Genomic DNA, 65913 nt, shown 5'->3' on the forward strand with positions numbered 1-65913 from the left:
ATTGCTCCAAGATATTTAGCAACTTGCTCTTCAGTAACATACTCATCCTCTTCAGAGGAAGAATACTCATCAGAGCTCATGAATGGCAGAAGTAAGTCCAATGGAATCTCTATGGTCTCATTTTGAGCCTCAGATTCCCAAGGTTCCTCATTGAGGAACTCAGAGGAGAGTGGTGCACGCCCACTGGGGTCTTTCTCAGTGGCGTCTTCTTCCTCTCTTTCCTCTCCATATTCGGCCATGTTGATGGCCTTGCACTCTCCTTTTGGATTTTCTTCTGTATTACTTGGGAGAGTACTAAGAGGGAGTTCAGTAACTTTCTTGCTCAGCTGACCCACTTGTCCTTCCAAATTTCTGATGGAGGACCTTGTTTCATTCATGAAACTTTGAGTGGTCTTTATTAGATCAGAGACCATTGTTGCTAAGTCAGAAGTATTCTGCTTAGAACTCTCTGTCTGTTGCTGAGAAGATGATGGAAAAGGCTTGCCATTGCTAAACCTGTTTCTTCCACCATTATTGTTATTGAAACCTTGTTGAGGTCTCTCTTGATTCTTCCATGAGAGATTTGGGTGATTTCTCCATGAAGAATTGTAGGTATTTCCATAGGGTTCTCCTAGGTAATTCACTTCTTCCATTGAAGGGTTCTCAGGATCATAAGCTTCTTCCTCAGATGAAGCTTCCTTAGTACTGTTTGGTGCATTTTGCATTCCAGACAGACTTTGAGAGATCAAATTGACTTGTTGAGTCAATATCTTGTTCTGAGCCAATATGGCATTCAGAGTGTCAATCTCAAGAACTCCTTTCTTCTGACTAGTCCCATTGTTCACAGGATTCCTTTCAGAAGTGTACATGAATTGGTTATTTGCAACCATTTCAATCAGTTCTTGAGCCTCTGTAGGCGTCTTCTTCAGATGAAGAGATCCTCCAGCAGAGCTATCCAAAGACATCTTGGATAGTTCAGAGAGACCATCATAGAAGATTCCTATGGTGCTCCATTCAGAAAGCATGTCAGAAGGACATTTTCTGATTAATTGTTTGTATCTTTCCCAAGCTTCATAGAGGGATTCTCCATCCTTCTGTCTGAAGGTTTGGACTTCCACTCTAAGCTTACTCCATCTTTTTGGTGGAAAGAACTTTGCCAAGAAGGCATTGACTAGCTTTTCCCAAGAGTCCAGGCTTTCTTTAGGTTGAGAATCCAACCATATCCTAGCTCTGTCTCTTACAGCAAAAGGGAATAGCATCAGTCTATAGACCTCAGGGTTTACCCCATTAGTCTTGACTGTGTCACAGATTTGCAAGAATTCAGCTAAGAACTGATGAGGATCTTCCATTGGAAGTCCATGGAACTTGCAATTCTGTTGCATTAGAGAAACTAATTGAGGCTTAAGCTCAAAGTTGTTTGCTCCAATGGCAGGGATAGAGATGCTTCTCCCATAGAAGTCGGGAGTAGGTGCAGTGAAGTCACCCAGCACCTTCCTTGCATTGTTGGCATTGTTGTTGTTTTCGACTGCCATGTGCTCTTCTTCTTTGAAGAATTCGGTCAGGTCCTCTAAAGAGAGTTGTGCTTTGGCTTCTCTTAGCTTTCTCTTCAAGGTCCTTTTAGGTTCAGGATCAGCTTCAACAAGAATGCCTTTGTCTCTGCTCCTGCTCATATGAAAGAGAAGAGAACAAGAAGATGTGGAATCCTCTATGTCACAGTATAGAGATTACTTTAGGTGTCAGAGGGAAAGAGAAATAGAAAGAAGAAAGAGAAGGAGAATTCGAACTTTTAATAGATAAGGTTCGAATTTGTGCATTGAGAAGGAGTGGTACTCCATAAATAGAAGGATGTGAGAAGGAGGGAAGTAATTTTTCGAAAATTAATTAAAATATTTTGAAAACATTTTTGAAAGACATTAATTGATTTTCGAAAAAAAAAGTGAAAAAGAAATCAAGTGATTTTTGAAAAGGAATTTGAAATTAGAGGTTAAAAAGATTTGATTGAAAACTATTTTGAAAAAGATGTGGTTAAGAAGATATGATTGGTTTTAAAAACATTTGATTGAAAAGATATGATTTGAAAACAATTTTAAAAGCTATGACTTGAAAACAATTTGAAAAGATTTGATTTTAAAAATTAATGACTTGCCTAACAAGAAAAGATATGATTCAAACATAAAAACCTTTCTCAACAGAAAAGGCAACAAATTTGAGATGTTCAATCAAATCATTAATTGTTAGTAAGTATCTTTGAAAAAGGAAAGAAATTGATTTTGAAAACATTTGATTGAAAAGATATGATTTGAAAAAGATTTGATTTTGAAAAACTTGAAAAAAATTGATTTGAAAACAAAATCTTCCTCCTAGCACCATCCTGGCATTAAACGCCCAGAATGGTATACATTCTGGCGTTTAACGCCCAAAATGCTACCTTTTTGGGCGTTAAACGCCCAACCAGGTACCCTGGCTGGCGTTTAAACGCCAGTCTGCCTTCTTCACTGGGCATTTTTGAATGCTCAGCTTTTTCTGTATAATTCCTCTGCAACATGTTCTGAATCTTCAATTCTTTGCATCATTGACTTGAAAAGACACAAATTAAAAATATTTTTTGGATTTTTAATAATCAAAATGCAACAAGAATCAAATAACAATGCATGCTAGACACCAAACTTAGCAGTTTGTATACTACTGACACTAATAATATGAGAATGCATATGAGACACACAAAATACTTCAAGTCAATAGAGTTCAAAGATTAGAACATAAAAATCATCAAGAAGTACTTGAAGATCCTTAAGACACATGAATGAATGCATGCAATTGACACCAAACTTAAGATGAGACACTAGACTTAAGCAAGAAGCATCAAATATTTTTTGGTTTTTATGATTTTGTAAATTTTTTTGTTTTTTTTCGAAAATTAAGTGAAAACATCAAAATTCTTAATGAGAATTCCAGGAATCAGTGCAATGCTAGTCTAAGACTCCGGTCCAGGAATTAGACATGGCTTCAAAGCCAGCCAAACTTTCAAAGAAAGCTTCGGTCCAAAACACTAGACATGGCCAGAGGCCAGCCAAGCCTTAGCAAATCACTGCTCCAAGAGCAAGATTGGTAAGAAATCAACAAGCTCTTGTGGTGATAAGTTGAAACCTCGGTCCAATGAGATTAGACATGGCTTCTCAGCCAGCCAGATTTCAACAAATCATCATGAAACTCTAGAATTCATCTTCAAGAATTTCGAAAAAAATAAATACCTAATCTAAGCAACAAGATGAACCGTCAGTTGTCCAGCCTAAACAATCCCGGGCAATAACACCAACAACTTGATGTTGTTGCCGGATCTTGGCACTGATGTTACCAAAAGCTTGCTCAAAACTTGAACAATCCCCAGCAACGGCGCCAAAAACTTAGTGCGCGAAATTGTGAACTATACTTTTTCACAACTCTCATAATCCCCGGTAATGGCTCCAAGAACTTGGTGGCTCAATACCATGGCATTACACAACTTCGCACAACTAACCAGCAAGTGCACTGGGTCGTCCAAGTAATAAACCTTACGTGAGTAAGGGTCGATCCCACGGAGATTGTTAGTATTGAAGCAAGCTATGGTCATCTTGTAAATCTTAGTCAGGAAAACTCAGATGTATATGGTGATGAACGAAAATAATATAAAAGATAAAGATAGTGATACTTATGTATATCATTGGTGTAAGAGCTTCAGACAAGCGTATGAAGATGTCTTCCCTTCCGTCTCTCTGCTTTCCTACTGCCTTCATCCAACCCTTCTTACTCCTTTCCATGGCAAGCTCGTGTAGGGTCTCACTGTTGTCAGCAGCTACCTCCCATCCGCGCAGTGAAAGCTAATGCACGCACTCTGTCACAGTACTGCCAATCACCGGTTTGGTTCCCTCCCCTACCGGAATAGAATAACTCTTTTGCGTCTGTCACTAACGCCCAGTAGGTTACAGGTTTGAAGCACGTCACAGTCATTCAATCATTGAATCCTACTCAGAATACCACAGACAAGGTTAGACCTTCCGGATTCTCTTGAATGCTGCCATCAGTTCTTGCCTATACCACGAAGACTCTGATCTCACGGAATGGCTGGCTCGTTTGTCAGGCGAGCACTCGGTTGTCAGGCGATCAACCATGCATCGTGCAATCAGAAATCCAAGAGATATTCACTAAGCCTCAAATGCGTGTAGAACAAGAATGGTTGTCAGTCACCTTGTTCATGAGTGAGAATGGTGATGGGCGTCAATCATCACCTTCATCATGTTGAAGAACAAGTGATATCTTGGTAAAAGAACAAGTGGAATTGAATGGAAGAACAATAGTAATTGCATTAATACTCGAGGTACAGCAGAGCTCCACACCTTAATCTATGGTGTGTAGAAACTCCACCGTTGAAAATACATAAGAACAAGGTCTAGGCATGGCCGAATGGCCAGCCTCCCAATGATCTAAGAACTAAAATGTCCAAAGATGATCTAGAGATCTAAAAGTGATCAAAAGATTTCTATACAATAGTAAAAGGTCCTACTTATAAGAAACTAGTAGCCTAGGGTGTACAGAAATGAGTAAATGACATAGAAATCCTCTTCCGGGCCCACTTGGTGTGTGCTTGGGCTGAGCAATGAAGCAAATTTCGTGCAGAGACTCCTCTTGGAGTTAAACGCCAGCTTTGGTGCCAGTTTGGGCGTTTAACTCCCAATTAGGTGCCAGTTCCAGCGTTTAACACTGGGATTTCTTGAGGTGACTTTGAACGCCGGTTTGGGCCATCAAATCTTGGGCAAAGTATGGACTATTATATATTGCTGGAAAGCCCAGGATGTCTACTTTCCAACGCCGTTGAGAGCGCGCCAATTGGGCTTCTGTAGCTCCAGAAAATCCACTCCGAGTGCAGGGAGGTCAGAATCCAACAGCATCTGCAGTCCTTTTTGGTCTCTGAATCAGATTTTTGCTCAGGTCCCTCAATTTCAGCCAGAAAATACCTGAAATCACAGAAAAACACACAAACTCATAGTAAAGTCCAGAAAAGTGAATTTTAACTAAAAACTAATAAAAATATACTAAAAACTAACTAGATCATATCAAAAACATACTAAAAACAATGCCAAAAAGTATACAAATTATCCGCTCATCAGCCACGAAAAGGTTAACTAAGTTAACTGAGTGCCATGCTTTTGCCTTGTGAATTTTGGTTCCCTTGGGCGCTCAGTTACAAAAATCAACGCAACGCCCTTGCCTTTTGCTTTTGGTGCTGGGTGCTTGGTCTCTAGCGCTCACTTTTTTAGCGCTACGCTCATTCTTCAAGCGCTATGCTTGCTTCCTTGAGTGAGTGCCACGCTTGTATGTCTTAGGCCACACTTTGATAGGCACGCTTTCCTTGTTTCTTTCTTTTCTTCTCCTACAAGTAATCAAAACAACCAATCAAAGCATCACTAAATTCACAAGGTTTATAAATCCTTCAAAAACCAACTAATTCTAGCTTAAACCTTATGATTTTGTGTCAAATAAAGGATGGTTGATTGATTTAACATAACCATGCAAATCCACTCCAAATCACTTACTTATAATGTAAGAAAGTGCATAAAACCTAATGAAACAAGTGAAAAATGCTTGAAAATCTAGCATAAGATGACTTGTCATCACAACACCAAACTTAAACCTTGCTTGTCCCCAAGCAAGCACTAAACATAAGAAGAAATGAGATGAAACAGAGAAGCATACATGTCCTTATTTAGCAGATAATTGAACTTAATTCATGGGGTTTTATGCAGACAAATGTAGCTCACTTATTCTTTGCTGATAGATAAGAAATGTTTCCTTAAAGGTTCACTAGAGTTGATGCTATAATGCCTTACTTTTGATTGTTCCCTTGCTAGCTTTTTCTTTCTTTCTTTTGCTTAGAAAGCTTTTTTATTAATGAGAGCTTGGTGGCAAGTGTTGCAGAAGCCTTTTGGGTCAATTTTTCTCAACACTTCACCACAGACACATGGCTTACAATTTCTTCCTAGGAACATTGATGCGCAGCATCTCTTTAGATTACTAAATGCTTTATAACTAGGTTGCTCTTGATAGTGGACTTTCGGTTGGCAATCCCAAATTAGTTAATCCAAGTGGCCAAGTTTTAAAATACTCCTCAGAACCTAATTTTCCAAGCATATCCTAGTACAAAAGCACCACAGGCATATGTCCTAGGGTCCAAGCTATTGGTGTCTAGCCTTATTGTTTGTTTCTTTGCCCATTCTTGGCTTTTCTCATTCTTTTTTCTTTTTATTTTGCTTCATTCTCAAGGGATATTCATTAATAACAGACTTTATAGCAGCAAACTAATTCACACTACAAAGAGCATCCATCATGCAGCTTTTATTATTGAGCTAATCATTAAATCAAACAAGTACCACCACTGAATTTCATTCTAATTCCTACAACATTGGACAATCACTTTCTTCTTTCAAACATTTTTCTTTTATTTATGCAGAAAGGAACAAAACAAAATTCAAGCTAATATGTTATGACAAGCACAATGCAGGCTAGCATTTTTGGCAAACATCTCCACTCACACTTAATTTGAACACTTCAGCAAGTCATAAAGGAATCCCCAAGTAAAAATACTTCATAGCAACAAGGATTAAGTGTCAATACAACCTGTTGGGAATGTCTCTCAGCTTGTCCTTCTGTCATCATTATTTCTCTCTGTTGTTCCTCCTTTGGATGATGATGCAGATCCTTTTCACAGATTGAATTTTTTCCCACATAATCCTTAGAAGTTGCTTGTTTTTCAAGCCCTTAGACAACTGGTTAGTATGCAAGATTTGCTTGTAGGCTTTTGAACTTATTTTTGGTGTGTGAACACCAAACTTAGTTCCTTGCCACTATTTCTTATACAACCAGTCAACCACAGACACACACACACATACACACACACACACACACACACACACACACACACACACACACACACACACACATATATATATATATATGAAACCTTTTGCCTTTGTTGGAGGTCATAAAGCTAAAAACTAGAAAATAGACCATGGTTAAGTAGTTTTCTCTGACTGTTTGGAGCTAATAACCATTTGTGCAGAGGGTGAAAATGTGTTCTTCAATAATACTCTTGGTGGAATACCAAACTTAGCATTCTTCATTCTCCCCTAATTTGTTTTAGTGTGCAACACCAAACTTAGCTCCTTGCAGTACAGATAAAGCTACTCAACCTTTTTATTGAAATAGTTGGGAAAAGAAAACTACCTCTAGTTGGGTTGCCTCCCAACAAACGCTCTTTTATTGTCACTAGCTTGACATCTTGTTCTTTGATCATAGAGGCTAAAAGTCATAGTGCCTTAGCTTTTCTCCTCTTACTGTGAACTTCCTTCCGGTCTCCTCTTTGATGATCTCTAGGTGTTCGAGTGAAAGGATCCGGTTCACAGTATAGTACTCAGATAATTATGGAGACACCTTCATTGGTTGGGTGTTTAACATCACTTTATCCCCTGGTGAGAAGCCTTCAGTGGGGATTTTCTTGTTTCTCCACCCTTTTGGCCTCTTCTTTTTTTCTTTCTCAGAAGATAGTTCATGCCTTGGTGGTTCTTTATCTGGGGGTTTTGGATCTAGTTCCTCCCTGACTTCCTTGGTTTGTTGCACCATCTATACTTTTTTCAAGCATGTGTTTATAAGTCGTGGAGTTAACTCATTGAATGCCTCCTTCAAGCTCTGATCTCTGGCCTTATCCTTCATAGAGTCTTCTTCTTGAGTGGGCTCATGCAGGGTTTTAAAAATATGGAATGCTAGGTGCTCATCATGCACTCTCAACAATAATTCCCCTTTTTTAACATCTATCAATGCTCTGCCTGTAGCCAAGAAAGGCCTTCCCAGGATGATGGGAGTGTTAGGGTCCTCCTCCATATCCAGGATGACAAAATCAGCAGGGAGAAGGAATTTCTCCACTTTTACCAGCACATTCTCTACAACTCCAAGTGCTTGCTGAATGGACTTGTCAGCCATTTGAAGAAGTATTCGTGTGGATTTCAGCTCAAAAATTTGGAGTTTCCTCATTAGAGACAAAGGCATCAAGTTTATGCTTGCACCAAGGTCACAGAATGACTTCTCAATTGTTACATTTCCTATGGTGCAAGGTATATAAAAACTCCCAGGATCATCTTTCTTCTCTGTCAACTCTCTTTGGAGAATAGCACTACATTCCATTGTCATCTCAACAATTTGTCCTTCTTTTAGGGACTTTTTCTTTGTCAACACTTCCTTCATAAATTTAGCATACAATGACATCTGTTCAAGTGCTTCTAAGAAAGGAATATTGATGCTGAATGTCTTGAATATGTCCAAGAATTTTGAGTATTGCTTATCCTTATTTTCTTTTTTGAACCTCTGAGGGTATGGAAGTTCGGGGACATATGGCTTCACCCCTTCCTTCTTCTCTTGTGGCTGTGGCTCAAGGATGTTCTTGTCTCTCTTTAAGATTTGTGCCTTCTTGGTTTTCTGATCCTCTTCACTTCTCCCCTCTATCTCTTCTTGTGGAACTTCTCTGTTGTGTTTTTCCTGATTGATGGCTTCCTTCTTCATAGTCTTCTCACTTCCCACTGTGATTGCCTTGCACTCCTCCCACCTTGTAGCTTTTCCTTTGTCCCTTTCAGTGACATTGGGAAAGGTATTTGCTCTCTTCTCACCCATTTCTAAAATTTGCTTAGCCATTTTCTCCATATGCCTCTCAAGATTTTTGATTGATGCTTCTTGGTTTTTACTTGCTGTGGCTTGATCTTTTCTTGCTGCTTCTTAATCTTGTCTGGCCATCTCTTGAGTTTTGATGAGTTTCTCCATCAACATTTCTAAGTAATGCACGAAAACTTGTCTCTCAACAAATTTCCCTTCGGCAAGTATACCGAATTGTCGTCAAGTAAAAACTCACAATAGAGTGAGGTCGAATCCCACAGGGATTGATTGGTTAAGCAACTTTAGTTGGAAGAGTGTGCTAGTTGAGCTAAACAGAATGTAGTTAAGATTTGCAGGAAATTAAATGGTAGGAAAGTAAATTGCAGAAAATAAAGTGCAGAATCGTAAATGGGAATTTGGGAAGATGAACATGGAAATAAATGGCAGAATGTAAAGAGAATGATAAGATCAGAGATGGGGATTCATTGGGCTTAGGAGATGTTGCATTCTCCAGATCAAGTTCATTTTCATCTCTTCCTCAATCAATGTATTCATTGATCTCCTTGGCAATCTTAAGTGATTGGATCCCAATTCCTTGGCAATCCAATCTCTCTAAGCTTGAACAATTGCCCAATTCCTTGATTTAATTGCTCATGGGAAGAGATAAAGTGTGGTCACTGATTATAACACATGTATTTCCAAATCAAAGTGTTGGAAGGATTACATGTCACTATATCCGCCCAAACCCCAATTTGGTCCAACATGAGAAAGCATTTCTAGCATGATCTCCTCATCCCTTTTCCAAGGCTCAGAGGAGATCCAATTATGGAGAGTTTCTTTTCCAAGACAACTAACCAATTAGATTAAGATCGAAAGCTTTCTAGTACATCAAGAGAAAAGAAAGAGGAAGAAGAATGAAAACTATAATTGATCCATCAAATTACAACAGAGCTCCCTAACCCAATGAAAGGGGTTTAGTTGTTTATAGCTCTGGAAATGGAAATGAAAAAAGGTAGAACAAAATACATGCAGTAAATATACAGAGTGTAGTTCTCAAAAGTGCAAAAGCTCCCTAATAGTTCAAAGTTACTCCTATATATACTATTCTTCTTGATCTTCTAGTGAGTTCTCCAAGTCTTGGATATGGGCCTTTGATCTTGAGTTGAAGCAGTTACAATCTTCAGTGGGCTCAGCTTTATTTGCAGAAAAAGTGTGAGTTAGGCATGAGCGTTATTTAGGACGTTAGTGGCGTTAACGTTAAGTGAGAATGTGGGTTCGGGAACGTTAGTGACAATCACCTTTTTCACTAACGTTCCAACCCAAAATGATCAATGTTAACTTCAACGTTAGTGGCATTAACGTGACCACTAACGTTGCTTCTTGGTCCTTCACGAACGTTATTGGGAATCACCTTTTCCAATAATGTTACCTTGTGCCCCCTTTCCCTACGTTAGAATTCACATTAGTATAACTAACGTGACTCTTAACGTGGGCATGCCTAAGCTTCGAGAGCGTTAGTGACACTTACCTTTGTCACTAACGCTCCAAACGCCCCTCCTTCCCAGGTTAGAGCTCACGTTAATTAGATTAACGTGGCCACTAACGTGGTAGTGAACGACATCTCCAACGTTAATGACAAAGGTGAGTGTCACTAATGTTGGCTTATCATGCTTAACTCCACGTTATCTCTCACGTTAGTGGTCTTAACGTGACCACTAACGTGGGCAATGTTGGCTTAATCCAACGTTAGTGACAAAGGTGAGTGTCACTAACGTTGGCATTTTCTTCCCTTTCCACGTTAAAGTTCACGTTAACTGAGTTAACATGACTCTTAATGTGGCCAATTGCCAATTTGGAGCGTTAGTGGTATTCACTTTTACCACTAACGCTGGAGCTCCCTTTTCCTCCACATAAACTACTATGTTAATGTAGTTAACGTGGCAATTAACGTGGGCTATGATGGCTTCGAAGACGTTATTGGCGATCACTTTTCTCATTAACATTGCAAGCTCATTCCCATTCCACGTTAGTGGTCACATTAATTAGATTAATGTGGATACTAACGTGGCTCTTCCTTGCTTTCTTTGTCCTGAAATCAACCAAATAAAGTGCATCAAAGCTCTAGTTCAAGTTATGAGATCATGAATTATCCAATTTATCATTCAATCCTTGCATAATCCTCATGAAATCATGTAAAATTCACAATGTTTGCTTGAATCAAGGTGTAAGTGTATTTTCATCCAAAACTTGCCTTATTCACTAAGAAAATGCGAGAAACTATCCTAAAACAGTAAAGAAAACGTCAATAAAACTGGCCTAGATGCCCTGGCATCACAACACTAAACTTAAAGCTTGCTTGTCCCTAAGCAAGTACTGAAACATGAGAATGATGAATTAAATGACAAGAGAAATGAGTCATTATTGTGGAAGTCAAGTCCTTGGTTTTATGGGGTTTCATGCATAGCAACTTAGGTTCATTCCTTCACTGGCTTCCAAGCCTTTATCATGCCCTTGAACACTTGCTTGATTGCATCCTTTGAGACTTTTTATTGTTGATCCTTCCTTCTTTTCCAAGGTTTATTGCATTCCTTTTTAGGCTAAATGCTCTGTGAGAGGGTGACTCTTTATGATAAGCTTTCAGCCAACACTCCCGAACCACTTGGTTCAAGGTGCTAGGTGTTGAGACACCCATAAGGACTTACTCTCTCAAGTCTCTTTCCCCCAAACATACACACCACAGGCATATGGTTTGTCATTTTTCTTTCTTGAGACCTTGGTGTCCAGTACCTCTTTGGGTCACTAAGTGCTCTGTAGCAAGGGTTACTCTTGATAGTGGACTTTCAGCTGATAATCCTGGATTAGTTAACCCAAGTTACCAAGTGATAAGGCACCCCTAAGAGCTTATTCATCCAAGCATATCCCTTGCACATGGACACCACAGACACATGCCTCAATATTCAAACCCTTGGTGCCTAGCATTATGTCTTATTGTTTTTCTTTCTTTTTCAAACTCTTATTGTTATTTCTCCTCTCTTATTGGGATCTTTATTGTTTGGTTAGTCTCATGGAATGTGTTTCAAGCATGTGGTTTAGAGCATATAGTTGGCTCTATACCTTGTAGGTGAACCAACTTAGTTGATCAATGACCATACCATAAACTTAAGACTTTACTTCACAAAATAACTCCAATCTTGTTTTTCATAACATTTTCTTTTTAATTGACTTAGAAGGGCAAGCATACATATAAGCAAGATGAAAATGAAAGCTAGGGTCTAGACCAACACACTTAGACCTAAACAACTAAATCTTAAAGACAGAATTGAAAATTCCTAAGCTACTATGGAAGCATGTTCTATTTCATACATGATTTTCCTTATTTAAAACTTGAAAAAGATAAAACAAGGATGGATCTCCACCACCTTTTACTTATCGGAATGGTCATGTCCTCTCCCTTGTTTGTCCTCTTTATGTCCACTTGCACTTCCTTGCATCCGATTCATCCTGGCTATTTTCCAATCTTCCAGTGCTTTCTTTACTAATTCATGACTCAGTTCGGCTCTTTCTCGTTCCACTCGTGCTAACTCATCCTTTACATCGTCATACCTTGTAATCATGTGGTGTGAAAGGGTTTGATCAAGACTCTAAGATTAACATGATATGGGGTGTGTTCATGCCATCTTAATATGCCTTGAACACCAAACTTGTTGTTCACTATATGCTGCATATAAAGATTCTTCTAAGTGTTCGTCAAAGTTGATTTAGAATTCATGAACTTACTTTATTAACTACTATTAAGGGATTAAAGGAAAGGATATAAAACCTGGGTTGCCTCCCATGAAGCGCTTATTTAGCGTCATTAGCTTGATGTTTAGCCTTTGTCAGGGTGGTTGGTGGTGCTTCAAATCTTCCCCTCTTGCAGTGAATTTGTCTCCATTGGCTTTGTTGAAAAGCTCCACATGTTCTAAGGACAAGATTTTGTTGATGGTGTACACATGAGGTAGCTGAGATGGAATGGTGGGGAGATGAGGTGGGATAGATGGAAAATAGGCAGAAACCACTTCATCTCCTGGAGAGAAATCCTCTGTAGGGATCTTCTTGTTTCTCCATCCCCTTGAGGCCTTTTTCCTTGTGTTCCCTGATGGCACCTTGCTCCTTGTGGTTTCTTCTTTCAGAAGGGTTTTGTTATTTGTCTCATATGACTCCGATGGGTCTAGTTCCTCTTGGATCACACTTGGCTATTGTCCCTTCCAACCACATTGCTTGTCAAACATAGGGGGTCTCAGGTGTGGTTCTTGTGCTCCTATGCTTGTCTCTTCCATTAGCTCCTTACTGTGGTCTTCCCTTGACTCTTTGTTATCATGATCTGCTTCTTGTGAGGGTTTGAAGACATTGAAGGTGAGGTGTTCATCATGTATTCTCAAGATGAGTTCTCCTCGCTCCACATCTATAAGTGCCCTGGCTGTGGCTAAGAATGCCCTCCCCAGGATGATGGGATGGATGGGATTCTCTTCCATTTCCAGGATAACAAAGTTCGTGGGCATGAAGTAGTTCCTAACCTTCACTAACACGTTCTCAACCACTCCTATTTCCTATTTTTTAGTTTTGTCCGCCAATTTGATGATTACGTCTCTGGGTGTTAGCTCATTAATTTGAAGCTTTTTCATGAGGGACAGAGGCATTAAGTTGATACTTGCTCCCAGGTCACAGAGCCCTTTATTAATCATTGTCTCTCCAATAGCACAGGGAATGCGAAAACTCCCTGGATCCTTCTTCTTTGTAGGTGGCTCTGTTTGAATGAGAGCACTGCACTCCCTGTTCATCTTTATTGTTTGCCTACCCTTCAATGAACTCTTTTTGGCCAGCAGCTCCTTTATGTACTTGATATAGGAAGGCATTTGTTGGAGGGCCTTAATGAATGGTATATTTACATCAAGAGATGCAAACATGTCGAGGAACCTTGAATACATTCTCCTTGCTACTCCACCTTTGAGCCTTTGGGGAAAGGGTGCATATAGGTTTAGGGTCTCCCCTTTCTTTAGCTCCTCCCTGTGTATGGGCTGGGGTGTATGGTTTCCTTCTTCATGATTTTCCTTTGAAATGTCTTGGAGTTGTTCTATTTGTGTGTGCACTTCCTCCACACTCCTCTCATCACTTATAGTGATCATCTTGCATTCTTCCTACCTTATCTTCTTTGTTTCTCCTCTTGGGTTCTTCTCTGTGTCACTTGGGAAACTATCAGTGGGTTTGGGAAATTATTGAGATAGATACCCCACTTGGGACTCCAGTCTCTTGATGGTGTCTCCCTGGGTTTTTGTGTTGGCTCGCACTTTATCCTTGAACACTCTGTTGTCTTGGACTTCCTTACATATGTCTTCAAGTAGAGTCTCAATTCTGGAAAGTCTATCTTCGGTTGGTGATGGTGGGTTGAGATTAGGTAGTTCAGAAGGGTAATTAGGTGGGTATTGATAGGATCTCTATGAGGTATGTTGGTGAGTTACATTGTTGTTGGGATTGTGGTTGTGGCATCTCTGGTCTTGCCCTTGGTCTTGCTGATTTCCCCACCCAAAGTTAGGGTGGTTTCTCCAACCAAAATTATAAGTTTTGGAGTATGGATCATGGGTCTGTCTTGGTGAGTTTCCAACATAGTTGGCTTGTTCCTAGTTACCTTCTTCTCCTGCATTCACTCCTTCTTGAGCTAGTGATGAGGTGATGACTGCTGCGACTTAGTTTTCTTCCACCTTCTTGGTGAGATCTTCTAGCTGCTTGGTGATCATCTTATTTTGAGCCAGCAATGCATCCATGTGGTTCAGGTCCATTACTCCTTGAGTATTGCTTCTTTCAGAAGCATAGAAGTAGTCATTCTCAGCGACAGTCTCAATGACATCTATGGCTTCTTCAATGGTTTTCTTCTTGTTTATAAAGCCCCCTGATGAATGGTCTATGGCCTGTTTTGACTCATAAGAAAGACCTTCATAGAAGATGTGTAGTTGAACCTATTCATTGAACATGTCTGGTGGGCATCTTCTTGTTAAGTCCTTAAACCTCTCACATGCCTCATAAAGAGTCTCATCATCTTGTTGCCTGAAAGTTTGCACCTCAGCTCTCAGCCTATTAATTCTTTGAGGGGGGTAGAATCTTGCCAAAAACTTGTTTACCACGTCCTCCCAATTCGTTAAGCTCTCCTTCGGGAAGGACTCCAGCCACTTAGATGCTTTGTCCCTGAGTGAGAAAGGGAACAAAAGCAATCTATAGACATCCGGATGAACACCATTAGACTTCACGGTGTCACATATTCTTAGGAAGGTGGTTAGATGTCGATTGGGGTCTTCTTGGGTACTTCCTCCAAATGAGCAATTGTTTTGAACAAGGGTGATGAGCTGGGGTTTCAATTCAAAGTTATTGGCATGTATGGTTGGCTTCTGGATGCTACTTCCACAATTTCCTAGATTTGGATTGATGTAAGAGCCTAAAACTCTCCTTTCTTGCCCAGCATGATTCACAAGGCCTTCTCTGGCATGGTTGTGAGCTTCTCCTTCATGGTTGTTTTCCAAGTTCTCCTCCATGTTTGTTTCAAAGTACTCTTCCTCTTCCTCAGCACCAACAACTGTTTTCCCTCTTGCTTCCCTCAGTAATCTACAGAGGGTCCTCTCAGGTTCCGAATCAAAGGAAGTTGAAGCTCCGCTTCTTCTCCCTATCATACAACTAATAGAGCACACAACAGGAAATTAAACGAAGTGATTATTCTTGTTAGAGTGGCTGTTAGTGTGAGTGGTGCAAATTATCAAACAGTTAGTGGGTTAATGAGCAGAATTGTAGATAATAACAAAGAAAAAAATAACGAGGGGTGAGAGGGTGAGGAAGAAACTAAATAAACTGAAGGTAAATGACTAGATAAAATAAACAAACAAAAGAAAAATGCTCAATCTAGTGAACTTCCAACTTAATCATTGTTGATACAAAATCAATCTCCGGCAACGGCGCCATAAACTTGATGCACGAAAACTTGTCTCTCAACAAATTTCTCTTAGGCAAGTATACCGAATTGTCGTCAAGTAAAAACTCACAATAGAGTGAGGTCGAATTCCACAGGGATTGATTGGTCAAACAACTTTAGTTGGAAGAGTGTGCTAGTTGAGCTAAACAGAATGTAGTTGAGATTTACAGGAAATTAAATGGCGGGAAAATAAATTGCAGAAAATAAAGTGCAGAATCGTAAATGGAAATTTGGGAAGATGAACATGGAAATAAATGGCAGAAAGTAAAGAGAATGGGTAAGATCAGAGATGTGGATTCATTGGGCTTAGGAGATGTTGCATTCTCCGGATCAAGTTCATTTTCATCTCTTCCTCAATCAATGCATTCATTGATCTCCTTGGCAATCTTAAGTGATTGGATCCCAATTCCTTGGCAATCCAATCTCTCTAAGCTTGAAAAATTGCCCAATTCCTTGATTTAATTGCTCATGGGAAGAGATGAAGTGTGGTCACTGATTATACCACATGTATTTCCAAATCAAAGTGTTGGGAGGATTACATGTCACTATATCCGCCCAAACCCCAATTTCGTCCAACATGAGAAAGCATTTCTAGCATGATCTTCTCATCCCTTTTCCAAGGCTCAGAGGAGATCCAATTATGGAGAGTTTCTTTTCCAAGACAACTAAAAATTAGATTAAGATCAAAATCTTTCAATGAAAACTATAATTGATCCATCAAATTACAACAGAGCTCCGTAACCCAATGAAAGGGATTTAGTTGTTCATAGCTCTGGAAATGGAAACGAAAAAAGGTAGAACAGAATACATACAGTAAATATATAGAGTGTAGTTCTCAAAAGTGTAAAAGCTCCTTAATAGTTCAAAGCTACTCCTATATATACTATTCTTCTTTATCTTCTAGTGAGTTCTCCAAGTCTTGGATATGGGCCTTTGATCTTGAGTTGAAGCAGTTACAATCTTCAGTGGGCTCAGCTTTGTTTGTAGAAAAAGTGTGAGTTAGGCATGGGCATTAGTTAGGACGTTAGTGGCGTCAATGTTAAGTGAGGATGTGGGTTCAGGAACGTTGGTGACAATCACCTTTTCCACTAACGTTCCTACCCAAAATGATCAACGTTAACTTCAACGTTAGTGGCACTAACGTGACCACTAACGTTGCTTCTTAGTCCTTCACGAACGTTATTGGGAATCACCTTTTCCAATAACGTTGCCTTGTGCCCCCTTTCCCTACGTTAAAGTTCACGTTAGTATAACTAACGTGACTCTTAACGTGGGCATGCCTAAGCTTCGAGAGCATTTGTGACACTTACCTTTGTCACTAACGCTCCAAACGCCCCTCCTTCCCACGTTAGAGCTCACGTTAATTAGATTAACGTGGCCACTAATGTGGTAGTGAATGCCATCTCCAACGTTACTGACAAAGGTGAGTGTCACTAACGTTGGCTTATCATGCTTAGCTCCACGTTATCTCTCACGTTAGTGGTCTTAACGTGACCACTAACGTGGGCAATGTTGGCTTAATCCAACGTTAGTGACAAAGGTGAGTGTCACTAACGTTGGCATTGTCTTCCCCTTTCATGTTAAAGTTCACGTTAACTGAGTTAACGTGACTCTTAACGTGGCCAATTACCAATTTGGAGCATTAGTGGTATTCACTTTTACCACTAATGCTAGAGCTCCCTTTTCCTCCACGTTAACTACTACATTATTGTAGTTAACGTGGCAATTAACGTGGGCTATGATGGCTTCGAAGACGTTATTGGCGATCACTTTTCTCATTAACGTTGCAAGCTCATTCCCATTCCACGTTAGTGGTCACATTAATTAGATTAATGTGGATACTAACGTGGCTCTTCCTTGCTTCTTTTGTCCTGAAATCAAGCAAATAAAGTGCATCAAAGCTCTAGTCCAAGTTTTGAGTTCATGCATTATCCAATTTATCATTCAATCCTTGCATAATCCTCATGAAATCATGTAAAATTCACAATGTTTGCTTGAATCAAGGTGTAAGTGTATTTTCATCCAAAACTTGCCTTATTCACTAAGAAAATGCATGAAACTACCCTAAAACAATAAAGAAAAGGTCAGTGTAACTGGCCTAGATGCCCTGGCATCACTAAGTTAGAGATCCTTTGAGATTTTGGATGGGGCTTTGTGGGTTGTGATGGTTGTTGGTGGAAATTGTTTGAAAAATTGGAGGAGTTGTTTTGTGGATTAAGTGGTATGGAGAAGTTGTTTTGGGGGGTTAAGTGGTTGGGTATGTGTGTCTTATAGTTGTGTGTAGTGGTTGTTGTTAGTAGGGGATTGATTGTGTTTGTTTGTGTTGCCAAAAATGTTAGATTGAAGTCCCTTTGTCCCTAATTCTGATGCTTACCCCACCTCACGTTAGAATGAGTTCTCTAGGATGGATTGTGTGCATCATCGTGGAAGTCTTTTTGGCATGAACTTGATGTATTGTTCATGTATTGTAACTGTTCAGGCCCTTGTTGCTCATAGCTGAGTGTCCCAATACCTCCTTCAGATTGATTCCATCCATGTGAGATTTGAGATTGGCCTTTTGTATTCATCGCAGCAAGTTGGAGTCCATCAATTCTCTTAGTAATCATCTCTATCTGTTGCTGAAGTTGTTGATGCATCTGCTTGTCCTAAGTCAGCATTGCACTTACTCCTTCAAGTTCCATCGCTCCCCTCTTTGGATTTGTGTCATGGTGCCTCTCTGATGAGTAAAAATATTGATTGTTGGCCACCATATCAATGAGATCTTGTGCTTCTTGGGCAATTTTCATCATCTGAAGTGAACCTCCAGAGGAGTAATCTAATGCTTTTCTTGATTTCAAGGTCAATCCTTCATAAAAGTTTTGAAGTTTCACCCACTCACTGAACATCTTAGGTGGACATTTCCTTATCAGGGCCTTATATCGTTCCCATGCCTCATAGAGTGATTCTCCTTCCTTTTGTATGAAGGTTTGCACCTCTGTTTTCAGCTTGATGATCCTCTGAGGTGGGTAGAACTTGGCTAGGAATTTGCCCACCAAATCAGCCTAATTGTTGCTGCTCTCCTTGGAAAAAGTTTCCAGCCATTGAGTAGCATTATCTCTCAAAGAAAATAGGAATAGAAGTAACTTGTAGATGTTAGGATGTACCCCAAATCCTCAAAAAAATAGACAAATATTGGTTGGGGTCTTCAATAGGGCCACCTCCATAAGCACAATTGTTCTGTACCAAAGTGATTAATTGAGGCTTCAACTAAAAATCATTTGCATGAAGATTTGGGGTGAGGATGCTGCTCCCATAATGTTTAGGATTGAGGATAGTGTAGGAGGCCAACACCCTTCTTGCAGGTTGAGCATTGTTGTTCACTCCCTCTTCACGCACCTCAGCCTCCATGACTTGCAAAAATCACAAACAAACCAAATGAAGCTTGGACATTCTAATGCTAGAATGTGGTTAGAGGGTTACGTGACACAATATGTCAAACAGTTAATGTGCTTAGTAAAAAAAATAAAAATAAAATGCTTAATCTAGACCACCACCTTACTTAATCATTGTCAATCTAGTTAATCCCTGGTAACGGCGCCAAAAACTTGATGAGTGGAAATTAGATTCCAACACAAAACTCACCAGCAAGTGTACCGGGTCGCATCAAGTAGAAATAACTCACATGAGTGAGGTCGATCCCATAGGGATTGAAGGATTGAGCAATTTTAGTTAGGTGGCTGATTTAGTCAAGCAAACAAGTGATAATTTGAGTGAATCGTGACCAACAGAATATACATTGCATGAAAATAGAAGGGAGAGGGGAATTTGATAGAATCTAAAGGTACAGAAGAAATAAAAGAGCTGAATCTTAAAGTGCAAGTAACGTAAATGACTGAAGCTTAGATCGCAAGAAATGTAAATTTCTTGAATAGTAAAGGAATGTGGGAGCTGGGATTCAGAATTCAATAAGAGAATGTAAAGAGCAATTAATCAGAGAAGTAGAAGATAAAATAAGTTGCAGGAAATCTAAACAGAAAGGTAAAATTGCTTGAAGAACAAAACAGAAAGTAAATTTAGCTCAATTGTGAAATCTAAAAGAGAAATTGAAGATCTCAGGGGATCAATGAGACTATCAGGTAGATCTAGATCTCAATTCCTTCCTTGATCAAATAGAAAATAAATTACAGAAGAAATGTAGATGAAAACAGTAAGTGAAAGTTGGATCAAATTTTTCAATTCTCAGAATTATGCAGAAGAAGAACAAAAAGGAATTTTAGATCAAGAATTGAAACATAATTCCTTTAATCTCAATCCAAAATTCAAAACAGAAAGTAGAAGTTGCCAAAGTAAGAACAATCAGAAAAGAAAACTAGATTTTGATCCCAATTCCCAAATTCAAAGGAAAAATGAAAACTAAAAATGAGCTAAAGCTAAAATTGAAAAGTGAGCAAAAAGTGCAAACTAAAAAAAATGAAGGAAGATCCTATACAAATCAAACTAACTCCTATTTATACACTTTCTAATTTTGATCTTCAGACTTTGGAGTGGGCTTTTCAAAATTGGTGAAGAATTGGATCTAAATTGGTTTTTTTAATTGAAAGTGAACCAAGGCTACCTCCCAGGGGAGCGCTCAGTGAATTAACCAAACGTAGCGCTTCCTTTACTTTGTTGTTGGGTTCGTGCCAAGCTTCCCATAGCACTCAGTTCATTATTTTAACGTAGCACTACAAGCTTTGGGTGGGACTCCCCCTTCGAATCCTAGCTCTCCCATTTGTGCCAATTCCCATGCACACTAGCGCTCCTTCCTTGCTAGCACAAGGTCCCCATTTCGAATCCTGGTTCCACCTTTCCTTGATATTGTGCCTTGCTTTCTTCATGAGGAGGCCATGAAAAAGTTAACTAAGTTAACTGAGTGCCATGCTTTTGCCTTATGAATTTTGGTTCCCTTGGGCGCTCAGTTACAAAAATCAACACACGCCCTTGCCTTTTGCTTTTGGTGTTGGGTGCTTGGTCTCTAGCGTTCACTTTTTGAGCGCTACGCTCATTCTTCCAGCACTATGCTTGCTTCCTTGAGTGAGTGCCACGCTTGTATGTCTTAGGCCACGCTTTGATAGGGCACGCTTTCCTTTTTTCTTTCTTTTCTTCAGCTACAAGTAATCAAAACAACCAATCAAAGCATCACTAAATTCACAAGGTTTATAAATCATTCAAAAACCAACTAATTCTAGCTTAAACCTTATGATTTTGTGTCAAATAAAGGATGGTTGAATGATTTAACATAACCATGCAAATTCACTCTAAATCACTTACTTATAATGTAAGAAAGTGCATAAAACCTAATGAAACAAGTGAAAAATGCTTGAAAAGCTAGCATAACATGACTTGTCATCAGTGGTCGCCGGTGGAGTGGCCAGAGACAAGGGTGGTAGGGTGATAGGAGAAGATAGAAGAAGTGAGGGATGAAAGAGATGGAAGATTAAAATGAAAAGGAAAAGTAAGGCGGAACAGGGCGTGCATTGGGTATTAGTTGCACCGGGGAATCGACGCGTGTGCGCACTCCACGCGTACGCGTGAATGAGTTAAGCAACGCGTAGGCATCTTCCACGCATACGCGTGGGTAGCATGAACGGGATAGTGCGAGTACGCACCCCTCGACGCGCATGCGTGGACAAAGTTGTGCCTTGGGCACAGCCTTGGCACAAAGTAGGCCCAACTCTCGGGTTTTTGTACCGGGAGTGGCATGCAGCACAATCGATGCGTACGCCCATAGCACACGTATGCGTGGATTTCCAGAATGGCGATCGATGCGTACACGTCGCCCACGCTTACGCATGGGTTGTCGGGCACAAAATAGGCATAAAGTAGGCACAACTCTCGGGTTTTTGTACCAGAGAGTTCTAAATATGCAATCGAAACATCCACATCGCCCACGCTTATGCGTGGGTTGCAGGCAAAAAATAGGCACAAAGTAGGCACAAATCTCAGGTTTTGGTACCAGGAGTTGTGAAACTGCGTTGACGCGTACGCATACAGCACGCTTGCACATGGATGCCCCCCCTTTTTTTCAACATCATATTGGTAGTAATGCATGCTAAAGGGGTCAAAAAACATAAAAAATCTCATGTAATTCTCAACCTTAAGCATTTCTTCAACATCTCAATTCAATCAAACCATTATCCATGGACTCCTCATGAGCAATATGACACCAAAATCAAGCAAAATCAACTCTACTATGAACAAATCATAAACCAAGCAATCACTAAAAGCACAAAAACTCTAGAAATTATATGCAAGAGACTATACACAAGGGAAGATCATACCACGATGGGGTGTCTCCCACCTAGCACTTTTCTTTAACGTCCTTAAGTTAGACTGTCATGATCTCAAATCTCTTTGCCTTCGGGTGCGTCCTCAAAAAGGAACACCTCAATCTCTTTGTTGCTTTTCATTTTCTCTCTGTGGTATAGCTTTAAATGATGACCGTTCACTTTGAAGATGTTGAGGCTTGAAGGGTGCCTTAGGTGGTAGACCCCATATGTTATTCGGCTTTCTCCACTCTATAAGGGCCTTCCCACCTTGATCTTAGCTTTCCAGGCATCAACCTTAACCTAGAGTTATAGAGGAGAACTAACTCACCTTCTTTAAACTCTCTTCTTCTTATGTGTCTATCATGCACCGCTTTCATCTTCTCCTTGTAGGGCCTTGAATTCTCATAGGCTTCCAATCTAAGGCACTCAAGCTCCACTAACTGTAACTTCCTTTCAACTCCAACCCCAAATCCTGTGTAGCACTCTTTTACGGCCCAATACCCGTTATGTTCTTTCTCCACCGGGAGATGGCAAGCCTTTTCATAGACCAACCGGAACGGGCTCATACCAATTGGCATTTTGTACACTGTCCGGTAAGCCCAAAGCATATCACCGAGCTTAGAACTCCAATTTTTCCTATGAGGCTTCACAACCTTTTCCAATATGCGCTTGATTTTCCGATTGGAGACCTCGGCTTGGCCATTTGTTTGGGGGTGATATGCCGTGGCCACATTATGGATGATGCCATACTTTTTATTAAACCTGCCATCCTTTTGTTACAAAAGTGCGAGCCTTGATCACTCACGATTGCTCGTGGTAATTGGTACACGAAATTGTAAATCACACTTTTCACAATTTGTACCACTAACCAGCAAGTGCACTAGGTCGTCCAAGTAATACCTTACGTGAGTAAGGGTCGATCCCATGGAGATTGTTGGCTTGAAGCAAGCTATGGTTATCTTGTTTTTCTTAGTCAGGATACCAATAGGGTTCTTTAGTTTCAATTGTAAAAAGTGAGAGAGCATGAAACGAGTAATTGTTACGCAGTAATAGAGAATATGTTGGAGTTTTGGAGATGCTTTGTTCTCTGAATCTCTGCTTACCCCTGTCTTCTTCTTCATGCACGCAAGGTTCCTTCCATGGCAAGCTGTATGTAGGGCATCACCGTTGTCAATGGCTACTTCCCATCCTCTCAGTGAAAATGATCCAAATGCTCTGTCACAGCACGGCTAATCATCTGTCGGTTCTCGATCATGTCGGAATAGGATCCATTGATCCTTTTGTGTCTGTCACTATGCCCAACACTCACGAGTTTGAAGCTCGTCACAGTTTTCCAATCCCTGAATCCTACTCGGAATACCACAGACAAGGTTTAGACTTTCCGAATTCTCAAGGATGCTGCCAATGGATTCTAGCTTATACCACGAAGACTCTGATTAAGGAATCCAAGAGATACTCATTCAATCTAATGTAGAACGGAGGTGGTTGTCAGGCACACGTTCATAGGTTGAGAATGGTGATGAGTGTCACAGATCATCACCTTCTTCATATTGAAGTGCGAATGAACATCTTAGATAGAAACAAGTGTGTTTGAATAGAAAACAGAAATAATTTCATTAATTCATCGAGACGCTGCAGAGCTCCTCACCCCCAACAATGGAGTTTAGAGACTCATATCGTCAAAGAGTACAAAGTTCAGATCTAAAAATGTCATGAGATACAGAATAAATCTCTAAATGTTGTTTAAATACTAAACTAGTAACCTAGGTTTACAAAAAATGAGTAAACTAAGATAGATAGTGTAGAAATCCCCTTTCGGGACCCACTTGGTGTGTGCTGGGGCTGAGACTTGAGCTTTTCATGTGCCTGGGCTATTTCTGGAGTTAAACGTCAGGTTGTAGCCTGTTTTGGGCATTTAACTCCAACTTGTAACCTGTTTCTGGCGTTTAACGCCAGAATGGAACATGGAACTGGTGTTAAATGCAAGTTTACGTCGTTTATCTTTGAGCAAAGTATGGACTATTATATATTGCTGGAAAGCCCTGGATGTCTACTTTCCAACCCAATTAAGAGCGCGCCAATTAGACTTCTGTAGCTCCAAAAAATCCATTCTGAGTTCAGGGAGGTCAGAATCCAACAGCATCAGTAGTCCTTTTTCAACCTGAATCAGATTTTTGCTCAGCTCCCTCAATTTCAACCAGAAAATACCTGAAATCACATGAAAACACACAAACTCATAGTAAAGTCCAGAAATATGAATTTTGCATGAAAACTAATAAAAACATACTAAAAAGTAGCTTGAACCTACTAAAAACTACCAAAAATCAATGCCAAAAAGCGTATAAATTATCCGCTCATCAGAAATCTAAAGCGGCAAATAATGTTATTCTGAACAAAAGAAAGCACTACATTAGCATCATCGATTCTAGTAGAGGTTGCCTCCACCCACTTGGAAACATAGTCAACGACTAAAAGATCGCCATTTTGATGAGCTATATTTTGTCGGTATAGAATTTTCCAATTGAATTGTGTCGTGAGTATAGTCTAAACCAACAAACTATAACACATCAAACAAATAAAGTGTGTGTCCATAATTCGAATTAATAACCGAGAGTATTAGTCTCGAGTCGTTCTCCCTAGGAGTTGCCCTAATATACACATCATTGGTTAGGAGTTCTCTTGGTGTTTGAGGTTGAATACGAGAAATGTAAACAAACTTGCATAAAAGCAATGAACAAGTAATCAAGTAGGCTAAAGGACACAAGAGATTGAACTAAGCAAGAGTGAATGGCAATCAATCAATATAAAATCCTTGGCTAGGGTTGGGAATTGGAATTCATATCCTCATTGTCTCTAATAATTGTGATGAGAATTGGTTATTTCTCCACTAGTTAACCTCTAACTATGGGGGAAAGTTAAGTGGAAATAATCAAATTGAGTCCATAAGTCCTAGTCAAATCCCTAGGAAAGACTAGAGTTAGTGTCATTTAAGTCAATTAGCAATTTCCAATAATCAATCAACAAGAAGCTTTGACAATTCAAGTGATTCCAATTATCTAACCCCTAAGCCAAGAGTGAAAATTTACTCCATAGCTATAGTTGACATTTTCTCAAACATTTGGTCAGCAATTATAGAAGACATCATGAAATTGAGAAGAGAAATTGAATTAAAGCTTTCTATTGCAAACAATTAACAACAATCAAGCAATTAACAACAATGAACATAAAATTCCTCAATGCATTAATAGAAATCAAAATAACAAGGTCTAGATCCAAGATCTACAATGCTAGAGCGACAAGAGCACTAAATTGTGTGTAGAAGAAGAAGATCTACAACCAGAACAATGTAAAATTGAATCAAGTTCAGATCTAACCAAAGGATCCAAGTGCAATTGGAGTTGAGAAAGCCAAAAACCTAGAGAAAAGTTGGAGTTTCTCTTTCTAAAAAGATGTAACTACCCAAAACTAACTAAAAATGAGTAAAAGATGATCCTCCCCTTCAATCCTTGGTCCTTTATGTCTTTTCCTGCTAGAATTCTACTCAAAATTGGGTCTGAAGCTCCCATGAAATCGCCAGCCATGTTTTCATTAAAGAGGTCACGTGCATGCGTCACGCGTACGCGTCGATGGGTTTTTGCAATCCACGCGTACGCGTCAAGCGTGCGTGCACGTCGATGAGAATTCTACCCAGCTATGCGGAAGCGTCGACTTTTGCGTGCCAATCTCAAATCTGAGCTCCCACGCGTGCGCGTAGGCTGTGCGTGCACGTTGATTCCAATGCTTCAAAACTCCATTTTTTATGCTTCTTCCACTTATGCATGCTTTCTTTCCTCTTCTAGACCATTCTTGCCCCCTTATAAACTCTGAAATCACTCAACAAACAGATCATGACATCGAATTGTAATAAAAGGAGATTAAAATATAGCTTATTTAGAACCTAAAAAGCATGTTTTCAACCATTAAGCAAAATTAGGAAGGAAATACACAACTATGCATTTTATGTGAATAAGTATGAAGGAAGTTGATGAAATCCTCTAAATTAGGTACAGAATATACCACGAAATAGTGGCACATCAATCATCGTTGCTAGTTTTATTGTATTTAAATTACTTAACTAACTATCTTGAGAGAAAATATATTCATGGATTTAGATTATGAACTGAATTTTCAATTAGTAGAAGATTATGAACTACATTTTCAATTTTCATGGTTAAATTTGAAGCTAAAACCTGTTTAGTCAAACATAAGTGAATATCACAGAGAAAACAATGTCATAAGTGAAGAGAGATGGACTTAGTGTCATTGTTGTATGCCAGATTTCTTAATGTCAAGTGTCAAGTGTTGTATGCCAGATTTCTTAGTAATTTAGACTAATTAGTGACTTACCCTCTATTTTGTTGATATTTGAACTCATTTACAGTTTAATAGTGTTACAAATTTAAAGATATATTCCAGGAGGTATATGAAGAGAGACGAAAGCAAAAATTTGAAGACCATTCGATATGGTTTGTTTTCATTCTGATGAACCAAATTTCTTTGATTCATTACACATAGATAATTGACACTCTAAGTGGCTTCAGGTATGACCATAGGACAATTGATGATATGGTTCTGAATAGATTCATTCTTGATCTAAACTATCTAAAATGGTTGTAAATTTACTAGTTTAGTTTGAAAAACCATACTGGAGCAATGCATCAATGAATATAGCCAAAATTTCCTACAATAACAGTTTTGTATGATTTATTACTTTTCAAGAGAAATTTGTGTATTAATATTTTAAATTTAATAAAATATTTTATTTTGTAGTAATTAATTTCAATATATTTATATTATGCACAATCATAATAATTGTTGACAAAAATAATTTTAAAATTCTAGAAAGAAGATAGCTCATTGCTTTAAAAAAATGAGTATAATATAACTAACAAAATATTAAGGTTTTAGTGACAATAGTATTGACAACTAAAAGTGAATAATATTAAATTATTTTTAGTGGTCATATAAATTGCTGCTAAAATGGGTTTTAATGGCAACAATAATGGCAACTAAAAGTGAATAATATTGCAATCTTAGAATTACTTTTAGTGGCCATATAAATTGCCAAGAAAATAGCTGTTAAAAGTTATAACTTTAAGCGGCCGTTAAAAAGGTCTTCACCGGCAATTGTATAATTGCTGCTAAAAGTAAAATAAATGGCTCAGAACAAAATGTTGACTCAGCAAGTCAACATGATTTCTTAAAGTCTGAATGGATGGCAAAATGCATCTAACAGTACTAAAGAGGCATCTTCTGAAGAAGAAGCTTATGATCTTGAGAACCCTGCAATGGCAGAGGTAAATTACATGGGTGAACCTTATGGAAACACCTATAATTTCTCATGGAGAAATCATCCAAATTTCTCATGGAAGGATCAACAAAAGCCCCAACAAGGCTTTAATAATGGTGGAAGAAATAGGCTTAGCAATAACAAGCCTTTTCCATCATCTTCTCAGCAACAGATAGAACATTCTTAGCAGAGCTCCTCTAGCTTAACAAACATAGTCTCTGATCTGTCTAAGGCCACTTTAAGTTTCATAAGTGAAACAAGGTCATCCATCAGAAATTTGGAGGCACAAGTGGGCCAGCTGAGTAAGAAAATCACTAAAACTCCTCTTAGTACTCTCCCAAGCAATACTAAAGAGAATCCAAAAAGAGAGTGCAAGGCCATTGACATAATCAAAATGGCCGAACCTATAGAGGAAGGGGAGGACGTGAATCCCAATGAGGAAGACCTCATGGGACGTCTCCCAGACAAGAAGGAGTTCCCTATTGAGGACCTAAAGGAATCAGAGGCTCATATAGAGACCATAGAGATTCCTTTAAACCTCTTTCTGCCATTCATGAGTTCTGAAAAACTATTCTTCCTCTGAAGAGGATGAAGATGTAACTGGAGAGCAAGTTGCTCAATATCTAGGAGCTATCATGAAGTTGAATGCCAAGTTGTTGGTAATGAGACTTGGGAAGATGCACCTCCCTTGCTCATTAGTGAACTAGATACATGGGTTCAGCAAACTTTACCTCAAAAGAAACAAGACCCTGGTAAATTCTTAATACCCTATACCATAGGCACCATGACCTTTGAGAAGGCTCTGTGTGACTTGGGGTCAGGTATAAATCTTATGCCACTATCTGTAATGGAGAAGTTGGGGATCTTTGAGGTACAGGCTGCCACATTCTTATTAGAGATGGCAGACAAGTCAATAAGACAAGCTTATGGATTGGTAGAGGACGTGTTAGTAAAGGTTAAAGGCCTTTACATCCCTGCTGATTTCATAATTTTAGACACTAGGAAGGATAAGGATGAATCCATCATCCTTGGAAGACCCTTCCTAGCCACAGCAGGAGCTGTGATTGATGTTGATAGAGCAAAATTAGTCCTTCAATTGAATGGGGACTACCTTGTGTTTAAAGCTTAAGGATCATCCTCTGCAACCATGGAGAGGAAGCATGAAAAGCCTCTCTCAATACAGAGTCAAACAGAGCCCCCACAATCAACCTCTAAGTTTCGTGTTGGGAGGCCACAACCAAACTCTAAGTTTGGTGTTGAACCCCCACATTCAAACTCTAAGTTTGGTGTTGGGAGGTCCCAACAATGCTCTGATGATATGTGAAGCTCCATGAGAGCTCACTGTCAAGCTATTGACATTAAAGAAGCGCTTATTGGGAGGCAACCCAATTTTTATTTATCTATATTTTTATTGTTCTTTTATGTTTTATTAGGTTTATGATCATGTGGAGTCACAAAACAATTGCAAAAATTAAAACAGAATAAAAAACAACAGAAGAAAAAGCACACCCTGGAGGAAGAGCTTACTGGCGTTTAAACGCCAGTAAGGAGCATCTGGCTGGCATTCAACGCCAAAACAAAGCATGAATCTGGCGTTGAACGCCAGAAACAAGCAGGAATCTAGCGTTTAAACGCCAGGATTGCACCCTGAGGAAAGCTGGCGTTTAATGCCAGCAACAAGCATCAGGCTGGCGTTAAACGCCAGAAACATGCTACATTTGGGTGTTTAACGCAAGAAACAAGCTTCAGTCTGGCATTAAATGCCAGGATTGCAGGCAGAGGGCATTTTACACGCCTAATTGGTGCAGGGATGATTCATCCTTGACACCTCAAGATCTGTGGACCACACAGGATCCCCACCTACCTCAACTCACCATCTCTCCTCTTCACCAATCACCTCAATCACTCTTCCCCATCACCTCTTCACCACTCACATCCATCCACTCTTCCCCAAAAACCCCATCTACCTTCAAATTCAATATCTCTTTCCCACCCAAACCCACCCTACATGACCGAACCATAAACCCCTCTCCATCCACTATATAAACCCCTCCACACTTCCTCATTTTCACACAATACTACCCCTCTCCTTCATCTCTTCTTATTCATCTATTCTTTCTTATTTTGCTCGAGGGCGAGCAACATTCTAAGTTTAGTGTGGTAAAAGCATACCTTTTTGTTTTTTCATAACCATTTATGGCACCTAAGGCTGGAGAAACCTCTAGAAAGAGGAAAGGGAAGATAAAAGCTTCCACCTCCAAGTCATGAGAGATGGAGAGATTCATCTCAAGGGTCCATAGCTCAGTAGTAGAGCATTTGACTGCACATCAAGAGAGCCCACTCATGGACCTCAACAAGAGCATGAGGAATTCGAAATCACTAGGGATACATTTTCTTGTACTAAGCGGCTAAATCAAGCTGTCCCTAACCATGTACTTGTGGCATGCAGGTCCAAGTGAAAAGCTTGAGACTGAGTGGTTAAAGTCGTGATCCAAAGCAAAAAGAGTGTGCTTAAGATCTATGGACACCTCTAGCTGGGGACTTTAGCAAAGCTGAGTCACAATCTGAAAAGGTTCACCCAGTCATGTGTCTGTGGCATTTATGTATCCGGTGATAATATTGGAAAACAAAGTGCTTAGGGCCACGGCCAAGACTCATAAAAGTAGCTGTGTTCAAGAATCAACATACTTAACTAGGAGAATCAATAACACTATCTGAACTCTGAGTTCCTATAGATGCCAATCATTCTAAACTTCAAAGGATAAAGTGAGATGCCAAAACTGTTCAGAAGCAAAAAGCTACAAGTCTCGCTCATTTAATTAGAACTAATATTCAATGATATTTTGAGATTTATAGTATATTCTCTTCTTTTTATCCTATTTGATTTTCAGTTGCTTGGGGACAAGCAACAATTTAAGTTTGGTGTTGTGATGAGCGGATAATTTATATGCTTTTTGGCATTGTTTTTAGGTAGTTTTTAGTAGGATCTAGCTACTTTTAGGGATGTTTTTATTAGTTTTTATGCAAAATTCACATTTCTAGACTTTACTATGAGTTTGTGTGTTTTTCTGTGATTTCAGGTATTTTCTGACTGAAATTGAGGGACCTGATCAAAAATCTGATTCAGGCTGAAAAAGGACTGCTAATGTTGTTGGATTCTGACCTCCCTGCACTCGAAATGGATTTTTTGGAGCTACAAAACTCCAAATGGCGCGCTCTCAACGGCGGTTGAAAGTAGACATCCAGATATTTTCAAAAATATATAATAGTCCATACTTTATTCGAGATTAGATGACGCAAACTGGCGTTCAACGCTAGTTCCATGCTGCATTCTAGAGTAAAACACCAAAACACGTCACAAACCAGAGTTAAATGCCAAAAACATGTTACAACTTGTTGTTTAACTCCAAGAGAAGTCTCTGCACGTGTAAAGCTCAAGCTCAGCCCAAGCACACACAAAAGTGGGCCCCGGAAGTGGATTTCTGCACTTAGAATTATTTCTGTAAACCTTAGTAGCTAGTCTAGTATAAATAGAACTTTTTACTATTGTATTTTCATCGGGGATTGGACATCTTTGATCACATTTGGGGGCTGGCCATTCAGCCATGCCTGGACCATCACTTATGTATTTTTAATGGTGGAGTTTCTACACACCATAGATTAAGGGTGTGGAGCTCTGCTGTACCTCGAGTTTTAATGCAATTACTACTATTTTCTATTCAATTCAGCTTATTCTTATTCTAAGATATTCGTTGCACTTCAACATGATGAATGTGATGATCTGTGACACTCATCATCATTCTCACCGATGAACGCGTGACTGACAACAACTTCCGTTCTACTTTAGAACGAGCGAGTATCTCTTGGATTTCTTAATCAGGATCCTCGTGGTATAAGCTAGAATTATTGGAGGCCATTTTTGAGAATCCGGAAAGTCTAAACCTTGTCTGTGGTATTCCGAGTAGGATTCAGGGATTGAATGACTGTGACGAGCTTCAAACTCGCGATTGTTTGGCGTAGTGACAGACGCAAAAGAATCAATGGATTCTATTCCGACATGATCGAGAACCGAGAGATGATTAGCCATGCTGTGACAAGAGCATTTGGATCATTTTCACTGAGAGGATGGGAAGTAGCCATTGACAACAGTGATGCCCTATATACAGTTTTCCATGGAAAGGAGTAAGAAGGATTGGATGAAAGCAACAGGAAAGCAGAGATTCAGAAGGAACACAACATCTCCACACACTTATCTGAAATTCCTACCAATGATTTACATAAGTATCTCTATCTTTATTTTATGCTTTATTTATTATTAATTTCAAAACCTTTATAACTATTTGAATCCACCTAACTGAGATTTACAAGATGACCATAGCTTGCTTCATACCAACAATCTCCGTGGGATCGACCCTTACTCACGTAAGGTTTATTACTTGGATGACCCAGTGCATTTGCTGGTTAGTTGTGCGAAGTTGTGACAAAGTGTGATTCAAGTTTGAGAGCGCTACCAAGTTTTTGGCGCCATTGTTGATGATCACAATTTCATGCACCAGTTCCCAAGCCACGCGAACAGAGAGTTGTCCGTGCGCGCGGCTAGCTTCGTGCGAATCACGCAAAACCCAGGGCATGCGGATGCGTGCCTGACACTTACGCGTCATTAAGAAAATTCTGCGACCCACGCGTACGCGTGCTGCACGCGTACGCGTCGCCTGCACCGCACAACTACACTAGTTCGCCGCCTAGTTTTAATTTTCTTTCCCCCTCTCCTAATCCTAATTCTCTCTTGTTCTTTTATCCTTTTCTTTTTCATCTTAATCTTTTTCTCCTTCTATTTTTCAGTTCTTCTTTGCTTGAGGACAGGCAAACCTTTAAGTTTGGTGTTGACACTTCGCTTAAGGGTTTTTTGTTTATTCCTATGGCACCAAAAAGTAGGCACATCATCTTCATTGAGGAGCACAACCTGAAGAATAAAGTATCTACTAAGATAACTAAGGTGGTTGAGTTTCTTTCATTTTTTAATCATCCCCTCTTTTTCTATGTTATGTTCTGGTTTTCTGCTATTTTTCTTTGTTTGTTGCATGATCCTTTATTAGTTAGAATCCTCTGACTAGTTTAGTTTTCTCTTAATTGCTTTAATTCTGAAAAGATGTTTCATGTATTACTCACTAAGCTTGAATTCAAATAAAAATAGAAGTGATGTATTGTTTGAGAAATTGAGTTAATTTTAAGAGTAGTCTTATTTACTTAAGTGTGGTGGTATTAATTGTAATTCTGAATGCTTGACATGAACAATGCATATTTAAATTTGAATAAAAGAATGTTGATGTACAAGGAACAGGAATTTAGAGAATTATTATGATTTCTCTGAAATTAATGAAAGTTTAATCCTTGAAGCAAAAGAAACAGCAAAAGAAAAAATAAAAGCAAGGTCCAAGGCTCTGAGCATCAATGACTAGGGAGGTCAGACATGATTAAAAGCTCAAAGATTTGTTTCCCTAGTCACATGCTTGTGGTGTTTCTGTGTCAATTAATCCTTGAAACAAAACATTTGGAGTCGAGATCAATTGTAGAGTATGCCAAAGGCTTTGAGCACCATTATCTGGGGGTAACTAAAAAAATAAATAATAAATATATAAATAAAAATATTTAGAACTTAAAGAGAGTCCCCCAGTTAAGTGCTTGTGGTGTTTCTGTGTCAAGTAAAGCTTGAGACAAAACATTTAAAGCCACGGCTAGGCTCAAGGTGCAAAGCACCAAAGAAAAATTGTTGTGTTCAAGGATTAAACTGGAGTACAAAGATAAGAGAATTCATAATATTATCTGGATTCTAATTCCAGATGACAGTAATATTCTTCTGATTCAAAGGAGAGTGAGATGCCAAAACTATTCAAGATTGCAGTTTTAAACCCCACTATAAGAAGAGACATGGGCTTAATCGAACTCTCATTCTCATGCAAATTCACATCCTAAGCTTATATTAGTTTTGGTTGCTTGAGGACAAGTAACAATTTAAGTTTGGTGTTGTGATGCGTGAACATATTTCCTATTTTTTCCTAGCGAATTTGCATCTAATTTGTTGAGTTTAATAAAGAATTAATTATCTTTTAGCCAATATGGATGCTACTTTGAGTCTTTTGCAATTTTATTTATGTTAGGTAGTACTCGACTGGATTTGATGGAGTTTCTGCAGCACAAGAATCAATGGAGATGGCAGCAAAGAGCGACACATACGCGTGATTTGGAGCTTTCCATGGCGACGCGTGCACGTGACTGATGCGTACGCGTGATTTGAAGATTTGCTCAGCGACGCGTACGCGTGACTGACGCGTCTGCGTGACTTGCGAAGAAGACTAGCGACGCGTACGTGTGACTGACGCATACGCGTGACATGCGACACGTGCAGAAAATGCAGAAAACGCTGGGGGTGATTTCTGGGCCCCATTTTAGCACCCAAGTTAGGCGCGGATCAGTGAAGCCAAGTGGTTCCCACGTTACAAGACTCGAAGTAGTTAGTTAATTCTAATTTAAATTCAAATTTGATTTTAAAATAGGAAAAGATATTAACTTAATTTTAGATATTAGATTTTAAATTAATTAGGATTAGTTATAAAAAGGGGAGACTTCTCTTCTATTATGGAGGTTCCAGAAGGGGATTCCATTAGGGAATTCTATACAAATTTACATTCCACATTCCATGAGCAACTAAACCTCCATTGTTAAGGTTTGGAGCTCTGTCTATTGTATGGATTGATTCATTTGCTCTTTCTAATTTTATTTATGTATGGATTTATAATTTAAGAATTATTTTCGCTCTTTATCTTATGAATTTGGGTAGAACGGAAGTATGACCCTCTTTCTATTTGAGTTCTTGTATAACTTGGAAAAGCTCTATACTTGAACTACAGCTTGAAAACAAATTCTCCTAACTTTTAATTATCTGAATTTAACATGATACGTGATACAGCCAATGGCGTTCAATCTGTAGCAGAGGAGATCAATGACCACGGCCCATGGCATTGATCACATACAGCCTGCCATAGAAGAGATCACTCATAAACAGAGAAAACAATAATACCAGAGTTAATTCAGAGAGGCAAAGCAAGTCCAATCCTTTAACATATCCCTATTGCTGATTCCAATATTCCTTTATTGCAAATTTGCAACTATTCCAACAACCTTCTAATTCTGCCTTACTAAGACCTGCATGATAACCATAGCTTGCTTCAAACAACAATCTACGTGGGATCGACCCTGACTCACTCAGGTATTACTTGGACGACCCAGTACACTTGCTGGTACAATAGTACGAAAGTGTGGGATTCGTGCTACCACACCTCTTAGAGATTTATGAAGAACTAGGGTTTCATATTTGTATTTTGGGCTATGGGTTATATATTTTTTGTATGTGAATATTCTTCGGCCAGCCTTGGCTTTGCAGACTGAGTTAGGAGCTTGTTAACTTGTACTCTTGACCGTACTCTTGTTTTCTATATATATATATATATATATATATATATAATGAACCTTAGTTTCTTCATACGCAAGTTACATTATTTTCCTGAGTGTTGCGCTTTTTAATTTCGCTTTGTTTTACTTATTCTTCAAGGCTCCTAATATACTACGTTCTTTCAATTATTATATGTATTATATTTTTTTTAGAGGTCGTAATACCACACTACCTCTATTTTACGACTTAAGCGTAAAGCTCTGTGTGGTAGGGTGTTACACTCTTGCTCTCACACATGGCAGGCTTTGAAAGTCAGTAATCTCATCCAAGAAACCATCTTCATGTAATAAGAATCTCTTTTTTTTACTTTTGGCTTTATATTCTTGCATCTTAACGATTATATTATCATAAGCATGGTGCATAATCATAGACAACTCCTCAGATTCTGATGCAAATTCACGAATATTATGTGAACGAACATCAAATCATCAAATCTCTTACTTCTTAGCTCCAATAAAGGCTCCTCATGGCTACTCTTGATATATATATGTACCTCCTCTTTACATTGTTACTCCAACAATATATATATATATATATATATATATATATATATATATATATATATATATATATCGGTACAATTTTTTATACTCACTCAAATCTTAACGCTTTCAAACAATGACAATACAATATACCTCTTGACTCAAATAATAAACACTGATATTTTACTTCACATAATATCGCATCATATGTAACCAAAACTTACTAAATGTGGAGTTTGAAACTTGTTCTAAAACTTGATACGCCATACTAAAGCGCACTCCGTCAATCTTGTGATATAATTTACCTTTCCTCTAAATTATGCTTGAACTTTTCAAAACATCTCATGAGTATATACATGCTGAAATTGAACTTCTATTGATGATTTTGTTGCATAAGATAAAATAGTATAAAAATCTATAGCATCAATTTCTCTTTCTTTTTACACTTTTCTTCCTACGCAATTATTATATTGGTTCACAAATTAGATAAATGAACTATTTTGCATAATTAACTTGTTAAAAAAATTCATATTCTTACTCCTTTATGTGTTTCGTATCCCAGCCCAAAAGTGTTGATCAAGATATACTAGGATTCACAAATTACGGTCTTTATAAAGCTCTACAAAAAGCATTAAAACAGTAAATTAGAAACCTTAGCATCGATATGTATTTTAGTTTTACATTATTATTATTATAATGCAAAAACATATTAAACATATAAACAATAAAAACCACAGCATACATTAATTCTAATGAAGTAACCACAAAAATGTTACTTGTAAGCCACTTATAGTCTGTAACACTACTTCATAAGAAAATCATTCTAATTTCTATCAAATACATCTTGTGAAAGAGAAGTCCAAACAACAAGACTCACCTCTTGTTTAATTTCTTCATGTCTCTTGAATCCATTTAATTTCTTTTGAGTTTTCTTCATAATATGCCAAATACACCACCTATGAATTGTATTTGGCTTAGAAAGCTCAATGGCCCTTTGCATTGATGCGCATTAATCGGTAAGAATGTCTTTTAAAGAAGTTTTGATTCTTGTTTTTTATTCCCAAAAAGTATTTATCAAATTCTTTGGCATCATCTTATTTAGAAACATTATGAACTTTCCTCGTAATATAATTGCTAATGTAAGAACCCGCATTTTCACGTAAAACCATTTTAATAAAATAATTTTAGTGTCCGGAATAGATCCAAAATTTAGAAGTTTTAATTTGAAAATATAAATGAGAAATTTGATTTCAGTGAATTTTTCTGAGTTGGAAAATGTATTTCTTTCGAAAGGTTTTTGTAAAAATGCGTACTGGCGCTTAAGCTGGCAGTACCGGCTTTAGTCTGTCCATTACCGCGTATTTTGGAAAATAATATTTTGAAAAGTGATTTATTGTTTTGAAAGGACAAATATAATTTTAGAATTGAAAATTGGGCACTAATCTTAAAGGTTTAGCCCAAAGTGGGCCAAACAGACCAAAAATGCTAACGGGTTAGACTGAGCCCAAATCGGGCCCAAGACCCAACATATATAAGCTCATTTAATGAGCTTTGAGCTCATTTTCCAGCCCTAAAAGAGAGGAGAGGCGCGGTTTTGAGAGGAGAGGAAGAAGAGAAAGTGCTCTTTTCACCTCCACCTTCTGGAAGCCATAACTTTTGATCCGGAGCTCCGATTGATGAGCCGTTTATGGCCACGCAAAGCTCTTGTCGAGCTCTACGTTGTTATCTAAAGAAATTTGGTAAGATCTCTCTTTACACATTCCAGTTTCCAGCCCTAGATTTTGCACGTTTCTATATATATTTTTTTGAGTAGATTTTGTGGTTTTGGTTGTTTAGGTGATCTCTAGCAGGTAAATATTGGATTTTACCCCTAATCTTGTTGGATAAGGTAAGATTCCACTAAGTCCTTGTGTTTAGTTCTTTTGTGTATCTTAGATTTTGATTTTTGGTGATATATGTGTTGTTAGTTTGAGCCTTGGTGTTTATTGGAGTTGGTTGAGACTTTGGATCAACTTTGGTGGCTTCGTTTTGATATTTAGTGCATTTGGAAATCGGCCAAGGTATGATTTTGGTTTCCTTTATGTAATATTTAATGTTCATGGACACTTAGGCTAGTTGACCCTAAAATAGGATTGAATGTTATTGGTGTATGAATGATTATATATGAGTTGGTGCTAATTGTTGGCTGTATTGGATTAGTGTCGTTGATGATGATTGTTGGAGATTATTGGTATGATGAGTATTCATGGTGATTAATTATATTGGTTAATAATGAGGATTATTAGAATGTAAGGTAATAAGTTAATGTAAAATGTTGTAGTGATTTAGAATGAAGGATATGATGATTATGATATGTGATGATATATGTTGTTGGTGATTATTGGTATTTAATGATTATAAAGGTTGATGAAGAATATTGATGTTGTTGGTGTTAATTATAAATTGTGATGTTGTTTGATGTTGAGTGTGGTAATATGAATGTGGATAATGATTGATAATATTGAGGTTAAGTGATGAGAATTTGAAGTAGTTGTTGATGTTTGATGTTGGTTAAAGATTATTTATGATGGTTTTGGATGTTGATGAATAAGGAATTTGATGGTATTGAGTAGTGTAATTGGAATTATGGATGGTTGAGTTGGAAAAGGAAGGGTATGGGCTTTTATGTTGTTTTGGTAATGTTTGGGTTGTGGTTGGTTTGGTTTTGAATTGTGAGTTTTGGAAAAATTGGAGTTTTGAGGCCTTTGGTAAAAATAGATTTTTTGTAAACTTTGTCTAATCATAACTTTTGTCTCGATTTTCAAAATCTGATTAAACTTATCTAGAATTAAAGATCTTTGAAAACTCTTTAAATCGATGTAAAGTTTGTGAAAATTGGAATTTTATAGAGGAAGTTATGATCATTCAAAGTTGGTGTTAAAAATTTAAAATTCTTCAAAGTTGCAGAATTTTAGGGTTTTCTGATATGTGCGAACACACAGCCTTGTGCGCATGCACAACCTTGCGAAAATTCTATTCTGTGCGGATGCACAGACCTGTGTGTACGCACAGGCAGGGAAAAAGGCTCTAGTAGCAGCGCTAGCATGGGTTGTGTGCGCGCACATCAATGAAGAATTACGACCTGTGCGGACGCACAGCTGGTGCATGAAATTGTGATCATAAACAATGGCGCCAATAGACTTGGTGCTCTCAAACGTGAATCACACTTTGTCACAACCTCGCACAACTAACCAGCAAGTGCACTGGGTCGTCCAAGTAATACCTTACGTGAGTAAGGGTCGATCCTACAGAGATTGTTGGTATGAAGCAAGCTATGGTCATCTTGTAAATCTCAGTTAGGCGGATTCAAATGGTTATAATGGTTTTTTGAAATAATAATAAAATAAAGCATAAAATAAAGATAGAGTTACTCATGTAATTCAATGGTGGGAATTTTAGATAAGTGTATGGAGATGCTGTGTTCCTTCTAAATCTCTGCTTTTCTACTACTTTCATCCAATCATTCTTACTCCTTTCCATGGCAAGCTGTATGTAGGGCATCACCGTTGTCAATGGCTACTTCCTATCCTCTCAGTGAAAAAGGTCCAAATGCTCTTGTCACAGCACGGCTAATCATCTGTCGGTTCTCGATCATGCCAGAATAGAATCCATTGATTCTTTTGCGTTTGTCATCACGCCCAACAATCGCGAGTTTGAAGCTCGTCACAGTCATTCAATTCCTGACTCCTACTTGGAATACCACAGATAAGGTTTAGACTTTCTGGATTCTCATGAATGCCGCCATTAATTCTAGCTTATACCACGAAGATTCTGATTAAGGAATCCAAGAGATATGCGCTCGCTCTAAGGTAGAACGGAAGTGGTTGTCAATCACACGTTCATAGGTGAGAACGATGATGAGTGTCACGGATCATCACATTCGTCATGTTCAAGTGCAACGAATATCTTTGAATAAGAATAAGCTTGAATTGAATAGAAAATAGCGGTACTTTGCATTAAAACTTGAGGTACAGCAGAGCTCCACACCTTAATCTATGATGTGTAGAAACTCCACCGTTGAAAATACATAAGTGATGGTCCAGGCATGGCCGAATGGCCAGCCCCCATGAATGATCAAAAGACTGAATGGTCAAGAGACTATACTGTCAAAGACGTCTAATACAATAGTAAAATGTCCTATTTATACTAGACTAGCTACTAGGGTTTACAGAATTAAGTAATTGATGCAGAAATCCACTTCCGGGCCCACTTGGTGTGTGCTTGGGCTGAGCTTAAGCTTTAAACATATAGAGGCTTCTCTTTGAGTTAAACGCCAAGTTGTAATGTGTTATTGGCGTTTAACTCTGATTCATGACGTGATTCTGGCGTTTGACTCCGGAATGCAGCATTAAGCTGGAGTTGAGCGCCAGTTTGCGTCATCTAATCTCGAATAATGTATGGACTATTATATATTGCTGGAAAGCTCTGGATGTCTACTTTCCAATGTCGTTAAAAGCGTGCCATTTGGAGTTCTGTAGCTCCAGAAAATCGATTTCGAGTGTAGGGAGGTCAGAATCCAACAGCATCAGCAGTCTTTTGTCAGCCTTCTTATCAGAGTTTTGCTCAGGTTCCTCAATTTCAGCCAGAAAATACCTGAAATCACAGAAAACACAAAAACTCATAGTAAAGTCCAGAAATGTGAATTTAGCATAAAAACTAATGAAAATATCCCTAAAAGTAGCTAGATCCTACTAAAAACTATCTAAAAACAATGCCAAAAAGCGTATAAATTATCCGTTCATCACAACACCAAACTTAAATTGTTGCTTGTCCCCAAGAAACTGAAAATTAAATAGGATAAAAAGAAGAGAATATACTATAAATCCAAAAATATCAATGAATATTAGTTCTAATTAGATGAGCGGAACTTGTAGCTTTTTGCTTCTAAACAGTTTTGGCATCTCACTTTTTCCTTTGAAGTTTAGAATGATTGGCATCTATAAGAACTCAGAATTTTAGATAGTGTTATTGATTCTCCTAGTTAAGTATATTGATTCTTGAACACAGCTACTTTTATGAGTCTTGGTCGTGGCCCTAAGTACTTTGTTTTCCAGTATTACCACTGGATACATAAATGCTTGATAAACCCCAATTTGACGGTTTATCTTGTATTGGATTTAGAGTATTTTGATGACCTTTTTTCACATTTAACCTATGAATTAGCATAGTTTTGTTATCTCTCCCGTATTTGTACTTAAGTGTAAAAACATACTTTTTAAGCCTTATTTTGATGAATCCTAATTCCTCTTTGATTCCATAAGATGCCTTGATGTGTTTGCTAGTGATTCCAGGATTGAATTAGGCCAGGCATGGATCAAAGGAGCAAGGAAGAAAGCATACAAGTGGAGAGAAGCATAAAAAGCCAAAGGAAAGAAACCAGCCATGCACGCGCACGCACACAAGGCGCTCGCGCGCACATTGTGAATCAGGCCAGGGACGCGCACGCGTACCGTGCGCGCCCGCGTTGGTGTCCACACGTGACTTCACTTAAGCAGCACGTGCCTGGCGATTTTGGGGGAGTTTCTGAACCAACTTTGGCGCCAAAATGCATATAAGGACCAAGGATGAAGGGGGAGAAGACACTTTAGACATTAGTTCATTACACACTCATTAGGATTAGTTTAGAATAGTTTTTAGAGAGAGAAGCTCTTACTTCTCTCTAGAATTAGGATTAGGTTTAGGTTAATCTCTCTTCTTAGATCTAGGTTTAATTCATGCTTTAAGTCACTTCTCCTCTATCAATTCTTACTCTCCTCATCTTCCTCTTTCTAGTTATGTACTTTAATAATCGTAATTCTTCATTTTGTTTTGGATAGATTGTTGTTCTCTTTATTTTTCTTTCAATAATGCAATTTGAGGTAATTCATGATAATTGTGATTCCCTTGATTGTTGTTGTTAATTCTTTGTATTCAATTGTTGTTAGAATTCATTTTTGTTGTGATTTACTATACTTTACTTTTGTACCTTCCAAGTGTTTGATGAAATGCTTGGGAGAATGTTAGAATAGAATTTTATGTTCTTGGCTTGAGAAAGTAACTTAGGATTTCTTGAATTACTAGTGTCCAATTGATTGATAGTTGATAGCCATTGACTCTAGCCTTCGTTAATCCAATTAGTGAGAAGCTAGGACTTATGGACTAGGATTGATATAGCTCACTTGCCTTTCCTTTGTTAATTGATTTAAGGATAACTAAGTGGGATTAATCCTTGCAACTACCATACTTGTGGCTAGTGATAGTGATGAAAAACCTTGACAACCAACCTTGCCAAGACCATTTTGTTAATAAAATTCTATTGCCATTTATCTTTCATGTTTCTTATAAAAACCCCAAAATAACTCACAACCAATAACAAGACACTTCATTACAAGTCCTAGGGAGAACGACCCGAGGTCCAATACTTCGGTTTATAAATTTTAGGGGTTTGTACTAGTGACAAACAACTTTTTGCATGAAAGGATTATTGTTTGGTTTAGAAACTATACTTTACAACGGGACTTCATTAGAGAAATTCTAAACCGTCAAAAATCCAATCATCAAAATGGCGCCGTTGCCGGGGACTTGCAATGGTGTTATGTTATTGGTTATTGTACATATGTGAATATTGTGAATAGCTTGTCTCTTGTTTCTTTACTAGATTTTGTTAGTTTTATTTTGTTTTTCCATTATGAATTCTCACTTTGGCTATGAGTTTGGTTCTAACTGTGTTGTAGGAAATGTGCACTTCAATGATAACATGTACCAAGGACGGAACACTCCAAGATGGGAGGAGCCTCAAGGAATTGATCACTCCTATTGGCAACAACCTCCGGATATTTATAGGTATAATTCACATCCTAATGCATGTCAACTCAATGGCTATGGTGACTCCTTTTATGATAATCAACCACCACCATATGCCTATGAACCTTATCCTCAACATGAACCTCAACCATACTCACAAGCCTTTCCACATCAAGCACCTTCCTATGATCCATATCCACCATATCACCAATCATCCATGCCATACTCTTATGACCATTATGAGTAAGAACCTTTAGAACCACCACAACCCTATCAAGATTACTGCCAAAAACCACCTCAATGCACACCACCTCCACAATTTTACCAAGAGGAACCACGTTCTTACCATGAAATCTCTCTCCAAAACATCGAACCTTCATACTCACCCTAAACCCCAATAGATGATCCTCTCACTTTGTTACTTCAAGGACAAAAAGCCATGAAGTGGGACACATCTGAGTTTGTGACCAATTTGACCAAGGTGGTGCACGCTTTAGCCCACCAATGTTTGAATACTCAAGTTCTCCCCGTAGCCACATGGGGAAAACCTAAGGAAGAGCAAAGCGTGAAGAAGATATCGGAGAATACGGTAAAAAAGGAAAAATCGGTAGTATTAATAGAACAATTAGAGAGGCCCACGGTTATTGAAACAAATAAGGAAGTGGTTCAAGACTTAAGAAATGAGAAATCGTCATGGGAATCTCAACAACCTCCGAAGCATATCAAAATTGAAGAATACGAGGAGGTTGAGCATGAGATAGATTCAATCATGGAGGAATTTTTATCTACAATTAAACCCCCCTCCATTGAGATAATAGAAGAGTGTGCACAACCACCCATACCCTTGGTGAACAATGAAGAAGAGAATAAACCGAAGGAGATCTACTAAGGAGAGAATGTTGGCACGGTGTATATCGAAATTGAAGAATATGAAGAGGTTGATCAAGAGATGGATTTATTCATCAATGAATTCCTATCCAATATTGAATCACCTCTCCTCGGGCAAGAAACCGAAGTTCTTGACGACAACACCAAGCCAAGTAAAAGGGAAAAGGTTGAAATTGAAGAAATTTGTCAAGAGGTGGAAGCGACAAAAGAAGAGCATAAAGAAATAGATCTTGCATTGTCTAAGTGTGAGGAAGCCCTCCTTCCCAAGTCACCATCCTCCACAACATTCATGTGGGTAAAATTCTTATCCCTAATATTTACTTTCTCACTTGAATATGGTTTGATTGCAACGGATGGACAACTTAGAGCTCTTTGTAAAATTAAAAGCAAGAACGAGTTGTGTAGTGGTTGGAAAGTAGGAATTAGGCTCGTTGCGGTCAATGTTCCAAGGTATAGGAACCATGATTGGAAGAATGCCACTCTATATGGGTCTCGAAGGAAGAATTGGTGCGCTAAAGAGAATTCTATGTGTCAACCACCCGGAAAGAAAAAGTATGAAGATCAAATTGAAGATGGGTGTGAAGATAAGATATGGGATCCCAGTTCGTTATGTGACGACCAACTATGGAGACTCATATCTTGGGTGGAACTCTACCCAATCTTGATGCAGATGGTTGAAAATTTTGTCAACCAATTGAGAAGCAAAGATCCTTGGAGATTCAAGGATGAGTACAAGCACAAGCCGCCATGACAATAAGCTCCTCAAAATGTCCAACTTAAGGACTTAAACTAAAAGTGCTAGGTGAGAGACACCCCACCATGGTAAACTCTTTCCAATCTCTTTTAATTTTGTCTAATAAGTGGTTTGAGTTGCCATTGTAGGTATATTTCATATAGATTTGTTTGTATAAATTGATTGTTAGCATAGTCACAGGCATGTTGTGTTTAGTAGTAGATGAATAAATCAAATTGCATTTTTGAGAACTATATGATTTTTTTGAGTGAATAAAGAGTTGCAGGCATTATAGGGAGCTCTTGGGAATTTTTCTGCCTTTTTAGCAGATAAAAAAAAAGGGGTAGGACGCGCGCGCACGACGTACGCGCTCGCGTCCATGAGCGGATGCACCACCATACAATTTCCAGAGAGTTGGGCCTCTCTTAGGCCAACGTTGTGCCTCGAGCCCAACTCACTCCTTTAAGGGAACGCACGCGGACGCGTACCTACCGCGTACGCGTCCCTAGGCTGGTGGCAGCAGCCCATACATTCTCCAGAGAGCCATGCTAGCGTTGGGCCAACCTTGAGCCCCAGGCCCAACCTTCATCGCGCGGACGTGCACTGCGCGCCTACGCGCACACGCATTTATAAGAGACTGCGCGCGCTCGCGCATATGCCGCGTGCACGCCGGTCTGGTAGTGCAACTTCCAGGCCATTTTCCAAAGAGTTAGGCCTATTTTGGGCCAACCTTAAGCCTCCAGCGCAACTCCTCGCACGCGTGTGCGCACCATACGCGCATGCATCCTTACCTATTTTCATCATCCACGCCTGAGCGTTTAAGGCGCTCCCGCGTCAATTCAAAAAAAGGGATAACCCTAGCGAAGAGCACTACGCAGTCGCGCACCTCCCATTCCCCCTCTTCAGCCCCTCTCACCATCTTCTTCCCCCTCTCTCCTTCCCATAACCTGTCACCGCCGCTACCGCCCATCACCACCGGCGACATTCACTTGGCGGCCAACCCTTCTCCATCTCTCAGTTCTCCTGCTCCACCTTCACTCTACCCCTACTCTTCCCTGCTTCCACCGAGCGCCACTCTACTTCTCTGCTTCTCTACTTCCCTGTCCCGTTTCCATTTTCACTCTGCTCCCAGGTTCCATGCTTCAACTCTATGTTCATTAGTTTTCATTACTGTTAGCTTCTGCAGTTAGTTAGAATTTAAATTTTTGCATGTTAGGTAGATAGAAATAACTGCTGTTAGGTAGCTAGGTTGTGGTTAGAGGATTCTAGGCCTGATAAGTGCTCTGTTTGTGCTTTCTCTCTGCTTGATTAATTGTCTGTTGTATACTGAATTTGGACTGCTCTATGTTCACTCTGTGTTGCCTGAATGCTTTACCAATGCTGCTGTGATTAAATGAGACTGTATTCATGCTGTTGTGCTATTTTGCTATTCGGGAACGTCCAATTTTAAGCCGGAATGCTGCCCAATTTTCAAGAAACCTATTTTCACTTCTAATCTTTATTGCAAATTTGGGTTGCTTTCCATTTCTTTTGACTCCCCAGAATTTGCATTAAACTTTGTGAACATGATTTATATGCTTAGTTACAATCTTTACTGCATTCAGCTTTTCTTTCGTCATACCATCAATCTCTACTTCCAATTCCCGAACTCACTAATTTCTTTCACCATTCCACTTTTGCGTACACTTACTCCTCTTTCCACGCTCTTTCAAGCTATGATGATTTTATTGCTTAATGAGTAAGAGTTGTTGATTGTATTGAACATTGAATTTTTGGTTTATGGCTATGTTTTTTGTTCTTACTTGCTATCCAAGTTTTCAAGTTTCATTCTTTTCATGTTTGCTTGCCATCTATCTTACATCCTGAGCATGCTTTATTTGCTTTGTGCTACGTGCTTAATTGCTTATATTCTCTCCTATCCTTCTTTTCAGGATGTCAGACAAGGGAAAGGCCAAGGCCACTACCTCCCGGAAAAGGAAACGCTCTGAGACCTCCACCCCTTCCCCCTATGTGAACTATGCTAAGAATCCACTGAATGAAATTGATAAGGCAAATCAGTTGCTCCCTTCCAATGAGCCAGGAAAATTTCCCAACTTTTACTGTGAGCTTCACCTTCCCAAGTATCCGACAAAGAAATTGAATATGGAGAAGAAGCTTGTCCCTCCCAATGATGTGAGGCCTGCTATCACTTCTCGTATTCTTGAGTTGGGTATGGACTTTGTTGATAGGGATTTGGGAAACATCAATGTCTCATGGGTCAAGGAGTTTTATTGCAACTTCTTCCGTCCTACTCTGGATTCAGTACAGCTACGGGGTAGGGAGATTATGCTTACCGAGACTACTATTGAGGAGGCATTGCAATGCCGCCATCTTTCTAAGGGCACCTGCGCTCATCAGCAGGCAGAGGTAGCTATCCACTGCATGACCTTTGACTATGAGGCGCTTAAGCGCGTGATTGCTTTTCCCAACGCTCCTTGGGTCATGGATGCGAACAACACTAAGCCTAAAGGGATGCTCTTTGCTCATCTGACTAGAAAGGCCAAGACTTGGCAGATGATATTTGCCCACTATGTCTTACCCACCACTCACTTTTCTGAGATTCCTATGGAGATGCTACTTCTGATTGGTTGTGTTATGGAGGGTAAGGAGGTCTATTTTCCTCGATTGATCCGGTAGTGTATATGGCGAGCACATATTCGTGGCCTACTTCCGTTTCCCACCTTGGTTACTAGTATGGCCGCATTAGCTGAGGTTCCTTGGTTGGATGATGATGTGATACCACCACCCCCAAATGACGATGACAAGGAGGTTACTATTCCTTGGGGTGGCTGGGTGCACGAGAAGCCCCCGGCTAGACGCCGATCTAGGGCTAGAGCAGTTGTAGAGGCAGCTGGACCTTCAGCCTCGACAGCAGCCCCATCTTCTTCTACAGTAGCAGCTCCATCTACTACAGCAGCCGCACCCCCTGTGCCACCACCACCAGCACCCGAGCCGACTTACCTACTGGTTCAGCGTCTGTTTCGGTTTCTGGAGCGCGATAGGCGCCAGATCATGCGCCAACTGGATCGGATGGATCAGGCACTCATCTCCCTGGGCGCTGAGTTACCTCCGCTTCTAGATTCTCCAGCCTCCGATGAGCAGGATCATCAGGAGGAGGATGTTGATGCGCCGCCTCAGCAGGATGCACCACCAGCTGCACCTGACGCCGCAAAGATTCAGCAGTCCCATGAGGAGCCGGTCCACATCCTCAGACAGAGTCAGCACCTACCGGTGTACCTACCCCTGATCCTCAGGATTAGCATCGAGGACAATGCTTAGTCCTAAGTGTGGGGAGGTTGCCGGTGGCACCATGAGAGGACCGGTGAACATTTTCAGCTACTTCCTAGTTATCTTATTTTGCGCACTTTTGTATATATTTGATGCATTTGAGTTTATTTTGGATACTCCTACTATTTTAGTCCGTTCTAGATACTTTTACTGCTTATTTTGGATGCTTTTGGATATTTTAGATATTTTGGTTGCATTCTAGATTTTTAGCGGATTTTTATTTAGTGGATTTGTATTTTCACTTTTGCATATCTTTCTTTTTAGTTTGTGGTTGTGATTAGAAACCATGTTTGGAATTGTTAAAACTTAGTCACCTTTTTGCATGAGAAATTGGTTTTAAATTGAAAAAAAAAAGAGAAAAGGGTAAACTAAGGAATTTTTGAATCTTTTCAATCACAACAATGCTTAGTCAAATATTGAGATTTTCCAAGAAACTTAATTATAGGGCACCACCCCAATTGATTGGAAAAATTTTTGTGTAACTTGCTTGAATTCATACTTTGTGAAACATGTATTGAACTAAGAACACAAGCTTGTGAGACTTGAGCCTATTGATATGGTTACATCTTATAACCATTTATTTTCCATTCTTGTGTGCAATTATTCTCTTTCTAAGCTTGTGATCCTTGATTTGCTTGATTCTATATGTCCATTTATTTCTTGTATCCATGCATTTATATGATTGAGGCCATTATTTCATTAGCCCACTTACCCCAAATAGCCTACCTTTTACTCTCCATTGTTAGCCAATTTTGAGCCTACGCTTAACCAACTTGTTCTCATTTTAGCTCATTACAAGCCCAAGGCGGAAAACCAATGAAAGTCCCTTGTTTAGATCTTTGATTAGTCTAGGCTAGTGAGAGTGTTTATTATTCAAAGTTGGTGAGGCTTGGGAATATTGGATGGGATAAAAAGGGTAGTACACTTCCATATTTAGGAATTGGGAATATATTCATGTATTGATTGAATGTATAGACTTTATGCATTGATATTCTTGTATGTAGCTTGAAAGAAAGAAAGAAAAACAAAAGAAAAAGAAAATTCTAAAAGAAAAAAAAAGAAAAGAAAAAGCAATATAGAAAAAAAAGAAAAAAATAGAAAAAAAAGCAACAAAAAGGGGACAAAATGCCCCAAAGTGAAGCTCAATAAAAGGGAATCAATGCATAAGTGTTAAGAATCAAGAAATAGAATGCATGAATATGTAAGAAAAAGTGAAGAATGGGTAGTTAGAACAGTTCGAACTTGTATAGGTCATTATATAGGTTAGATGGGAATGTCTATGCTAATCAAAGATCTAAACTTTAGTCCACTTAACTATAAATGATCCTACCTTGACCCTAACCCCATTACAACCTAAATGAAAGACCTCATGATGAATGTATGCATGCATTGAATAGGTGTTGATTGTTAGAAGAAAATCAAATTTTGGAAAGCATGATTAGAAGGGAATTGAGTGAATTAACCCTTAAACACTTGAGTGAATAGAGCGGATACATATCCGGTGAGGGTTCAAAAGTTCAAATTACATGTGTTCACCTATATTATCTATATTCTTGCAAGCTTGAATTTCTTTTGATAATTCAATACAATTGTGGTTTGGACTTGATTCCTATTGCTCTAGTTCTTGTGCTTACACATGTTTCCTTGGGAATTGATTTGTTTGAACTAAGCATTTGCATTCACTTTAGGTAGTTGCATCTACATAGGACTCATATAGTTTAGTTGTATTTAATAAATGTCATACCCCTTAGTTCCTTCTTATTTTAGAATGAGGACATGCTAAAGTTTAAGTGTGGGGAGGTTGATAACCCCAATTTGATGGTTTATCTCGTATTGGATTTAGAGTATTTTGATGACCTTTTCTCACATTTAACCTACGAATTAGCATAGTTTTGTTATCTCTCCCGTATTTGTACTTAAGTGTAAAAACATGCTTTTTAAGCCTTATTTTGATGAATCCTAATTCCTCTTTGATTCCACAAGATGCCTTGATGTGTTTGCTAGTAATTTCAGGATTGAATTAGGCCAGACATGGATCAAAGGAGCAAGGAAGAAAGCATAGAAGTGGAGAGAAGCATAAAAAGCCAAAGGAAAGAAACCACCCATGCACGCGCACGCGCACATTGTGAATCAGGCCAGGGATGCGCACGCGTACCGTGCGCACCCGCGTCGGTGTCCACACGTGACTTCACTTAAGCAACACGTGCCTGGCGATTTTGGGGGAGTTTTTGAACCAACTTTGGCGCCAAAATGCATATAAGGACCAAGGATAAAAAGGGAGAAGACACTTTAGACATTAGTTCATTATACACTCATTAGGATTAGTTTAGAATAGTTTTTAGAGAGAGAAGCTCTCACTTCTCTTTAGAATTAGGATTAGGTTTAGGTTAATCTCTCTTCTTAGATCTAGTTTTAATTCATGCTTTAAGTCACTTCTCCTCTATCAATTCTTACTCTCCTCATCTTCCTCTCTCTAGTTATGTACTTTAATAATTGTAATTCTTCATTTTGTTTTGGATAGATTATTGTTCTCTTTATTTTTCTTTCAATAAAGCAATTTGAGGTAATTCATGATAATTGTGATTCCCTTGATTGTTGTTGTTAATTCTTTATATTCAATTGTTCTTAGAATTCATTTTTGTTGTGATTTACTATACTTTACTTTTGTACCTTCCAAGTGTTTGATGAAATGCTTGGGAGAATGTTAGAATAGAATTTTATGTTCTTAGCTTGAGAAAGTTGTAGAACCTATGCACAATTACTCAAGAGGGGGGGGGTGAATTGAGTATTGAAACAACAATGAATCTTTTTGCAAAAGTTAAAGACAATATACAAAAGTGTTATTGTACTAGTATTTTTCCAAGAGCTTAACTCAATTGCTAAGCATTTATAAGGAGCTTTTACTTTCCAATAGACACCAACTCAAATAAATTGATCAAGCTTTTCACCAATCGGACTTAAGCTATTCCTTAAGTACTTACGAAGCTACTTTTCGATCACAATTTATTTGCTCAAAGGTAAAAGACAATAATGTTGAAGAGATGAGTTTGGAGAGATGCAAACGCTATTTAGAGTGGTTCGGCACAATCCTTGTCCTACGTCCACTTTCTTTCTCAATCGCTATTGAGAAGTTCCACTATTGCCAAGCTTCAAGGTGCTCGCGCAAAACCTTTTACAATCCGAGTCCTTAGTTTCTAACACCTCACGGTATATGATCACCACTCGTATACTAACCCACTCCACTTAGAGATACCTTCTCTAAGATTTTCCTTGAGTACTTAGTATACCTCTTTGGTATCCTCACCAACTATAGTGTTTATAACTCTTGACTCAACCTTGGAGATCACACTCCAATTTACAAAGTGTACAAGAAAACAATTCTCAAAGAATTGTTGAGACGAAATGAGTACTCTCTAGAAGAGTGTATGATTACAAGTTTAGCACTATTGAACCAATTGATATTGCTCTCTCAAATTGTGTATTATAACACCTTAAAAAAATGTGTAGAATGAAAGAATATGAACAAGATAGTTTGCAAATACTCAAGTATATGAAATAAGGCTTCAATCCATCTATTTATAGACTCCCCAAACCTTAGAAATGTTGGGGAGTTAATGGGATGGAGCCTTTTTGTCAAAACTAGCCGTTTTTTATGTTTTTGAATCATTTGCATCGATGCATAACACTTTGCATCGATGCAAATGTGTCTTTGAAGCTGAAATTTGAATTTTCAGCTAGGTTGCATCGATGCAAACATCTTTGCATCGATGCAACAAGTCGTCGCATGCTTTGCATCGATGCAAGATGAGTGTGCATCGATGCAAACCTTAAAGAATGTCTTAAAATCACTTCAAAATACTTAGGATTGATCTCAAACTTGTTGGAGTCAATTCCTATGCTTTTGTACCTTTGAAAAACAAGTTTTAAACCATTTGGCTAGCATCGAATTGCAAGATGTGCATCAAAACATTTTGTGAGTGTGTGTTGAGAGATTTAGCAATTGATTCTTAACAAGAAGTTACCTAAGTCCTAAGACACTATACTTGTCTTCAAATGTTGTGGACTTGAGTTTCTTGTTGTTGTTGTGTTGCTTTCAACTCTTCATTCCTCAACGTTGAATGTTGGTTGATCTTTCAACATGCTTGTTCATTCAAGTTGTTTGTTGGTTTGTCTTTCATGTCGTTTGTTGGTTTGTCATTCATCAAAACCTACGAATACAAACTTTGCATACAAGCAACATGATTTACAATTTCCCCCTTTTTGATAATGACAAACCAATTTTGAGGATATGCATTTATAAATGATTTTGAAAGCAACAATAATGCACTTTGTTTTATAGAAAGCTTTGGAGAAGACTTCACAAAATAAATTTTGCAGGAGTTCCCCCTAAATATGTGCATTTGTTCCCTTAAAGGGCGTTTATCAAAGAAAACGATTTAGATATCAAAGTTTTTGCTTAGCGGAAGTCTTTTTGAAATCATTGTTTCGCAAACTTATTTCTTCTTTTCAAATCCTCAAACTTCTTCTTTTTCAAAAGTTCAAAACTTCAAATATCCTCAAACTTTTCTTCCCCCTTTTGACATTATCAAAAAGAAAGGAGTTTGAAATGTGTCATAGAAGCATGCATAAAACAATGAATTTTTTTAAGTTCAATTTCTCTATTAATCTCAAGGATGAGATATTCCCCCTTTCAAAAAGAATTTGATTTCCTCTTTTTATATATAACAAGCATGCATAATTCCCCCTAAAGAAGTGAAATATATCAAGGCATGCACATTAACTTAAAATAGGGGTACCAAGCCTATTTTGAGTTATTCACCAAATAAGCATACAAGCATTAATCATTAAACAAAATTATGAAGGAAATATCAAAGTATTTAAACCATAATAGAAATCCTTAGCTTACTAGGAGTTAGTTTAACAATTCATATAATCAAATAAACATAAAGCAATAAAAAGTGACTTGATGAAGAGGAGACAATCAATCTTGGTCTTCATCATCATCATTATCCTCTTCATACGGTAGGTGGATGCCGAAATGCTCATATAAGTCATCAATACGATGATCCAAGCGACCCGTGCGATGATCTACACGAGACACACGACGATTAAGTGCTTCAAGTTGCCTACCATGCTCTACTTCAATCCTTTGGATGTTTTGGTTGATGGATTGTAATTCTCTCATTACATCAACCAAGGAGGGTGGTTCTTGAGCTTGAGGTGCTTGTGGAGGAGCTTGCTCTTGAGGACCTTGTTCATCAATATTTCTTCTTCCCATTTTGTTGAGAATATGAGTGTTGATACAAGATTGAGGTGGTACTTCCTTGGCAATCTCATTTGATACATCAATACCAACATAATCAAAGACTTTAGACCATAGGCAAAGGAATCCTAATCCACCATTCCTATCCTTCATCTTGAGCCTAATCATATGTTGTACTATAAAGTATGGCCAATTAATCTTAATCCCATTCATCATAGCCCACATGACAATCAAATCTTCATCATTTACATTCGCATGCCCGGATATTCTAGGTTGCAATACATAGGTGACTAGATATAACAAAGTTCTATGTTCCGCACTCATTGAATTGAAACTAATTTTGGAGTGAGCTCCTTGTACAAGGTTGAACAAATGCATGGCATTGTCCTTTGAATAACCCCATTCATCAATTGGGGTTTTACCACCTTGAAACAAGTCACCTTGATTTGGCAACTCCCAAATGGTGGCTAACTCATCACCATCTAGCCTATAATCCTTTCTTCCTATCTTGAAGAATAATGTGAAATTTGATTCATCTTCCTCATCAATCTCAATCATGAGTGTACTATAGGCTATGGCAACTAAATCCGGATAATATTTACTCTTAATTTGAACAAAATCCATGAGGCCTTGATGAACTAGAATAGCCTTAAGAGTATCAAACTTATGAATGACAAGAAGGGTCGGATCCAAATACCTCGGAGGAATTTCCTTTCTTCCGGCGAGCCTTGCCTCATAGAATTGAAGATCTTCATTAGAAGCAAAGTACCTTGCCAAAGGATGATCATTTGGAGGTGGAACCACACTTGAAGAGCCTTTTGACTTCTTGATGGTTCTCTTGATTCTAGGCATTGTGGATGATTTTGTTTATGGGTTTTGTAGAGGAGAATGTGGGGACTTCAAATATGTAATTTGTTTGTAGTGGATATCTAAGTTTTGTGAGTTGTATGAAGCTATATGTGAGCTTGTTTGGAGGTTATGGAGGTTTGAATGTGGGGATATGAGTTGTGAGGTTGAAGATGATGAAAAAGTGGGTTTTGTTGCTCAAAATGCCAAATTCACGTGTTTTTGTGCAATTTGGTCGTGTTTGCATCGATGCAATAGGCTTTGCATCGATGCACATAGCACGTTGTGTGCTTTGCATCGATGCAAAGCTTGGTTGCATCGATGCAACATGCATCATTTTGCCCAAAATCACCAAATTTTCATCCTTTGGTGGTTCTTTCTTCAATCCTTTGAGTTCCATCATGTATATACTCACTTAAACCATTATAAACTTCAATTTGTTGATCCTCCATTGTTTATAATCTTCAAATTCTTCAATCTACCTCAAGATTAATCACTCATTCATCAACTCATAAACCTACAAAACAATGGCTAATTGGATATCTCCAATGCTTAAGTTAGTAAGAGATACAAAAATAGCAATATAAATACAATGAATTCAAACAAATCATATTAGATTAGAATCCAAGATACCAAGTTCATTTCGGATGTTAAAAAAACTTTCTTTACATAAAGGTTTAGTGAAGATGTCCGCTAGTTGTTTACTAGTTTCGACAAATTCAATAACCACATCACCCTTTTCAACATGGTCTCTTATGAAGTGATGTCTAATCTCAATATGCTTGGTTCTTGAATGTTGAACCGGATTCTTGGTTAAATTTATTGCACTAGTACTATCACATTTGATAGGAATGTGATCAAGCATGAGTCCATAGTCCACAAGTTGTTGTTTCATCCATAAAATTTGGGCGCAACAACTACCGGCGGCTACATACTCGGCTTCGGCGGTAGACAAGGCTACACTTACTTGTTTCTTACTATGCCATGAAACAAGAGAGTTTCCTAGCAAGTGACAAGTGCCGCTAGTGCTTTTCCTATCCAATTTGCAACCGGCAAAATCGGAATCGGAATAACCAATCAAATCACAAGTGGATCCTTTCGGATACCACAATCCAATATTTAATGTTCCTATGAGATACTTCATAATCCTTTTCACCGCACTTAAGTGAGATTCCTTAGGATTAGCTTGGTATCTCGCACACATGCATACACTAAACATGATATCTGGCCTACTTGCCGTTAGATAAAGTAATGATCCTATCATGCCTCTATACTTCTTTACATCTATGCTTTTACCTTGTTCATCTTTGTCAAGGTAGCAAGTAGTGCTCATTGGTGTGTCCATTGCCTTAGCATTGTCCATTCCAAATCTTTTGAGCAGTTCCTTGCAATATTTGGTTTGGCTAACGAAAGTTCCTTCTTTTCCTTGTTTGATTTGAAGACCAAGGAAGAAGTTGAGTTCGCCCATCATGGACATTTCAAATTCACTTTGCATGAGGTTTGAGAAAACTTGCAAAGTGATTCGTTAGTTGAACCAAATATTATGTCATCGACGTAAACTTGTACCAAAAGGATATTTTTGTTTTCAATCAAGATAAATAAAGTTGTATCAACCTTCCCTCTTCTAAAACCCTTTTCTATTAAAAACTTGCTCAAACGTTCATACCAAGCTCTTGGAGCTTGTTTAAGACCATAAAGAGCTTTCTTGAGTTTAAAAACATGATTAGGATTTTCATAATCCTCAAAACCGGGAGGTTGTTCAACATATACTTCTTCTTGAATGAAACCATTAAGGAAGGCACTCTTAACATCCATTTGATAAAGTTTGAAGTTATAAGAGGATGCAAAAGCAAGTAACATCCTAATTGCTTCTAATCTAGCTACGGGAGCATAAGTTTCGTCATAATCAATGCCTTCCTCTTGATTATAACCTTTGGCTACTAATCTAGCTTTGTTTCTAACAATTGTACCATTTTCATCGAGTTTATTTCTAAAAACCCATTTTGTTCCTACAATTGTTTGATTACTTGGTTTAGGCACCAATTCCCAAACGTCATTTCGTTTGAATTGGTTAAGCTCCTCTTGCATTGCCATAGCCCAATGTTCATCATCAATTGCGGACTCAATGGTAGATGGTTCAATTTGAGAAACAAAAGCACTATATGCAAATAAATTTCTAAAAGTGGATCGAGTTGTTACCCCTTTCGAAACATCACCAATGACGTTGTCTAGAGGATGATCCTTTGAAGTACGCCAATCCTTTGGAAGTGCATTTATTTGTGCTTGTGATGGTTCAATTTCTTCAACTTGAACACTATCCTTTGTTGAGCTTGTAGAGGCTTCATTTAAATCTTTTTCTTTGTCTTCACCATTCAAATTTAGTGAATCAAAGTTTTCTACATTTTCATCAAAATCTTTTCTAGCACAACAACGGTTAGTTTCATCAAAAGCGACATGAATACTTTCTTCCATAGTCATGATGCGTTTATTATATACTCTAAAAGCTTTGCTAGTTAAAGAGTAGCCTAAGAAGATTCCTTCATCAGCCTTAGCATCAAATTTGCCTAAGTTATCTTTTCCATTATTTAGAATAAAGCATTTACAACCAAAGACGTGAAGGTGGGAAATATTTGGCTTTCTTCCTTTGTACAATTCGTACGGTGTTTTCTTAAGAATAGGTCGAATGATAATCCTATTCATAACATAACACGCGGTACTAACCGCATCCGCCCAAAAGTACTTAGGAATATTAGCCTCATTGAGCATAGTTCTCGCCATTTCTTCTAAATGACGATTTTTCCTTTCAACCACACCATTTTGTTGTGGTGTTCTAGGAGAGGAAAAATTATGCTCAATGCCATTTTCTTCACAAAAAGTTTCAAAAAGATTGTTTTCAAATTCTCCACCATGATCACTTCTAATAGATGATATATGCAAATTCTTTTCATTTGAATAACTTTGGCTAATCTTTTGAATGCTCGAAATGCATCACTCTTGTTTGCTAGGAACAAGGTCCATGTAAAATCGAGAGTAATCATCAACAATAACTAAAGCATAGTAATTGCCACCAAAGCTCATAGTCCTAGAAGGACCAAATAAATCCATGTGCAAAAGTTGTAATGGCCTTGTTGTTGAAACAATGTTTTGGATTTAAAAGAGGCCTTTACTTGTTTTCCCTTTTGACATGCGTCGCAAAGGACGTCTTTTTCAAAACGTAGCTTTGGTAAGCCAATTACTAACTCTTTAGAGACTAACTTGCTAAGATGGTCCATGTTAGCATGAGCTACTCTACGATGCCATAACCAAGTTTCATCATTTTTACTAACAAGGCATTTCACATCATTTGAGGAAACTTCATTTAGATTAATCATGTATACATTGTCAACACGGTGCCCAATTAGCACAATTTCATTAGTGTCTTGCCTTTTTATCAAACAACATTTTGAATCAAAGGTGACTAAGTTTCCTTTGTCACAAAGTTGGCTAACACTAATGAGATTATGTTTGAGACCTTTGACAAGTATAACATTATCTATGGAGGTAGAAGAATTTTTACCAACTTTTCCAACGCCGATTACTTTGCCGGTGTTGTTGTCTCCATAGATCACGTTTCCTCCGTTTGTAGGCTCTATTGCGGTGAACTTTGATTCATCGCCGGTCATGTGTTTGGAGCATCCACTATCAACATACCAATTTGTATCCTTAGCTCCAACACGTACCTACAAAACAATTAAAATTGGGATTTAGGTACCCAAGTGAATTTGGGTCCTTGATGGTTAGTATGAGCATAATGCCCATAAGGTGCCCATCTCGTATCTTGACTACGAAAGTTTATATGTTTAATTCTAGTAAAGCATACGGGTGCTATATGACCTACTTTATTACAATAATGACATATGACATTTGGATTATGCATCCTATGCATGTTTCTAAATGGTTGCCTAGGTTGTTTCCTAAATGCAACATCTTTTGATCTATATGCATTGTGATTATAATTTCTAAATGAAGCATGTTGAGGAGGATGTTTAAAGGCTTCATTCCTTTTAGGCATGCTTGCCTTTTGGGCTTGCGGTTGCCTAATAGGAGTTTTAGTATTTTTAAATTTTCCTTTTTCAAAACCTAAACCTTCCTTATTATGAACATGCTTTTGGTTTTTCAACATTTTATCTAAGTTCTTTGAAGATTCATTGAACTTAGCTAAAGTTTTCTTAAGATTTGTAATTTCATTTTAATGCATTTTACAAGATTTGTATGGATCACTACTTGTGCTACACTTATCTTTTCCAAGATTGATATTCTCGTTTTTCAACATCTCATTTTGTTTTAAAAGATCCATATTCTTTTTCTATAGGAGAGAATAATCTTGGGTAAGTTTTGTGTACACCTCAAGTAAGGCATTGGTGCACGAAATTGTGATCATTACAACTTCGCACAACTAACCAGCAAGTGCACTGGGTCGTCCAAGTAATAAACCTTACGCGAGTAAGGGTCGATCCCACGGAGATTGTTGGTATGAAGCAAGCTATGGTCATCTTGTAAATCTTAGTCAGGCAGACTCAAATGGGTATAGATGCTGAATAAAACATAAAGATAAAGATAGAGATACTTATGTAATTCATTGGTAGGAATTTCAGATAAGCGTATGAAGATGCTTGGTCCCTTCCGTCTCTCTGCTTTCCTACTGTCTTCATCCAATCCTTCTTACTCCTTTCCATGGCAAGCTTATGCAAGGGTTTCACTGTTGTTAGTGGCTACCTCCCATCCTCTCAGTGGAAATGTTCAACGCACCCTGTCACGGCATGGCTATCCATCTGTCGGTTCTCGATCAGGCCGGAATAGAATCCAGTGATTCTTTTGCGTCTGTCACTAACGCCCCGCCTTCAGGAGTTTGAAGCGCGTCACAGTCATTCAATCATTGAATCCTACTCAGAATACCACAGACAAGGTTAGACCTTCCGGATTCTCTTGAATGCCGCCATCAGTTCTTGCCTATACCACGAAGACTCTGATCTCACGGAATGGCTGGCTCGTTTGTCAGGCGAGCACTCGGTTGTCAGGCGATCAACCATGCATCGTGTATCAGGAATCCAAGAGATATTCACCCAATCTAAGGTAGAACGGAGGTGGTTATCAGTCACACGTTCATAGGTGAGAATGATGATGAGTGTCACGGATCATCACATTCATCAAGTTGAAGAACAAGTGATATCTTGGACAAAGAACAAGCGGAATTGAATAGAAGAACAATAGTAATTGCATTAATACTCGAGGTACAGCAGAGCTCCACACCTTAATCTATGGTGTGCAGAAACTCCACCGTTGAAAATACATAAGAACAAGAGTGATCATTGGTTTCGGCCCCAGAGAGGGAACCAGAAGAACCAAGATGAAAATACAAAAGTAAAAGGTCCTATTTATAGGGAACTAGTAGCTTAAGAATTACAAAGATGAGTAAATGACATAAAAATCCACTTTCGGGCCCCTTGGTGTGTGCTTGGGCTGAGCATTGAAGCATTTTCGTGTAGAGACTCTTCTTGGAGTTAAATGCCAGCTTTTATGCCAGTTTGGGCGTTTAACTCCCATTTTGGTGCCAGTTCCGGCGTTTAACGCTGGGATTTCTGAAGGTGACTTTGAACACCGGTTTGGGCCATCAAATCTTGGGCAAAGTATGAACTATCATATATTGCTGGAAAGCCCAGGATGTCTACTTTCCAACGCCGTTGAGAGCGCGCCAATTGGGCTTCTGTAGCTCCAGAAAATCCACTTCGAGTGTAGGGAGGTCAGAATCCAACAGCATCTGCAGTCCTTTTCAGTCTCTGAATCAGATTTTTGCTCCGGTCCCTCAATTTTAGCCAGAAAATACCTGAAATCACAGAAAAACACACAAACTCATAGTAAAGTCCAGAAAAGTGAATTTTAACTAAAAACTAATAAAAATATACTAAAAACTCAACCAAATATACTAAAAACATACTAAAAACAATGCCAAAAAGCGTATAAATTATCCGCTCATCACAACACCAAACTTAAATTGTTGCTTGTCCCCAAGCAACTGAAAATAAAATAAGATAAAAAGAAGAGAATATACTATAGACTCCAAATTATCAATGAAACTTAGCTCCAAATTAGATGAGCGGGACTAGTAGCTTTTTGCCTCCGAACAGTTTTGGCATCTCACTTTATCCTTTGAAATTCAGAATGACTGGCATCTTTAGGAACTCAGAATCCAGATAGTGTTATTGATTCTCCTAGTTAAGTATGATGATTCTTGAACACAGCTACTTATTGAGTCTTGGCCGTGGCCCAAAGCACTCTGTCTTCCAGTATTATCACCGGATACATACATGCCACAGACACATAATTGGGTGAACCTTTTCAGATTGTGACTCAGCTTTGCTAGAGTCCCCAATTAGAGGTGTCCAGGGTTCTTAAGCACACTCTTTTTGCCTTAGATCACAACTTTATTTCTTTCTTTTTCTTTCTTTTTCTTTCTCCCCTTTTTTTTTTTTTCGTTTTTCTCCTTCTTTTCTCTCTTTTTTTTGTATTCACTGCTTTTTCTTGCTTCAAGAATCATTTTATGATTTTTCAGATCCTCAGTAACATGTCTCCTTTTTCATCATTCTTTCAAGAGCCAACATTCATGAACCACAAATTCAAAAGACATATGCACTGTTCAAGCATACATTCAGAAAACAAAAAGTATTGCCACCACATCAAACTAATTAAGCTAGTTTTAAAGATGAATTCGAAATCCTGTACTTCTTGTTCTTTTGTGATTAAAAACAGTTTTCATTTAAGAAAGGTGATGGATTCATAGGACATTCATAACTTTAAGGCATAGACACTAAGACACTAATGATCATAAGACACAAACATGGACAAACATAAGCATAAAAATTCGAAAAACAAGAAAATAAAGAACAAGGATATTAAAGAACGAGTCCACCTCAGTGATGGCGGCTTGTTCTTCCTCTTGAAGGTCTTATGGAGTGCTTGAGCTCCTCAATGTCTCTCCCTTGTCTTTGTTACTCCTCTCTCATGATTCTTTGATCTTCTCTAATTTCATGGAGGATGATGGAATGTTCTTGGTGCTCCACCCTTAGTTGTCCCATGTTGGAACTCAGTTCTCCTAGGGAGATGTTGATTTGCTCCCAATAGTCTTGTGGAGGAAAGTGCATCCCTTGAGGCATCTCAGGGATCTCATGATGAGAGGGGTTTCTTGTTTGCTCCATCCTTTTCTTAGTGATGGGCTTATCCTCATCAATGGGGGTGTCTCCCTCTATGTCAACTCCAACTGAATAACAGAGGTGACAAATGAGATGAGGAAAGGCTAACCTTGCCAAGGTAGAGGACTTGTCCGCCACCTTATAAAGTTCTTAGGCTATAACCTCATGAACTTCTATTTCTTCTCCAATCATGATGCTATGAATCATGATGGCCCGGTCTAGAGTAACTTCGGACCGGTTGCTAGTGGGAATGATTGAGCGTTGGATAAACTCCAACCATCCTCTAGCCACGGGCTTGAGGTCATGCCTTCTCAATTGAACCGGCTTTCCTCTTGAATCTCTCTTCCATTGGGCGCCCTCTTCACAAATGTCAGTGAGGACTTGGTCCAACCTTTGATCAAAGTTGACCCTTCTAGTGTAAGGATGTTCATCTCCTTGCATCATAGGCAAGTTGAATGCCAACCTTACATTTTCCAGACTAAAATCCAAGTATTTTCCCCGAACCATAGTAAGCCAATTCTTTGGATCCGGGTTCACACTTTGATCATGGTTCTTGGTGATCCATGCATTGGCATAGAACTCTTGAACCATTAAGATTCCGACTTGTTGAATGGAGTTGGTAAGAACTTCCCAACCTCTTCTTCGGATCTCATGTCGGATCTCCGGATATTCACCCTTTTTGAGTGAAAAAGGGACCTCGGGGATCACCTTCTCAAGGCCATAACTTCATAGAAGTGGTCTTGATGCACCCTTGAGATGAATCTCCATCTCCCATGACTCAGAGGTGGAAGCTTTTGCCTTCCCTTTCCTCTTTCTAGAGGTTTCTCCGGCCTTGGATGCCATAAATGGTTATGGAAAAACGAAAAAGCAACGCTTTTACATACCAAACTTAAAAGGTTTGCTCGTCCTCGAGCAAAAGAAGAAAGAAAAGAGTAGAAGAAGAAGAAATGAGGAGGAAGGGAATGGCTTTTGTGTTCGGCCAAAGAGGGTGAGAAGTGGTGTTTAGGTTGTGTGAAAATGAAGGGGTGAAGAAGGGTTTATATAGGAAAGGGGGGCTCATGGTTCGGTCATGTATGGGTGGGTTTGGGAGGGAAAGTGGTTTGAATTTGAAGAGTGAGGTAGGTGGGGTTTTGTGAAGGATGGATGTGAGTGGTGAAGAGAAGATGGGATTTGTTAGGTGAGGGGTTTTTGGGGAAGAGGTATTGAGGTGATTGGTGAATGGGGAAGAAGAGAGGGGTTGGTGGGGATCCTGTGGGGTCCACAGATCCTGAGGTGTCAAGGAAAAGTCATCCCTGCACCAAATGGCATGCAAAATCACGTTTTGAGCCAATTCTGGCGTTAAACGCCGGGCTGGTGCCCATTTCTGGCGTTTAACGCCAGGTTCTTGCCCTTTCCTGGCGTTTAACGCCAGTCTGGTGCCCCTTTCTGGCGTTAAACGCCCAGAATGGTGCCAGACTGGGCGTTAAACGCCCATTTGCTAGCCTTACTGGCGTTTAAACGCCAGTAGGTTCTTCCTCCAGGGTGTGCTATTTTTCTTCCTGTTTTATTCTGTTTTTGCTTTTTTAATTGATTTTGTGACTTCTCATGATCATCAACCTATAGAAAACATAAAATAACAAAAGAAAATAGATAAAATATGACATTGGGTTGCCTCCCAACAAGCGCTTCTTTAATGTCAGTAGCTTGACAGAGGGCTCTCATAGAGCCTCACAGATACTCAGAGTAATGTTGGAACCTCCCAACACCAAACTTAGAGTTTGAATGTGGGGGTTCAACACCAAACTTAGAGTTTAGTTGTGGCCTCCCAACACCAAACTTAGAGTTTGACTGTGGGGGCTCTATTTGACTCTGATTTGAGAGAAGCTCTTCATGCTTCCTCTCCATGGTGACAGAGGGATATCCTTGAGCCTTAAACACAAAGGATTCTTCATTCACTTGAATGATCAGTTCACCTCCATCAACATCAATCACAGCCTTAGCTGTGGCTAGGAAGGGTCTGCCAAGGATGATGGGTTCATCCATGCATTTCCCAGTCTCTAGGACTATGAAATCAGTAGGGATGTAATGGTCTTCAATTTTCACCAGAACATCCTCTACAAGTCCATAAGCTTGTTTTCTTGAATTGTCTGCCATCTCTAGTGAGATTCTTGCAGCTTGTACCTCAAAGATCCCTAGCTTCTCCATACAGAGAGAGGCATGAGGTTTACACTTGACCCTAAGTCACACAGAGCCTTCTTGAAGTTCATGGTGCCTATGGTACAAGGTATTGAAAACTTCCCAGGATCTTGTCTCTTTTGAGGTAATTTCTGCCTAGTCAAGTCATCCAATTCTTTGGTGAGCAAAGGGGGTTCATCCTCCCAAGTCTCATTTCCAAATAACTTGTCATTTAGCTTCATGATGCTCCAAGGTATTTAGCAACTGCTCTTCAGTGACATACTCATCCTCTTCAGAGGAGGAATACTCATCAAAGCTCATGAAAGGCAGAAGTAAGTCCAATGGAATCTCTATGGTCTCATTTTGAGCCTCAGATTCCCACGGTTCCTCATTGGGGAACTCAGTGGAGGCCAGTGGACGTCCATTGAGGTCTTCCTCGGTGGCGTTCACTGCCTCTCCTTCTTCTCCAAATTCGGCCATGTTGATGGCCTTGCACTCTCCTTTGGATTTTCTTCTGTATTGCTTGGGAGAGTACTAGGATGGAGTTCAGTAACTTTCTTGCTCAGCTGTCCCACTTGTGCCTCCAAATTTCTAATGGAGAACCTCGTTTCAGTCATGAAACTTTGAGTGGTTTTGATTAGATCAGAGACCATGGTTGCTAAGTCAGAGTGGTTCTGCTTAGGATTCTTTGTCTGTTGCTGAGAAGATGATGGAAAAGGCTTGCCATTGCTAAACCTGTTTCTTCCACCATTATTGTTGTTGAAACCTTGTTGAGGTCTCTGTTGATCCTTCCATGAGAAATTTGGATGATTTCTCCATGAAGAATTATAGGTGTTTCCATAGGGTTCTCCTAGGTAATTCACCTCTTCCATTGAAGGGTTCTCAGGATCATAAGCTTCTTCTTCAGATGAAGCATCCTTAGTACTGCTGGTGCATTTGCATTCCAGACAGACTTTGAGAAATCAAATTGACTTGTTGAGTCAATATTTATTCTGAGCCAGAATGGCATTCAGTGTATCAATCTCAAGAACTCCTTTTCTTCTGATTAGTCCCATTGTTCACAGGATTCCTTTCAGAAGGTACATGAATTGGTTATTTGCAACCATTTCAATTAGCTCTTGAGCTTCTGTAGCGTCTTCTTCAGATGAAGAGATCCTCCAGCAGAGCTATCCAACACTTGGATAGTTCAGAGAGACCATCATAGAAATACCTATGATGCTCCATTCAAAAAGCATGTCAGAAGGACATTTCTGATCAATTGTTTGTATCTTTTCCAAGCTTCATAGAGGGATTCTCCATCCTTCTGACTGAAGGTTTGGACTTCCACTCTAAGCTTACTCAATTTTTGAGGTGGAAAGAACTTTGCCAAGAAGGCATTGACTAGCTTTTCCCAAGAGTTCAGGCTTTCTTTAGGTTGTGAATCCAACCATGTCCTAGCTCTGTCTCTCACAGGAAAAGGGAATAGCATAAGTCTGTAGACCTCAGGGTCAACCCCATTAGTCTTGACAGTGTCACGATTTGCAAGAATTCAGCTAAGAACTGATGAGGATCTTCCAATGGAAGTCTATGGAACTTGCAATTCTGTTGCATTAAAGAAACTAATTGAGGCTTAAGCTCAAAGTTGTTTGCTCCAATGGCAGGGAATAGAGATGCTTCTCCCATAGAAGTCGGGAGTAGGTGCAGTAAAGTCACCCAGCACCTTCCTTGCATTGTTGGCATTGTTGTTGTTTTCGGCTGCCATGGGTTCTTCTTCTTTGAAGATTTCTGTTAAGTCTTCTACAGAGAGTTGTGCCTTGGCTTCTCTTAGATTCTTCAAGGTCCGTTCAGGTTCAGGATCAGCCTCAACAAGAATGCTTTTGTCTTTGCTCCTGCTCATATGAAGAGAGAGAACAAGAAATATGGAATCCTCTATGTCACAGTATAGAGATTCCTTGAGGTGTCAGAGGAAAAGAAAATTAGAAGGCAGAAGTAGAAAATTCGAACTTATCAAAGAAGATGGAGTTCGAATTTTGCATAAGGAATAGTGTTAGTCCATAAATAGAAGGATGTGAGAAGAGGAAAGAATTTTTGAAAATTAAGTAAAAGATTTAAAAACATTTGAAAAACACTAATTTATTTTCGAAAATAAGAGTGGAAAAGAAATCAAGTGATTTTTGAAAAAGATTTTGAAATTAGAAATTAAAAAGATTTGATTAAAAACTATTTTGAAAAGATGTGGTTAAAAAGATATGATTGGTTTTAAAAGGATGTGATTGAGAAGATATGATTTGAAAAACATTTTAAAAAAGGTTTTGATTTTAAAAATTAATAACTTGGCTAACAAGAAAGATATGATTCAAACATTAAACCTTTCTCAACAGAAAAGGCAAATACTTGAAATGTTGAATCAAATCATTAATTGTTAGCAAGTATCTTTGAAAAGGGAAGAAATTGATTCTGAAAAAGATTTGATTGAAAAAAAAAAAAGATTTGATTTGAAAAATTTTGAAAACTTGGAAAAAAATTGATTTGAAAACAAAATCTTCCCTCTTGTGCCATCCTGGCGTTAAACGCCCAGAATGGTGCACATTCTGGCGTTTAACGCCCAATGCACTACCTTTTTGGGCGTTAAACGCCCAACCAGGTACCCTGGCTGGCGTTTAAATGCCAGTTTTTCCTTCTTTACTGGGCGTTTTGAACGCCCAGCTTTTTCTGTGTAATTCCTCTGCTGCATGTTCTGAATCTTCAGTTCCCTGTACTATTGACTTGAGAATAGAACCAAGATCAAATAAACAATGCATGCAAACACACCAAACTTAAAATTAGACACTAGACTCAACAAGAAAAATAAAATATTTTTGGTTTTTTATGATTTTGTAATTTTTTTGGTTTTTTTTTTTCGAAAATTAAGTGGAAGAAGAAAATAAAGGTATCAAAATTCTTAATGAGAATTCCAGGAAATCATGCAATGTTAGTCTAAAGCTTTTAGTCTAAAGAAATTAGACATGGCCAGCCAAGCTTCAGCAGGACATTGCATTCAAGAGCTAAATTGATGAGAATCATCAGCTTTGGTGATGATAAGATCATCACCATGAAATACTAGAATTCATTCTTAAGAATTCTGAAAAATACCTAATCTAAGCAACAAGATGAACCGTCAGTTGTCCATACACGAACCAATCCCGGCAACGGCGCCAAAAACTTGGTGCACGAATGTGATCATTACAACTTCGCACAACTAACCAGCAGTGCACTGGGTCGTCCACGTAATAAACCTTACGCGAGTAAGGGTCGATCCCAGGAGATTGTTGGTATGAAGCAAGCTATGGTCACCTTGTAACTCTTAGTCAGGCAGACTCAAATGGGTATAGATGCTGAATAAAACATAAAGATAAAGATAGAGATACTTATGTAATTCATT

General features: G+C 38.7%; 1 protein-coding gene and 1 non-coding gene across 2 annotated transcripts; one reads left to right on the plus strand and one right to left on the minus strand.

Moving 5' to 3' along the window:
- The first annotated feature begins 998 nt into the window (after positions 1–998).
- On the plus strand, positions 999–1106 carry LOC130953713 (small nucleolar RNA R71). The gene has a single exon (XR_009075875.1). It is a non-coding gene; the product is annotated as a small nucleolar RNA R71 (small nucleolar RNA).
- Positions 1107–22163: 21057 nt separating this feature from the next.
- On the minus strand, positions 22164–44682 carry LOC130949545 (uncharacterized). Its single transcript, XM_057878230.1, has 2 exons — positions 44614–44682; positions 22164–22703 (listed from the first exon to the last, which is right to left on the minus strand). Exons 1-2 carry the CDS (start codon positions 44680–44682, stop codon positions 22164–22166), a joined length of 609 nt encoding a protein of 202 aa, XP_057734213.1.
- Positions 44683–65913: the final 21231 nt, after the last annotated feature.

The sequence above is a fragment of the Arachis stenosperma genome, chromosome 9 (genome assembly GCF_014773155.1).
Source record: "Arachis stenosperma cultivar V10309 chromosome 9, arast.V10309.gnm1.PFL2, whole genome shotgun sequence".
In the NCBI taxonomy this organism is placed as follows: Eukaryota; Viridiplantae; Streptophyta; class Magnoliopsida; order Fabales; family Fabaceae; genus Arachis; species Arachis stenosperma.

Excerpts from the sequence above, each read along its gene's own strand:
- LOC130949545 (XM_057878230.1), bottom strand. The coding sequence starts at position 44,682 with ATGTCGCCGGTGGTGATGGGCGGTAGCGGCGGTGACAGGTTATGGGAA. Across the intron at positions 22,704-44,613 it reads GAGAGAGGGGGAAGAAGATG|GATGGCAGGTTTAATAAAAA; the intron begins GTGAGAGGGGCT and ends TTGTAACAAAAG.